General features: G+C 31.9%; 6 protein-coding genes across 7 annotated transcripts in view; 2 read left to right on the forward strand and 4 right to left on the reverse strand.

Annotated features, from left to right (window-relative positions):
• Positions 1–6016: 6016 nt before the first annotated feature.
• Positions 6017–10272, reverse strand: LOC109808542 (U4/U6.U5 small nuclear ribonucleoprotein). The gene is made up of 2 exons (XM_020371579.3): positions 9597–10272; positions 6017–6367 (listed from the first exon to the last, which is right to left on the reverse strand). The coding sequence occupies exon 1, from the start codon at positions 10182–10184 to the stop codon at positions 9612–9614; it is 573 nt and encodes a 190-aa protein (XP_020227168.1). The 5' UTR covers positions 10185–10272; the 3' UTR covers positions 6017–6367; positions 9597–9611.
• A 6693-nt stretch (positions 10273–16965) lies between these two features.
• On the forward strand, positions 16966–21499 carry LOC109808375 (putative receptor-like serine/threonine-protein kinase At5g57670). Its single transcript, XM_020371362.3, has 7 exons — positions 16966–17443; positions 17544–17798; positions 17897–18054; positions 18182–18261; positions 18355–18490; positions 18645–18794; positions 21091–21499. Exons 1-7 carry the CDS (start codon positions 17260–17262, stop codon positions 21250–21252), a joined length of 1125 nt encoding a protein of 374 aa, XP_020226951.1. The 5' UTR covers positions 16966–17259; the 3' UTR covers positions 21253–21499.
• A 7146-nt stretch (positions 21500–28645) lies between these two features.
• On the reverse strand, positions 28646–37622 carry LOC109808242 (Transducin/WD40 repeat-like superfamily protein). Of its 2 annotated transcripts, XM_020371145.3 has the most exons (15): positions 37228–37618; positions 36937–37119; positions 35807–36215; positions 35551–35669; positions 35368–35445; positions 34765–34905; positions 34234–34278; positions 33934–34097; positions 33596–33674; positions 33431–33516; positions 32808–32937; positions 31705–31837; positions 31336–31481; positions 29808–29976; positions 28646–29403 (listed from the first exon to the last, which is right to left on the reverse strand). In XM_020371145.3, exons 1-15 carry the CDS (start codon positions 37522–37524, stop codon positions 29198–29200), a joined length of 2385 nt encoding a protein of 794 aa, XP_020226734.2. In that variant the 5' UTR covers positions 37525–37618; the 3' UTR covers positions 28646–29197. The 2 variants fall into 2 exon arrangements, with proteins under 2 accessions (XP_020226734.2, XP_020226735.1); XM_020371146.3 differs by lacking the exon at positions 29808–29976 and having other exon boundaries at positions 29201–29403; positions 37228–37622.
• Positions 37623–42009: 4387 nt separating this feature from the next.
• On the reverse strand, positions 42010–46274 carry LOC109807551 (hydroxyproline-rich glycoprotein family protein). Its single transcript, XM_020370095.3, has 4 exons — positions 45960–46274; positions 44322–44419; positions 42461–42531; positions 42010–42366 (listed from the first exon to the last, which is right to left on the reverse strand). The coding sequence occupies exons 1-3, from the start codon at positions 46198–46200 to the stop codon at positions 42478–42480; spliced, it is 393 nt and encodes a 130-aa protein (XP_020225684.1). The 5' UTR covers positions 46201–46274; the 3' UTR covers positions 42010–42366; positions 42461–42477.
• Positions 46275–47890: 1616 nt separating this feature from the next.
• On the reverse strand, positions 47891–54841 carry LOC109809593 (adagio protein 1). The gene is made up of 2 exons (XM_020372937.3): positions 54417–54841; positions 47891–50052 (listed from the first exon to the last, which is right to left on the reverse strand). The coding sequence occupies exons 1-2, from the start codon at positions 54644–54646 to the stop codon at positions 48444–48446; spliced, it is 1839 nt and encodes a 612-aa protein (XP_020228526.1). The 5' UTR covers positions 54647–54841; the 3' UTR covers positions 47891–48443.
• A 12287-nt stretch (positions 54842–67128) lies between these two features.
• The window catches only part of HPT1 (homogentisate phytyltransferase 1), an 11258-nt gene continuing 6297 nt past the window's right edge, over positions 67129–72089 (forward strand). The window contains exons 1-8 of the mRNA XM_020369385.3: positions 67129–67322; positions 67419–67466; positions 68884–69161; positions 70028–70111; positions 70208–70282; positions 70668–70751; positions 70849–70938; positions 71632–71733. Of these exons, the coding sequence (XP_020224974.1) occupies positions 67271–67322; positions 67419–67466; positions 68884–69161; positions 70028–70111; positions 70208–70282; positions 70668–70751; positions 70849–70938; positions 71632–71733 (813 nt within the window). The 5' untranslated portion in view covers positions 67129–67270. The remainder of the gene's footprint in view (positions 67323–67418; positions 67467–68883; positions 69162–70027; positions 70112–70207; positions 70283–70667; positions 70752–70848; positions 70939–71631; positions 71734–72089) is intronic.

The following is a 72089-nucleotide window of genomic DNA, read 5'->3' on the forward strand; positions in this document are numbered from 1 at the left end:
TATTAAATTAAAAAAAATGTACTTTTATTTATATACTTTAAACCCAAGTTTATTTTTAAGAGTGTTTTTCATTTATCAAAAACATAAAACTAAAACTACGTCCTATTTCATTATGGTACGCATAAATGAAAATGATTTGGCCCTGGATAGGGATCACACATGGTGGATTTCTCTTCAGGAGAATGTTCAGTGGACACCTTAATGGGTGTTTAGGCTAAGAGAAAAGGAAGTAGTAGAGTGGTGATAGAAAATAGAATGGGATGAAAAGAGAAAAATAAAAATAAAATAGAGTCATGTATGTAGTGTGCGAAGGGATGTCAATGGAGTCCCACGGGGCGGGTAATAGTAAACTCATTCCCGCTCCGCTAGATGAAAATTGGTTCTATACTCATCTCATATCCGCGCGGGTATCCATGAATTTCTTGAATACCCACAGATATCCATGAATATTTATAATTTTTTTAAGAAATTAAAAAAATTATTATAAATAATTTTAAGTTTATATTTAATGTCATTGAAATATTAAAAAATATTTAATGTTAATTTTAAACTTATATTTAACGTTAATTTTGTTAAAATAATAATAAAAATGCAAGATAATCAATAATTTAAAATATATCAATCTCATAAGTAAGTGAAAGTCTCATGTTACATAGCTACAATTATTCAATCTCATAATTCCAAACGAAAGTAAACAACTAAAAATACATAAATCTTATTGGCCCAATCAAAGATAGAAAATTAATCAAATTACATCCAACATAATTCTATAACATGTTTAACACATGTTGGTAACTTCATCAACTTCACTTTTGTAAGAAAATAAGATGAAAGAGTGTAGTTTTAGGGTTATGTGGTACAAGGATAATTAGGATATTTAAGATATTATTAAACGGGTATCCGCAGGTATGGATATCATCATACCCGCCCCTGCCCCGTTTATAAACGGGTAAAAAATTATCCGTCTCCATTATCCGTGGATACCTAATTAGCCTATCCATTTATTATCTATAACGAGTTTTATCTGCAAATACCTGCAAATGCGAGTATTTTTGTCATTTCTAAGTGACCTAGCACTCGTTTCTTTCTTTTTTTTGGAAAAGAGGACACATCAATGGGAGAGAGAAATGAAAAAATTGACAGATAATATGATACGATGAAAAGAAAAAGAAATAAAATGCGTCAAATATCAATTAGATGTAAATATTATTATACATATGCCAATGTTTCAATATCGTGCTTTTTTGGGTCAAGAAGGATTGCCAGTTTTCAATTTTTATTTTTGGCTAAACCAGCCCATAGATTTAAGCATGCGCCCCCTGATTAAAAATTGATGATAAACTAATGAGTTAGTGGGGTTAGGATTAGGAGAGACATTGATTTAACCTCTAATGTAGGCAAGTTGACTGTGATACGACTAAATCACCATTAAACAATCAATTTTCTTTAATATTAATAAAGTGTTCTTCATGCCAACTGCCAACGCCGAATGACTTAAGGGACACATGAGATGTCATGTTCCGTTGTCCCTTTCCATTTTTTTTTCTTTTCGCAAGTTTAAATATATAACTAATCAATTTATTTATAATATAAAAGTTTAAATTCTCTTTATTACGATAATACATTATTTTAAAATAAATTTTAAGTATTATCATGTCAATACTAACATTATTTTATAATTTTTCTCTTTTTAATATATATTTTCATCTATGTAAATTTAGTCATAAATTCACTTTTGAAAATTTAGCTACAAATCTACTTCCAAAAATTTAGCCTCTCATATACCCGCCAAATAGATTGAAGATCTTACAATTATTGTTGAGTGTGTGGATCTAATATATTGATTGTGGTATGCACATCATCTTCTCTTCCATTACCTTCACCTCCTCCAAGATAACATTAACATTAACATCTCTCTTAGGCAACGTCTTAGACCTTGTGATCGTAGTCAAAATTGCACTTAAGCTCGTTTGTCCCAATATTGCCTTTTCTTTTGTGTCGACATCCTTTTATCATTATGATCTCTTTACTATGTTCGGTAGCCTATTCTATTTTGTCTTCCTTACTTAGCACGACAGTCGCTTTTTCCTCGCTTCTACTATTCCTCACCGTCTCCTCACTCTTTCCATCCTCATTCTCCAAATCCATTAAAATGATTAATACTTGTTAGTAGTTAATGTATTTTTTGGCGTTAGCTATTTTTTAAGAAATCTATATTTTTTTTCCCTTTTGATTTTCTTGGTATTTATTTGGTTACAAATTAAAATAGTAGTTGAATAATAATGATAATATGCACAAATTGCATTTTTGATGGTGATATTCTTAACCAAAGAATTGATATATTATTGTGCATAAATAATTAAATTATATTTTTGTTATAAATGCATAGATTAGTGAATTATTTGTAATTAAGACATTTCTAAATTTGTGATTATGTTTGAGAATGTATTATGTTAAATATGATGATGATGATTTGATATATATTTTAAGATTTGCATGATTTATTGAAAATGATGTTAAAGATCATATAATGACGACATGTATTTAGAAAACATTCATATAAATTTCAATCTAATGTGTCACCCTTTATCTCATATATCTTATCTTTATGTAATTTGTGTATTAGTGTATTTAGAAAACATGTTTATATAAATTCTAATATAATATATTATTTTTATGATACAATGTGCTCATAGAAACTAAAATTAAAGGATCAAATAAAGTGTTACTATAATTATATTAAAACTTTTATAACTCCCATCTTTATAATTAGTGTTAATTATTAGTATTCACCCTATGAATTAAGCATTGGATCGAGAAAAATTAAGCGTTGTTTGATTTTAGAAAATGTTTTTGTTTTTTAGTTTCTATTTTCATTTTCAAAAAATGATTTTCATTTTCAAATTTAGAAAACAATTTAATTTCTCAATATCTAATTTTAGAAAATGAAAATATTCAAAACGTATTTGGTTTAACTATTTTCAAAGAAAAATAAAATATTTTTAATAAAGTTTACAATTTTTTAAAATATTTAATAACATATTTTCTTAATAATTGACTATCAAAAAAGATAATTAAAAATAATTGAAAAATACTAATATCACAGTAAAAACAATTATAAATCATCGTATCTCATATTCATATTGAAATATTTATGATTATAATTGAAATATATATAATATTAAAATTTGTGTATCTTTTATTTAGCTTTATATTCTTAGTTTTAGAGTCATACTTAACCAATATTTTAGATTTAATTTAATTTTAATTTTTTTTATCAAACAATTGGCATACTCAAGAAATTAAATTTACATCATATTGGAATAAATTAAAATTGAAAAAGAAATTATCTGTGGAGCATGGTTCCAACAAAAGAAAAGAGAGAGAGAGATTTGGTGTCTCATGTACTACATCTATTAATGGTAAAGAATAAGAAAGATAAGGAGAAAACAAAATTACAAACCAGAAAAAAAAAATCTATGCAGATAAAATGCATGATATAAATTAAAAAATTATAATAATAAAAAATAGACCAAGAATAAAGAGAAAACGCAAAACACAAGTAAAATTGTTTTTTCAACAAGGACTATGAAAACACAAAAATTATTTTGAAAAGAAAAGAAAAATTAAATATCAATAAATTATACTACATGCTACTGCATTTTGTTTCTCCATTCAAAAACTAAAAATAACTTTATTTTAGTTTTAGATTTTAGTTGATTTTTAAAAAAAAACTGTTTTCTAAAATTTAACCATACATATTTTCTTTATTTTTTTTTGAAGAGCTGAGCATTAGCTCAATTCATTAACAATAAGAGAGAAGATACAATTAGAGATGTATGCAAAATCTTTAAGATTAGCATATCATTTGGAGGCCTTTGCAAGATTGGCAGCCACCAAATTAGTTGATCTATGGGTGAAACTTACATTGAAGTTGGCACAAGAATTTATCTTATTGCTACAATGATTCATAATGTCACTAAATTCAGTTCTATCTTTCAGGTTGGGATGAAGGAAAAAACTTTCAATTCTGCTGCTACTAGATTCGAAGAGGATGGGCGCATATTGAAATTCCAAAGCCAAAATGATGGCTTGTATGAGAGCAATAGCATCTCTAATACTGGCAGGAGGAAGACCAGAGATCTTGAGGGTGCGTGCACCCACAAAGGAACCCAAGCTGTCTCTAATGCAGAAACCAATTCCGAATGTATTCTCATCAGTGTTAGGGAATGTGGCAAAATTGCACTTGTATGAACCATGGGGTGGGGGAGACCATTGGGTAGTCGAGGTGGGACCAGGAGTACCTCTAGCATCAAGAGGCCGCTGGTTAGCCAAAGTCCAATTGTGTCTGGAGTAAGGGCACGGTGGACAATTTCAGATATATTCCAAGGCATATCTTTCCATAGGAGATTATTCCTACTAGTCCAGATACTCCACATCATCATGCTAAAGTCAGTCGCATCAGAAATGGACCAAAGATTAAGGATTTTGTTCACAAGATCAGTAGTACCATTAGCTTTATCAATGTTGGAACTCATCTTGTCCTTTAGATTACTAGCCAACCAGCAATTTCTCGCATCATAACATCCAAACAACGCATGCCAAGAATTCTCGATACCAACATCACATCTTGGGCAACTGATGAAGCAGCTCACACCTTTCTTTTGAAGCTGGGCACGGGTAGGAAGAATATTTTTATAGACTCTCTATGTGTGATGTTTCACTTTCGCAGGAATAGAAAGACTCTAAATGATGTTCCAAGTTTTGTCAGGATCCATAGTGTTAGTTGGGAGGAGAGAGTTTGTTATGTACGCAGACTTGACCGTGAAGCATCCATCATTAGACCATTTTCTTTATTGTTTTGTAATTTTTATGAAAATGAAAACAAAAAAAAAATGTTCAAAGCAACCAAGGTCTTATAATTTCCTCCATCCCTATTGTATCGTTCGAAAACAAGATAATTTTTGTTGCAAAAAGCTCTATTTGTTACACCAACAGTATGAAACTAAAAATTTCTTTTCCAATTATCATTTAACTATCTTGATCCTTTCAAGTGGTCTATTATCATTTAACTCACAATATGTTTAAAGATATTTATTATTTTTCTTTAACTTAAATTAATCTTTCTATATAAATATTTTACACATAAATATTTTATAAATTTTAATATAATATTAAATTATCTATACAATTCGTTATAACTTACACATTTCACATTTCTTAATGCGTGGAAGTTTCCATGTCTTGTTATACTTTTATTATGATAACTTACCGCAATTTCCCGTCGTTCAATACGTAGCATGGTTACTCTTTCATCAAGATACCATGCCTAGAAGCCATTAGTATATAATTAACTTCTTCATAACATTTTTCTTTGGTGATATAAATGCCATTGCTAGATAGATAAATTTTAATTTTCAATGATTGATTATATGTCATAAAAACATAAGAAAATCGAAATTAGTCCCATTTTTATACTCCAGAAGCACTTTTAAAAATAGAAAAGAAATTAAAATAACTCCCGTAAGATAAAACTAACTTTTATATAAACTAATTTTTTTTAGAGAAATTAATTAAAGAGAACTCTTACATGCTATATTTTATATATATATATATATATATATATATATATATATTAATTTTAACTTACAAAATAATTCTATTTTACTTTTTCTTTTTTAAAAGTGTTTCTAAATAAACTTATCCGAACATTTCCTTTGTATTTTAATTTCAAAAATATAATTGTGAAGCACAAATACAAAATAATTGAGGCATTTTTTGATTAGGTATTGATAAGGTGAAATCATATATCCCAACATTAAACTTGGTTTTGGAGTAGCTGTCACAAAATTTTGTCCGAGAGTCACCACTATTTAGTGCCCGAATCTTGTAGTATCTGTATCGGTAGATATAGAGTTAGAGGTACACAAGTAACACGACGGAGGGAGACCCCGCTGCTTTGCCATAAGACGCATTCGAAGATTAAGGACCAGAATACGTAGGTAACATCTTACACTTGTTGCAATATTTTGCGCATTGATAAGAATTCAAACTAATAGTTTACGACAGAGTTCACAAACTCGCACGTCCATCGGTCATGATATTGAAATGCAGAGTTACTTGATTACATAAAGCATGTGCATCCCAAGGTGTAAGGCATGCAAGCCAAATCTCCATACTGTATGAAAACTTGGCAAATTCTATGAATGACAGATAGACAATTAGAGAGGTAAAAAATAAAACATGCCTAACACCAATTACACTGGACATTGAGCGGAAGGTATTGCGCTCTCATTTCGGATCCACCAAGGGTTTCTGGTTCCAATATTCCACATGACTGAACTGCCACCAAAAGCTATTTTCTCATCTGCAATGAAAAATGTTGATACTTGATTAAGCAAAGGAAAATGCATAATTGAGTGAAAGATAATTCATGAAATGTTGACCGACAGGTAAAAGGAGGAAGATTGCACTTGCGTTTTTTAATGAAAATCGAAAAAATGGCTAACTCATTCACAAGCCCCACCTGACTGATTATTTGAATTCCCATACCAAACTAACAATTTTGCAGAAATCAATTCATGCAAAATCACACTACAAAATCTGCTGTGAAAATTTCATTTGTTACAGCATAAAGACATGCAACCAACACTGGTGTAAACAAGAAAAATATGAATGCAGGGAAATTAACCTTACATAATACGTTTCAAAGTTTAGGAATACTAGTTATACAAATGAATAATGTAATAGAATTTGGTGGGGGGTTGACATTAAAATAACTATAAACACAGGATGTCAAGGAGTATTTTTTTCAAAACTAGCGGTGATAGTAAATAACCATTGTCGAAGCTAATACTAACATAACATCTTTCTGTAATGTAATAGAATTTGGGGGGCGTTAACATTAAAATAACTATAAACACAATGTTAATGTCAAGGGGTAATTTTTTTTTTCCCAAACTAGCAATAATAGTGAATAACCATTATCCTCATGGTTGTCAATCTCTAGTGATAACTCGTAAACTCGTATGAGTTTACGAGATTAGGACAGCCTACCTGGATAACTCGGAGGTAAACTCGTTTTTGAGTAATCTCAGAGTAATCTCGGTAATCTCGGAGTAATCTCGGTAATCTCGCGAGATCACGTTCGAGTTTAAGAGATCACATTTTTTTTTTCATTTACACAAAACATGCGTTTTGTGTTAGGATTTAGGAGCTCTCATTTAGTCTCTGAACGCATCTCCTTCTCCGTGTCGCCTCCTCCGTGCTCCTCCTCTCCTCCTCGCGCGCCTCCTCTCCTCCTCGCGCGCCTCCTCTCCCCGCGAGCCTCCTCTCCCCAAGAGCCTCTTCTCCCTGCGCGCCTATTCTCTCCCGCGCGCCTCCTCTCCCTCGTGCGCCTCCTTTCGTCCGCCCACCTCTGCTGTTCTTCTCCTCCGCTTTCTCTTCCACGCGAACCAACTCTTGATGTCTTAGTTTTTTATTTGTCTATTTTTAAGAACTTGTGTTTTGTCATTTGTGTGAACTTTTGTTAAGAACTTGTGTTAAGAACATTTATTATTAATGTAATTTACTATTTTACTCTTTAATATGGAGTTAAAATGTTCAATTATTATGTTATTTTTAATTAATTATTTATTTTTTATTGAGTAATCTCTTACGAGTTTACGATACGAGTTTACAATACGAGTTTGCGGAGCTTCCACGAGATTACGTAAACTCTCGAGATTGACAACCTTGATTATCCTTATTGCCAGTAATGTTATTTATAAGTTACATTGTCATAGTTTATCCCTTTGACAAGCTAATACTAACATAACATCTTTCTGTTCTACAAAAGTAACACGGAAGCAAAACAAATGCACTCCAGCAGTGAGCCCAATTATATAATATGTACTTTATCAGAAAATTTATAGTTACTATTGCCATTGTATTCAATCACAATTTACACCTTATGTTCACAGTCTAACTGCTTGTAGATGAAATCTCTCTACAATCTCCAGTCTCCAATCTTAAACAGGTTTTTGTTCTGGTTTGGAGAACTACCTCTAGAAAATCTTAGTGACTACCCAAGTTCAGAACATTCAAAGAGTAATATCTTGTTTGTCCTAATCCTAAATCTCCTATATATACCTATGTCTAATTGTGTGTCTGCATTTCAAAGGTAAGCCCAAAAATCTTGGCACTAGATAATTTTATTCTACAATGAGCCATAAATAACTACTAATTCACATTCCTTACCGTTTACCATCTCACAACTTCCCTCCAACATGCCTGTCAATTCTTTGATCAATAGTCTTTTAGTAACTTGCTTTACCAAATGGATCAATTGTCATCATCCCTTGAAGCAAATGAGCCTAGGCTAGTATGCTTAAGTTTGGGAATGTGTACTATATAAGAAAAGCTAGAGGTGTTTGGCTGAAAGAAGGGAGAAAAGCACATGAGGGTGTGGAGAAGTGCTAGTCAATAAGATACAAAGAAGAGAGAATTAAGGTGGGAAGGCATAATAGGGATAAATAAGTTAGGAGAAGAGTATGGACGAGTTCTGTTAGTGAATTGAGGTTTGGGATGAGTTCTGTTACACATCACATTTATCGTCTTGTCTGCCTAAGCAACCTATCTCCACACTGAATGACTTAGCAGCATAGAAGCTCTGAGTATAATACAAGTACTACAACAAGAATGTGATTTATACCATAATGCAAAAAGGGAATTCGAGCTTTGTCATGACCACTATCACGACTTGAAACATAGAGGAATAAAATAGAGAGGTGACTAATTTGTCACTTCTCACCTCTTATGTCAGAATCTCTTCTCTTTGTAATTTGTACAAATGTCTAGCATCTACTACCAGGAATGGACGCATGCATACTAAACCACCATCCAGCCTAACTTCCAACAGCAACCTAATTTCGTGTGAGTTTGATTTGACACAAATTTTAAAGAAATTAAAAGACAACCTCTGAATTAAACTCAACACTAAGGATTGGAGAGTAAATTAGTTAGTGTAACATGGTGAGTGTAGTTTACTCCAAGCATAGGCTTGATTGGAGAGTTGCAGGGATTAATGTTCAAGGGAGAAAAATTTACTAGTTGATTTGTGTTTGTTAGCCTAGGAAAAAAATGAGAGTACATTATCATAGATACAAAACTCTTCATTTTGGGTGCAATAGTTACCATAGTCAGGTGTAACATGACAGTAGAAAAATAGAGAGTATCAGATTTTTTCTCTTGGGACAGGTTACAGATAAAACACTACCGAAGCAATGTTAAAGATAAAACGATTTGACAAAACACTCTAGCATAACATGAAAGCCATATAACCACAACAAAATTCACCTAACCAAAGCCAAGCATTAATACTAAACTGTACAATGTAATACGCGAAAAGAAAGGCACACTCCCACACCATGAATAACAGCTATATCACCACAAATCCACACCCACGGACCACAGTCTCGAAGAGGAAAACAATTCAATTGTCAATCATATGCTTAACTAATCTAAATCCGAAGCCAATCGTAAGTGGCAAGCATCAAATTCAAACTAAACCCTAATCCACGAGTATTTGTTGGAAAAGAAAAGAAAATTGAACAAACCTGACTGAAAAAACCCTAGCGATTCCTCTCAGCAGGCAATGGACGGTTAAATCCGCCGCGGCGGTTCATGTACTGGCGCGGTTGGCGCTTGGTGACGGCTCTGACGCCGCTGACGTCAGCACCGGCGACCGGTTTCCCCTTGGTGGAGTCAAATCCAGTGGGAATCCCGAGCATCTTCATCATCTCCACCTCGTCCTCGTTCCCCTCATCTTCTCCTGCGCCTCCGTTCTCCTTCTGCTTCTGCTGCTGCTCCTTCACGATGCCGTCCACGAAGTCCGACACCGCCTTCTTCGTCTCCTTGTGCTCCTCATCCGCGGAGTCTCTCCGGTGGCGCTTCCGCGGCGGGTCGAGGGAGGGAGTCCGGTGGTGGCGGCGGCGGTGGGAGCGGTCGGCGGGCGAGGGAGAGCGCGCGTGGCGGGAGCGGCTACGGTCAGGCGAACGCGAACGGGATCTCTTGCTACGCGCTCGGTCACGGTCACGGTCGCGGTCACGGTCACGGTCACGGTCGTCCTTGTCTCGTCTTCGTTCTCTGTCTCTTTCTCTGTCGCGAGTTCTGTCACGTTCACGGTCACGGTCGCGATCGGCCATGGTTGAAGGTGCGGATTGAGGTTCAGGTCATGCTTGGGTGTGGCACCCTAAACCCTATGCTATTAAGAGAAAAAAAATCATATTTCAATAAGAATATTAGTCTCTATATCAAAAGTTTCTATTCATTTTTAAATGTTTTTATTGTTTATAGAACATTGTAGACAATACGTTATGTGAAAATATATTTTTAATTAAAATCTATCTAAAATCAATAATGTTAAAACATATATATATATATTGAATGAATTAGTTATTTATTTATTGAGAGTGAAATATTATAGTTACATAAATATGTAAAATTTTGATAATTGACTTTACAACTCAAAAGACTATAAATTTTTTTTAAAAAAATATTGATAATTTGTATATAAAAACTTCATTTAAGGTTTTAAAATAACTTCTTAGTGGTCTCAAAATCAATTTTAAAATATATAATTGTGTTAATTATTTATAGAGTTTTTTTTTACTTATAATAATCTTACACAACTCAAATAGACTACAAAAAATACTTGTAATCTATAAATAAATATTTGTTAATCTAGTTTATCTTTAATCCGACCTTTACTTTACATGTCTCCTTCCCCTCTCACTATATTTTACAATATGTCTATTTTTTTTTTTTTTTATCACTTTCTCTACCTATCTTTTCTTTCCTTACTCTTTCTCTCCTCCACCTTAATTCACACAAAAAAAAAAAAAAAAAAGGTGGACTATCATATTTTTTCTTATGTCAATATATATGTGTTGTCACTTATCATCATCACTTGCATATTCACATATTCTCATCTGGAAAATGTTTTGTGACTCCCCAAATCTCATCTATACCTAGATAGATAGAAATAAAAGATATATGTAACAGGTGATATGATATAATAAAAAAAATAAAAACCAAAATATCAAAGATGTGCATATATGAATATTATTTTCATTTTTATATCACTTTATGGACGAATTGCGTGCACACTCACTTTATTGAGTCCTGTATTCGATTCGTTTTAATTCAAACTTATTGGAAGTGCTTGCAACTTCCTTTTTCTTTCGACATCTTTTCCCCACTCTAATCTAATCTTTGTGGCAAAATAAAGTACATACTATTATACGTAAGCATACGACCAAAATGCCTTTGAATTAAGTTTTCAATCATTTTATAAAATATTATAGTTAACATTGATGGCTACAATATATAAGTAAATCAGCCCCACGAATAGATAACACCTACAAATAAATTAGTTTTGACTTTTTCATTTTGATTATCCCATTTTTTTATTATTTTGACAGTGTATAAAAGATACACATGCAAATTTATAATTAAGTAACGTGGAAGATAGAAAACACATGATGAAGACGGCTCCTATTCCTATATATTTCAAATCATTTTCTTAAAACTGTGATATAATGCATTTTTTTTAATGGGAAACTTGAGGTGTATTAAACTTCTTAAAATTATATGTGGGAGGTCGACTCAGTTTTTTTATTTTATTTTGTTTTAAAAACTAATACATAAAGAAGCAATAGTCATCAAAGTCTTTGTTGGAGTATTTATTTAGTTTTGGTATAACTAGGAGTTCCTCTTACCATTTGTGTGTATTTAAAAGTAAATTACATCTATACATATACTGCACATATCATACATTGAATTTAATTGGTTTTTACTCAGTTGAAGCATAATTGTCTTGGATGTAGAATAGGTGTTGGTGTTGGCTATTAAAAAGAATGAAGAAGTGGTAATTTTGTAAAGGCCATTTTCAAAGGTGAGTTAGGCTGAAACCAAACGGTGCCTAAGATTTGGTTTTGGGTTCACTAAACCCTCACGCCATTGATCGGCCTGCCAGGTTGACCAACAAAAACAAAAACAAAACTGGTAGGCAGGGTCAGATACAAACACCATAGACAAAACTTTCTTATTTTCTTTAAATCATTTCATTTTCATTTTCTTTAAATATACGTGTCATATACGTACATCCATCTGTTTCCTTTTGGACTATGAGTTTAAATCAGTCCCTCTCCATTCGTATAAATGTGTAACGCATAACTTAGAATCTTAGACATGTAGATACATTAACTATTAAAAGAGAATTTTGTCAAATATAACGATCTTATCAAAAATATTAGTCTTGTAAAAAAAATTATATTATATTAAGTAGGTGCTAAAGAATGGCCGAAATACTGAAAGAGTACTTGATCAAAGGATATCCAGCTAAGGGTACTGAATCCAAAGATATTTTGGTTGAGAAATACTCAATCGAAGAATATTTAGTGAAAGAATATTTGGCTTAACCTAACACATTCACATTAACATGATAACTTTATCTTGTTTATTTATTTATATTTATATTTCGAGAGTTTGGGCAAGAACATATATGAAGGAAGTTTTTCAATAGTCCATTGGTGAATTGTATAAGAAAGTGAAGATAGTATATACAGTATACAGCGGCACGCAGAAAATTGTGTATTGAATTGATTAACTGCATCTGACAAACATTTCTTGCACGCACGCGTAAATCAGTTTGCGATCTTTGTTGGTTAGATTGACCAACACAAGAAACCCGAATCTTGGGTACAACACTAAAGTGTAATTGTAAAGCTGGTTAACCATATTTATCCATCCAACACCCAACAATTAAAATATTTTATTAAAATTTCATTATCTTTATCTCACTCTTTGTCTTTTGCCAATGATATTTTTGACCACGTACCTAAGGCTATGAAATAAGTGGAAACAAACAAACGAAAGACAAAATTCGCCACATTTTTACACCTCAATGTATTGATTTCATCCTAGCTTGTTCTTATTGTCCTCCACAACTCCTCGTTGAAGGGAGAGAATAATGCCTTTATTTAAGTAAGGCGTGATTGATTAGTTATTTTCCGATTTTCGGGTGTCACAAAATTTTGTACCTTTTGGGATTAAAATAGACCAAACCTAGAGGGAGATATGTGAAGCTCGTGAAGAGGGAATAGAAAAAAGCATGGGTTGCAGTTTGTGTTTAAATTTTCATGTGCTCTTGGCTAAGAAACTTTAATGGCTAAAAGTGACCACACGCGCATGTTAACATATAAGTGGTTGGCGAGAAAGGGACTTTGTCGCTTCCAACTTCCAAGATCATGGTACAAGGGAAACCAAATATCAAATATCACCATTGGTAAAATTTGCAGTGGTGGTCCTGTATATTGCACACATATATTTGCACCTAAATATGCTAAACAAAATGTTGTGTGTTTCGGAAAGTAGACATGTTGAAGCTCGTGACTCTATTCATTTCGAATTGAATGACTGATAGTTTAAGATCGTAAAATTTTTCTGCGTAGTAGCTAGCTTGTTCAAATTAGAAGGCATTAAAATGTGGCAGAGGGACAAGAAGTTATGAAGGAGTGAAATTTAATATGAGAAAGAGTAACGGCATGAATTTGTGTGAATATATACTCTGGATATTAAAAGAAAAAAAAAATTGGAAAATTATAAGTTGAGTCTTCCTCTTCGCCTTTTTGCATTGCTTAAAAAAAATCATTTATGTGAAATTTTTCAGTTTTTTTTTCTTACTACCAGAATTCTCATTTTATTGAATCAGAGACTATTTATCTTACTTCTTGCAACATTATAATTGACATTAACACAAAGAGCTTCCATACACGACAAAAATCAAACGTAAAATTCTGTAGTATATAAATTGTTTTCACAACTTTTAAGTACAAAATGTTTAACTACTTCTTCGATTCATTTGAATTTCCTTTGAATCTACCTCTTATATAACTTTGTGTTTAACTAGCTTGAAATGTGTGCAAACAATAAATCAAATAAGAGTTGATTTGATTTTGCTAAAGTCGATGATATATCGGATATAAGATAATAAATATAAGTAAATTTAATATTATTTTAGTTGTGTAATCCATTATTTACCGAATAATATACAAATAATACAACTAAATAAAAAAATGTTTGATAATGATTATCCTTTACTGTTTTTTTTATATATTATATTTTAGTGTGTATGAAATGTACCCAAAATCATTCTGGAACTTAGGTGCCTTGAAATCGAGGGAGGGAAGTAGTATTATAAGTACGTCAATCATTTTTTGACACAATATTGACTAATAGCATGGGATCAATGCTTCATGACAATGTTACTATCGTGAAAACTTTTGGCTTTTGGGTATGTTAATGTTTTCTTCTTCAAGTATCTTCACTTGTCACTATAACCTCTGCATAACTGCGTCATGACAAATCTTTCAATATCGTGGTATTAAGAAAATTAACTAGAAGAGATAATTAATGAAAAAAAATTCGCGTCACCATGCACATCATGTGCCAAAACCACTAAACCTTCATCAATCATCCACAGGTTTTTTTTTTATATGCTACCATTCTCGTTATATATAATATTAAATTTAAATCACGAGAAGTTCAAATGATTAATTTTACAGATTGTATTTATAACACATCATCATTATCATCAAGAGTGTAGATAATAACCCAATTATTAATGGATGAATTCAACTGTGTTTGCTATCTTATTTTTAATTATGCTAGACCTTTTTCTTTTGATTAATGATAAACGGATGATATGTCCCTTTAGCTTGAAATGAACACATGCATTGCCTAGAACGTACTGAACCAGATCAATAACTGCGTGCGAATTAATTAAATTTGAAGTTGATCTTTATCCAGTGCTGTTATTAGCTAGTGATGACTGTGTAGAATCTTTAAGTTTGGTGGGGTGTGAGATTAGTTTGATTATTAATTCTGTAACACTGCTGTGCTTAAGGGTACGTAAAAACAAGGATTTGTGACTTAACTGCTTCACATATAAAGAGGTTAGGTTTTTATTCCTCCACTATTAGACTCAATTTTTATGTTTAGTTTATGTTTCTTCCAAGTCTTTTCCATTTTAATATTTTCCTTCTCTCACTTTATGAAGATGGTTTAATGTCTGCCAAAGGGTACGGGTTCTTCATGTAGCATGAATTTGGTTTTTTGGATTAATAACTTGTCACATGCTCTTAAGTCCCACCTAATTATGGACCGTGGCACATGGAACCGTTACATGATCAACATCAAATTTTTAACTTCCAAGAGAGCAAAAAACATCCAAATCCAAACAATAATGAACTAATTAATTCTCAATTTTACTACCAACAATTCAGCAAAACTAATAAGATATTTGGTATTTATAAAAATTGGAGAAAAAGAATAAGAAAGTGAAACTTTAGCCCGATCCTTTAAGGAGGAATGAGGATCTTAAAATCTTATGAATAAATAAATAAATAAAAAAAACATAATTATAAGAAAGACTCCAACAAATTATCAGCATAATTTATGACTAATATTAATCATTAATAAACCATGACAAAAAAAAATATCGCAAACTTCTACATGGCTACCGACATCAACTTTTAAGTATAGAAATAATTAAATTATCATTAGCTGAAGTTTACTTTGTTAAAAGACAACGATTTTAAGCATTTGGACTAATCTCAACATAGCTACCAATATCCAGAGACATTTCATAAAATGGAGCGGTAATGCAATAAATATCGCTTTGAACATAAACTTGGTCTGAAAATAATTAAAGCTACTTTTTGATTACAGCTCGTTTTCCATCATAAATGCAAAGTAGTTTACCTGAACCATTACCTTGGTTGGATATGGCTACATACATCTACTATAGCACCACAGTAGCACACTCAGAAACTGACACATGGGGTGATGGTTCCCTCCAAATTTTCCTCTTCACCTACACATACAATTTTATTTCAACTTCCACATTGGCTGTTTATCATCTGTCCCTTAACACTAATCCCAACCAATTCGAAGAGACTTTCCAAGGATTTGGGTTTAAAAATTTTAATCCAATGTATATATTTTGAAAATAAGTTTAAGTAATATTTTTTAGTTGTTCTAATTCAATTTAATATTGTATATTTTTAAAAGTATAATTGTTAAACAATTATGCATTAATAATGTAATTTTTAACTTAATAAATAATAATTGATATAATTTATTTTGAAATATATATCATACAATATATCTTAATTGTAAGTGTATATTTTTTAATTCTACAATTTAATTATATATGATGTTAAAATTAATATATCATGTTAATAAGTTAGATTAACTCAATTTGTCTTACATTTTAATTAACTCTCAGATAGATAGTGTAATTTGTTGATCACTTTAAAAAAAGTGTAACTTAAGTGAAAATATTAATGTGAATTTAAGGATCAAAATAGTTGTAAGTGGTTAAGTTTAGAAACTTACATAAAATAATTGAAAATTTCAAGAACTTATTTTAAAAAGTTCAAGAGACTAAACAGCTCTTATACCATGTCACTTACATTAGAATGTTCTAATGGTAAAACTTGTAAGAAAAAGTTTTTGTGTATAAGAATCTAATTAAGAACTACTACAAAAATATCTAATAAAACAATGTTATACACTTTTCAAGAATAAAATAGTAATTTATTAAAAAAAATAACAAGAAAATAAAAAAAATTATATATATAATAATAATATTTATAACTTAAATTCATAAAGAAACCGAGAATGGCTTCAAATATTAGCATATTTATTTCATTACATCACTAGCAGTAGTCATGGAGCAAGGAGCATGCATGTCATAGTTCTAGAGGGGATTAAGAATAAGAAAGATGTTGATTCACATGGGATATTCATAAACATAAGTTGCTGTTACATTTGTCACAAGCATGGGTTTGTAGTGGCAATTAATTATCTGAATTAGCAATATTCAAATCAAATTAAATAGAGAGGATAATAGGGTGACCCTATCCTACACGCACCAAAATTGCAACCTGTTTATTAATGCATTCATCGTTCGTTCTTTCTCTCCACAGGTAAAGTTTTCTTGCTATTTTTATCTTGAAAAAGCATGGAATAGGATAATCGAGACAAAGCATTTAAGCTCCTATAACGGTCCCTCCCTAGAACATGTCACTGCTTCACGCCACACCTTTGAACTAACGAAACCTATGTTCGTGAGCCCCAAACGCGGCGTTACTTCATTTCTCCTCTGTACCGCATGAAACAGAGTCCCCTGTTGCTGTTGGATTGTTCATTGCAATGAGGTATATTCGGAGCAACAGCTTGAAGAGGCTCTTTTCCTTGAGAAGACGCGGTTCAAGGGAACATGTTTTCAGTCCTAACGCCCAAGAAAACTCTCCACGTGAAGAATCTTCTCCAAGACCCTCTTGGAAATGCTTCTCCTATGAAGAGTTGTTTGATGCAACAAGTGGCTTCAGCTCAGGTAATTCAAGCTTGTTTTGAAAATTCAAGTAAGCTTTTTTTTTTCTTTTCTTTTCTTTCTGTTAATGTTACTATTTTTCTTTTGTTGCTTGTTGTGACAGAAAATTTGGTGGGAAAAGGAGGGTATGCTGAGGTTTACAAGGGAACAGTGAATGGTGGTGAGGAAATTGCAGTGAAGAGGCTCACAAGAACATCGAGGGATGAGAGAAAGGAGAAAGAGTTTTTGACAGAGATTGGAACAATTGGTCATGTGAACCATTCCAACGTGTTGCCTCTTCTGGGGTGTTGTATTGACAATGGCCTTTATCTTGTTTTTGAGCTATCTACAAGAGGTTCTGTTGCATCTCTTCTTCATGGTACTTTTAAAAAAAAATCTCTCCTTTTCTCAAAAAATTGAAATTTTGGCAGCAAAATTTGTCATGTTGTCTTAATAGTGTGTGAATTTTCCTTGTAGATGAAAAGTTACCTCCTTTAGATTGGAAAACAAGGCAAAAGATAGCTATTGGAACTGCACGTGGCCTTCACTACTTGCACAAGGGTTGCAAGAGGAGGATAATCCACCGGGATATTAAGGCTTCAAATATTCTGTTAACAAAAGATTTTGAACCACAGGTCCTTTCAATCTGCACTTTAGTTACTTCATAAATCTATTTTAGTTGAACCAATATTACAAATACACTATATTTTTTGATGGGTTTATTTTTTACCAAAGTATTATTATGTGGTATGATTGTGGCAGATATCTGACTTTGGACTAGCAAAGTGGCTTCCATCTCAATGGACTCATCATTCAATTGCTCCAATAGAAGGGACATTTGGGTACTCATCTTTTCATGGACCCTTCAATGATAGAGATATGAATGTTTAAAGAGTATATGAATATGAATGGTTTGAAAATGGATATGTTTGTAGACATTTGGCCCCAGAGTACTACTTGCATGGAGTTGTGGATGAGAAGACAGATGTATTTGCCTTTGGTGTGTTGTTGCTAGAAGTTATCTCTGGGAGAAAACCTGTGGATGGGTCTCACCAAAGCTTACATAGCTGGGTAAGTAGACCCTCCTTTTTTCTTTGTTCTCTCGTTGGCGTGTTCCATTGGAAAATGCCTTTTGGTTTCTTCTAGAATAGTGGTGACTTTTAACTTTGGTTAAGAAATTAATTAAACGTTTATGGTGCATTAACCATGCATGTTGAATAAATAGGCGAAGCCAATTTTGAATAAGGGTGAGATACAAGAGTTGGTGGATCCAAGGCTTGAAGGGGCTTATGATGTGACACAGTTAAAGAGAATTGCATTTGCTGCCTCTCTTTGCATTCGGGCATCTTCAACTTGGCGACCTACCATGAGTGAGGTACCTCTTCTCTTTGGATTCACGTGTCTGTTTGCCTTCTATTACAAGAAAAGAAAACAATGATTAGGAAGTTATTAATGAAGAATTATGGTAAGAATATGTTAGAAATTATAGGGAGGATGTATTCATAATATTTTGTTATGAAAAATTTATTTTTGATTCTTTAACTCGTATTGTTAAGATACTGGTTAGCATTTATTAAAGAAAAGTGTATATATTTTTATTTTTAAATAAAAACATTTTAAATAATTTATATTAGTTATTTGATTATTTTTTTTTGAAAGAACAGTAATATTTTAAGAAACCATTTTTGATGTTTCTCACAAGTTAAAAAAAATAATAACTTCGAAAACAAAACATATCTTACTATAATAAGCTCAATGGATTTATAAATTACTCCTTTCGTTAAATAATTTATTAATTTGTTTATTTGGTTTGTTTGGTAATTACTCTTTTGGCATCGTGAAAGCCCTCAAACCATGTTAGGGTTTCAACCGCCTGGGATCTTGGGCTCTACTTTTACTCTTGATGGGACCAATGCTAGCAAAAATAATTTACAAACTATTGATTTCTTATTCTCCTCACTTATTTTAGAATAACTAACTTCGTATTTGGAAAATTGTGAATACATTTATATTAAGGAAATGTTTTATTGATAAGTTAAAATGTCATTTATTTATTAATAATTTGTATGGTGGTGCTTTTACTATTTTAGTAATTATGAGTGAAAACAGGAAAGGGTCTTATTAATAGTGAGTGAAATCAAATGAGATGAAACGATATTAAGTGAAATGGCATGAAATAAAAATATTATTCTATTGTTTGAAAACTTCTATGATGGAGAGAATAAAGAGGCACAGGATGCAATGAGATGAATGCATTCTCATTGGATTCCCCTTAATTTGACCTTATTTTAAACGATTCAAACATTATAACTTACTATTAATTATTTTATTGTATTCATTTTGATTAATCCAAGTGAAATTTAAGAGCACTAATTAAGAAATAATTAATTTATTAAAATTATTATCGTCATTAACATTTACAAATAGGAATCATCCTCGTCTTTCCATCAATTTTCCTTTGCCAAGACCAGCTTGGATTTGGTCATTAGATTAATTAGGATAATTAAAAGAGTGGTATAATTAACCACCACGATATGACACAAGTAAAAACACATTTGATGTGTAGGGAATTATATTCTGTGTATTGATACGTGGAGTAGATTGCGACTCCTCCACTTGCCATTTTTTTATCCCATTACTCAAGCAAGTTTTATTTTATTTTATTTTATTTAGATTTGATTTTTAGAGATCCTTACTTGCAATGCTTTCAAGTGATAAGTACACCAAAAAAAATATAATACAAGTACACACAAAAATTGCAAAGCTTTCAAGTAACAAATACTTCTGAAAAAAGAGTATTATTATTGTTATTTTTAACAATTCAAACATTAAAATTTCAAGTGTGATAATTATATTGTTATTTAGGGTTTATTTGTTATTTTTATTAGTGGAACAATTTCTTTGTTGGACTGAGTTCAGCTTTGTCAATTAGTGATATTAACTATTATTGGCATGTGTCATGTGTGGCGTGTTCACTAATCTAATAATTGCCTTTTAGTCGGTTTCCAAGTTACCAATAAACTATGTACATATTAAGATCAGTTTCATGGCTTCAAACAATCAAACTTCCTAAATAAATATAATACAATGCCCTATTGTCAGCTCTCATTTCATATTATTACGATGGCTTTGCTCATCATTTTCACCAGTCAAAAATCCGATGCATGATATATTATTATTCATCATAATTTTCTCAATGCCAATAGCAGCCCTTTTAAATGCGTGGGTTCTATTCGGTTCCATTCCATGTCACCCTTTGGATGATGATTTGTACATTTATCCAACTACACAATTGAAACTCAATCAATTCATTGGGATTGTGGGCCTCTTCTTCTTCTTGTAAATCATGCAAAAAAGCAATAATGATTTGACAGGATGCACATAGTAGTCTACCATAGATAATAACATAACTATCATCAAAATCGTGTATCAATCGGTATAAAATTGCTTTAACTTAATTATTAGTTTTAAATTTAAATCTTAGATATATAGTTACATTAAATATTTAGAATAAGAGTTATAATCTGTAAGTTATAGTTATCTTCAGATTCAAACAAGATTATCTCTAATAAAAAAATATTTGTGATCTAAAAATAATAATAATAATAATAATAATAATGTATTGCCTTGTATAAAATCTTAATAGTAGTTATTTATTTATGAATTGACAGGTATTAGAGATAATGGAGGAGGGAGAAACAGATATAGAGAAGTGGAAAATGCCTGAGGAAGAAGAGGAGCAAGAGGAGGAGTTCTGGGGTTTTGAGGATCTAGAATATGAATATGACAGTTCCTTTTCAATGTCTTTACTTGATTCCATTGGAAGCACTTAGGATCAAGTAACATTACATGTCGCTTTTAATTGCTTTGTAGTTTGTATATATAATATATAATATATATACACGTTTTATATATAGGTGAAGTTTAAGAGCAGCTTCATGTGGCTGTGCTACTTCTATCTAATCAAATCTCTAGTAACATTTTTTTTCCCTTTCTTTGTTTTTGTGGATGATTGTAATTGAACTCCATTATGTCGGCAACTCCCAGAGGAAAATGACACAGCAAGGTAGTTTTCGTGAACTGATCAATTTCATTGATAATGTAGTTTTGTGAAACAAGGCAAAGATAGTTGGGTCCAAAAGGTCCACTCGCATCGCAGTTTTTCTACATGATGTGACTAACAATAATATGAGGTTTAAATCGTTTAGATAGAGACGTTGGAAATCAATTGTGCATAATAATGGCTCATATTTTTCATGCACATTTTACAATATTTCTGGTTTTAAAAGTACATTAAAAGAGGGGGGAAAAAAGGTACCACATGGCAAATCCATTACTTTGAAATCTATGTATAAAGTCCAAACTCCAAGCCTAATATAATAATGGTGGAAATAAGCATTAGGCCAAACGTCACCTTCTGCAACTCTTGTTGCATTATTGAAGAAGAGATACTCAGCCAAAGAATTAATAATTAAAAGAAACAAAATAATCTCTAGGTCTCAAAATTTCACATATTAGCTCTAACGTGTAAATTACACTGTATGCAATTTCTCGACATATTTACTTGTTTGTGGAAATTTTATCTTAATATATGATTAATATTAACTACATTATTTTTCGTATGTCTCTCTCCTACAATGTTTATCTTCTAACAGGGTAAATACAGCCGGTATATTTTGATTGTAAAGAATATCAATGAAATAAACTCTGAAGTTTTAAACTCAACCAGCTTAGTTAGATTATTATTATTATTATTATTGAGAATCAAAGTATTTTTAATATATGCATAATGGATGAGAAGAAGAGTGAATGAGTATGCAACAATAAGTTTGATTGATTTCATGGCTGTCACGCAAGTTGCCATATGCGGAATGCAGTTTGAAAATTGGAAGGGCCAATAGAACTATCTGTCATGTATTTGTAAAAGCATATTAATTATAGTAAATATGAATATTATCAATTGGGCGTTCACATGAACTGATTTGCATGCATCAAGTCAGAAACCAAATCCATGGACAGCAGCATATGATATAGGACAATTCTTGAACAGATCCTAGAGAAACGCACAGCCAAACAGATATGGGACTTGATGAAAAAAAAGTTTGAAGGGAATGCAAGAGTGAAGCGCTCAATTCTACAAGCATTAAGGAGAGATTTTGAAGTGCTAGAGATGAAAGTTGGTGAAACCATAACTGAGTACTTTACTCGAGTTATGGCCATAGCCAATAAGATGAGGAGCAATGGAGAGGACATGAAGGAAGTCACCATCGAGGAGAAGATCCTTAGAACTTTGACTGAGAAATTTAACTATGTTGTTGTCTCAATTGAAGAATCTAAGGATATTGATACACTTTCTGTTGATGAACTACAAAGCTCTTTAGTGGTTCATGAACAAAAGTTTATCAAGCCAAATAGAGAAGAGCAGGCACTAAAAGTGAGTTCAGAGAACTCATTTGGCACAAGGGGAAGAGGCAGAGGCAGAGGAAGAGGGAGAGGAAGAGGAAGAGGAAGGCAAAACATCAATCGAGTCACAGTTGAATGTTACAAATGCCACAAGCTAGGCCACTACCAGAATGAATGTCCACTATGGGACAAGGAGGCGAATTATGCAGAGTTTGATGAAGAAGAAGAGATATTGCTCATGTCCTATGTTGATCTACCTCAAAATCATTCAGAACAGGAGGAGGCTTGGTTTTTGGATTCAGGATGCTCAAATCATATGTGTGGAGATAGATCAAAGTTTAGTGAGATGGATGAAATTTTTAGGCATTCGGTGAAACTTGGAAACAACACAAAGATGAATGTGCTTGGCAAAGGCAATGTAAAATTAAGCATAAATGGTGTCACTCATGTGATACAAGATGTTTTTTATGTACCTGAACTAAAAAACAATCTCTTGAGTATAGGTCAGCTATAGGAGAAGGGACTAACCATCATGATTAAGTCAGGAACTTGCAACATCTATCATCCACACAAGGGACTAATTCTACAGACCAATATGACTTCTAACATGATGTTCATATTATTTGCTAGAACTCCAGAGAAGAAAGAAGCATGCTTCAACACTATCTCACATGATCTTCCTCATTTGTGGCATTGTAGGTTCATCTCAGTTACAAAGGTTTGAAACTGCTTCAAACCTTGAATATGGTACATGGATTACCCGAGCTACCTGCCTCTACAATTATGTGTTCTGATTGTGTCAATGGCAAGCAGCACCGTGAGCCAATGCCAAAAAAAAGTAAGTGGAGAGCAAGCCAAAAGTTGCAGCTGATTCATGCAGACATATGTGGTCCAATTACTCCAGCATCTAATAACCAAAAGAGGTACTTCTTGTGCTTCATAGATGATTATTCTAGAAAATCATGGGTTTATTTTCTTTTGGAAAAATCAGAAGCTTTATACCACTTCAAATGTTTCAAAACACTTGTTGAGAAAGAAAGTGGTCTGCCTGTTAAAGTTTTTCGTACAGATAGAGGAGGAGAATTCACTTCTTCAGAATTTAATGAATTCTGTGAGTTGAATGGGATAAAAAGGAAGTTGACCACAGCCTATACTCCACAACAAAATGGAGTGGCTGAGCGAAAGAATAGGACTATAATGAATCTTGTGAGATCAATGTTGTCAGAAAAAAATATTCCAAAGACTTTTTGGCCTGAAGCTGTAAAATGGACAGTATATGTTTTGAATAGATCTCCTACCTTGGCAGTTAAAGGAATGACACCTGAAGAAGCATGGAGTGGTGAGAAACCTTGAGTTGAGCATTTTAGAGTATTTGGATGTGTGGGGCATGCACATATTCCGGATGCTAAGAGAACAAAACTAGAGAACAAGAGTATTAAATGTGTTCTTCTTGGTGTCAGTACTGAATCTAAGGGGTACAAGTTGTATGATCCAGTCTTAAAGAAGGTAATAATAAGTCGAGATGTTATTTTTGAGGAAGATAAACAGTGGAATTGGAGCACAAACAACAAAGAAGCTATACAAGAGGACTTAGAATGGGAGGACAGTGAATTTGCAAACGATGATAGTGAACAGATTGATATCAACACAAATAAAGAAGGAGAAAGAGATGAAACTTATCAGGCTGCCGCTTCAAATAACAAAAATCAGAATGTCACAAGTGGAGAAGGTAGAGTGAGACATGCTCCAAGTTGGATGGATGATTATGTTTCAGGAGAAGGGTTATCGGATGGTGAAGATGTCATTAACATGGCTCAAATTGATAATTCTGATCCCATTTATTTTGAAGAGGCAGTAAAGAGTACTAAGTGGAGACAAGCCATGGAGGTTGAAATCAAAGCAATAGAGAAGAATCACACCTGGGAGCTGGTTGAGTTACCAAAAAATGCAAAAAAAATTGGAGTCAAATGGATCTATAAAACCAAATTGAATGAACATGGTGAGGTTGATAAATTTAAAGCACGACTGGTGGCTAAAGGATATTCACAAGAGCATGGAATTGACTACATGAGGTTTTTGCTCCAGTTGCTAGAATGGATACAGTCAGGATGATTATAGCTCTTGCTGCACAAAGAGGATGGAAGATCTTTCAACTGGATGTAAAGTCTGCCTTCCTTCATGGAACCTTGAGTGAGGATGTTTATGTTGAACAACCAAAGGGGTGTGAGAAGAAAGGAAGTGAGCATATGGTGTATAAAATACACAAGGCTTTATACGGCCTAAAACAAGCACCACGAGCTTGGTTTAGTTGCATTGAGTCTTATTTTGTTGCTGCAGGTTTTCAAAAAAGTCAGAATGAGCATACACTTTTCTTCAAACGGAGCAAACTTGGTAAAATTCTCATCATCAGTGTTTATGTAGATGATCTCATATACACGGGAGATGATGAACTTATGATGGAAGACTTTAAGAGGTCTATGCATGGAGAATTTGACATGACAGATTTGGGAATGATGAGGTTTTTCTTAGGAATTGAAGTACTGCAGTGTTCAGATGGAATTTACATATGCCAAAAGAAATATGCTCTAGAGATTCTTAGGCGTTTTGGAATGGAAGAAAGTAATCCAATATGCAATCCTATTGTGCCTGGTTACAAATTATGCAGAGATGAAGAAGGAATCAAGGTAAATGAAACTCATTTCAAACAAATGGTGGGCAGCTTGATGTACATTACAACCACTCGGCCAGATTTGATGTTTGTGGTAAGCTTAATTAGCAGGTATATGTCTCAGCCAACAGAAATGCATGCTAAAGTGGCTAAAAGGATTCTTAGGTACTTAAAAGGGACTGAGAATTATGGAATTCTGTATAAAAGGGGAGGAATTGAGGAATTGCAAGCCTACACTGATAGTGACTATGCTGGAGATTTGGAAGACAGGAAAAGCACCTCAGGATATGTGTTTATAATGAGTGGAGGCTCAGTTGCTTGGTCATCTCGAAAGCAACCAATTGTTACTATATCCACAACAGAAGCCGAGTTTATTGCAGCAGCAGGGTGTGCCTGTCAAGCAGTATGGATGAGAAGAGTTCTGAAGGAGTTGGGTTATAAGCAAGAAGGAAGCACAGTGATAAAATGTGACAATTACTCTACTATAAAACTGTCCAAAAATCCAGTTATGCATGGGAAGAGTAAGCACATAGATGTGAGGTTTCACTTCCTTAGGGATCTTACTAAAAATAATGAAATTGAGCTTGTCCATTGTGGAACACAAGATCAAGTAGCTGATGTGATGACCAAACCTTTAAAGATGGACTCATTTCAGAAACATCGAGTACAGCTTGGAATGTGTGAAGTTCCAGAATTAAACAAAGTGCATGACTGCAATTAGTTTAAGGGAGGATTTGTTGAGTTTGATATATTATCTTATCTTTAGAATTATGTTTCAGGATATTTAGGAGTTTATCTATTTTTGTTTAATTATCTCTTATCTTTCTGTTTTTCTGCTTCTGTTATATGCCTATTTAAAGGCTTGTTTATTCTTCAATAAAAATATTCATTCTCCAATTTATTTAGAACCTGTTCCTGATCTTTACATGTTGTTAGTCATGGTAATTAATTTACACAGGAGAAGGCTTCTTTGTTTCGATAGGGAGGTGAAAAGTTGGGTAGTCTAATTTTTTTCATAGATCAAAATGTGTTTGGAACAACTGTAAGTTAAATTATTTCAATAATCCATTATAATCAAAATAGTTTTTGTTTGGATAAGTTCAATAACAGATAATTTAAAGATTTTATATTTTCAAGTCATTAATAACCATATACCATGAGATGAAGAGTACATTCTAACACCTTTAATAAAAGTATTTTTCATAATAATTTATGTGATTAATATTTTTTAAAAAGTGCACATTTTCTTAAAATGATATGAGACAAAAATATGTATCTATTATATAAAAAAAATTCAGTGCTTGTTTTTTTCATTAACTTAAAGTCTTAAAGCATTTTATGAAGTGTATTTAAAGCATATTATTATATGCCCATACACGCACAATAAAAAAATTCCAAAATATAAAATAAAGTACGGAGAATAATATCCGTGTCCTAATTAAAGATGATTTATATGTTAATTCTTTGAGAAAATAAAATAATACATTCTGTTATGATTTTTAGTAAAAGCTTTATGTTAAAACACTCGTTGGCGGAACTTATAAAATACATTGCATGCAAACAAAATAACAGTAAATGGCAGTGACGATGAAATGGTAGGCTTTTCTGACGGCAAATACATTATTTCAAAGTTAATTTACTTAATCATAAGCTTGTATTTATGGTATGTGTTAGTTGAATGTTGTCCCAAATAGCCTGAAAAGTTGTTCGGCAAGCAGGAGAATGAATCTTAGACAAATTATCAAAATATCTTTTAGTTATCAAAACTATTAAATTGAAGGTTGTTTAACTTAAAAAAGACTAGGAGGAATTAATGTAGTAACGACAAAGATGATGCTACGAAGGAAAATTATTAATTTAATATTGCTTTACACGATACATTATTTTATCATCTTCGTGGTAGTTGACGTAATGACATTGGATGAAAGATGAATTTACGAGTTGAGGATTATAATTGTCAAAACAGAAGGCCCTACGCATTTTATTGCAGAACTTCTAACTTGATAGTTTTACGTATAAAAATGTCCAAGCAAGAATTTAAAATTCTAAACAGAAACACAGAAGAACAATTTTGTTATTTGAGAAAACAATTAATCAACTAACGCCAACAAATTAAGATAGTTTTTCCATGATGCCATTGTTGTTCCAAATAGCAATTCTAAATAATAATAAATAAGTAAAGTAGTTTGCAGTGGCCTAGACGATATGGTGTGCGTCACGTTTTGTCATCCCTTACACATATCTAGTTTTATAATAATATGGTTTTTAGAGTATCCTCGACCAACAAGTGAAAAATTAAGATGAAAAAGATACGGTTGAATAGGTGAAGAGTGAAGACATAGACTTCTCCCAACAATAACATATGAATTTGTGAATCGGAGTCCTTTCACGTAGAGCCATAAATAGCAGGCATTAATTTATCAACTACCAAAATGATGAAAGAGTTCATTAACAAATCAATGGTATAACTTGCACTTAATGGATGAACAACTGGGCACAAATGACCCAGCTGCTGAAGGAAAGGCATAAAGAGTAAAAGTTGAATGCACATCATATTCATATCCCTCGGGGCTTAGGCTGTGTTGAGGGTGAGAGAGTAGGTGATCAGGGCATGCAATCAGATTGTTGTTATCAATTTCTGACACGTTTTCCTGAATCACAGGGGCACTGTCCAATGAATTAAACCAATCACTTAATGTTTCTTTGATAAGTGTTTGCTGTATTAAATCTGCTTCAGTTACGTGGTCCTATCCCCCCTTTGTACTTTCCAATGTTCGATCTGTAACACATCCACCCATTTATGAACATTTGTGGTCCACCCACCCATGAATAACAACACCCCCAACAAGGTTTCTTTTTATGAAAACGTGTCTAAGACTATTAAGGGGGGACATTCAGTTAAAAATAATATTCAAAATATAAAATTTTTAGTGTTTTAATTTTTAAAGTAACTATTTTTTTTTTATTAAAGTATTTCAATATCATTTTAATCACTATTTAGGGTACTCGTTAAGCAAACTTTTTTATATACGCCCTCGTGGACCAAGGCTTCAAATGATTTCAAGGCGGAAAAAGTTTTTGTAAAACATAGGATATCCCTGACCAACTAAGATATAAAATAGACACAGGAATTGGATAAAAAAACGAATAAGCAGTAGAGGGCAAAAGCAAATTATCACTATATATTTATGATCACAATTCATAATATCAAGACATAGGAACTGTAGCTCCCTAGCATTCACCGCTATACTACCTAGACTCATTGACATTGATTACAAGTTTACAACATTGCTACACTGAAACCTACCATTTCATTACTGTCAAAATTTGGGCCCATCCAAGAATTGATAATTAAAGAATATAACTAGAGATAACTAACAAGGCAAAATCGGGTTTTAGAGGGGAAACGAACATCTCAGGTATATTAAGCCATCTAACCAACCACTTAAAGCTGAAATCTTTTGTTGTCCAATCTTTTCCTGCATCAGCAAATTTGACAAGCAGTTCCCATCACGTGAAAATGGCAAATTGCTAATGCCAGATCAACCTGCAGCAAGTAGAAGGTAGTGTAACACCAGTCTTGGAGGGAACATACAAATATCTTAACTTCAAGCCCGGTTCTTGTGCATCTTGAGATCTTCTGAGTGGCATCAAAGAAACAAATATCATTCCTTGACGGAGTTCCATGCATGAAATGTGTCATACCGTCATTCTACAGTTGGTGTCTTTTTCTCCAGCAGGGACTCCAAAAATTCCGAGCACAACTTAGTGAGGGGTGGCAACATATGTGATGATCCACTAAATATGGTCTCCCAAGGCCTCTCGGAAGCAGCAGATGAAATTGATGAAGTCAGATTCCTTTTTGGATCAAACTTGGGTAGCTCTCCATAAATTGACGTGTATCCAAATTGTCCTGAAATTCAAGGCCACAAAATACAATCTATTTTATGGAGGAAATTTTACCTTACAATGAAATAAAAAAGTAAAACAAATAACAAAACGGAGGGGGAATTTTTTTAACAATACAACCTATTTCAACTCATTCATTAATTCTTTCTTTGTGGGACGTTGCTAGAATTAGTGAGAGGAATTAATTTTGGCTACACAACTAAAAATGAATGATCAAGATCATTTCAAGTAAATCTAAGCTTAACAATTTATTCTAATTGTATGGCAATGATTTGCTCCTCTCACTTTCATCTTAACATACACATGTTAATGGAATTGAAACTGTGACTTCTTAATTTCTTCCATACACATGAAGCTGAACAGTATACACCTGAACAAAACCCAATAGAGGAAGTAAAGTCATCACACCTGTTTCTTCCAACACATGATCATCCTGCCTAATCGTACTAAGCTCAAAGGCTTCTTTGCTATGTGGATGAAAGATGACATATTCACGATCACCATTTATATATGCAAGCAGTGACTGTAATTGTTCAGATGGATATCCTTTTAGAAAAGCAAGCCCCCCTCCTTTGGCCTGAATGAAAAGAAAAAGACTTCAAGACCAAAACCAAGAAACAAAAATCTTCAAGCATACTAAAGATTTGGGTCAGGCACTGGAAGGGTTAAAAAATTAAATAAAAAATCAACTTTGGAATATATTTCTGGATGCAACCCCTAAACAGAATTACTGTGCATTTCTATTCTAAGGTTATCATACAAACCTGAATATTACCAAAAGCGTACAAAAATCAAAATTGGATATTTAGTTTCAACTTCTATCTCAAAGACAATGCACAGACTAGCATGCACTCATTTCTTTATTACGGGTAACCCAAAAAATAGTTACTGGAGAAGACTATTAGAGACAAACTTGTTAAGTATGTTATATTAACTGATAGAAGTAGAAACTAAATGTCCAACTTTTATTTAGTCTGTGCATTTAGGGATTACCAACAATATCTTAAGGATGTTCGAAACTTAATCTGCAGATGACAGAGACAATCAAGAGTCCCTGTTTCTCTCCCAAACAGAGAACACACGTCCCACTTTTCACACTCATCAAGGGAGGCCACTCCAGCACACCATCCAATGAAAATCATCATCATCGATAAAGACTTATCATTCTCTAATTACCTTTAGCTACTCTTGCTTTAAAAAAAAAAATAATTGACGTTTGCCTTCTTCCATTTTTGTTTCATTTGTTGACTTGTTTTAATGTAGATTCTGTTATTTCTTTCCCTTTTCACTCAATTTTCTATTTCTAAACATGTTTTAATCCATGTTTGTCCAATTCTATTTAAGATTCATCATTCATTTGGTTCAATTTTATTTCAGATTCATTTTCAATTGGGTCAGTCTGACACAATCTGATATACAATTCTCAATGCTTTGAGTCTCTATTGTGAGTTTTCTAGTTTATATCATGTCTACTTTATAAAAATTGAGAATCAATAAACCATTTTAGTTTTTATTTTTATAATACAGCTTCTTTTTGTCTGTGTGAGCATGCCTGTATTAACTACTATACTTTTGTTGTTTGTCCACAACACAATCCGCCATAACAACGGACCATGTACTTGCCATTGATACCACTGGTTTTGCCATTTCTTTTTTTTGCTGAATACAACTGGTTTTGTCTGCAAAAGGCAAACTGGTGAAAACTGCAATAATATTCATGGGAGTATTGCAGTTTCACTTAATACTGCACTGTAATACTCATATTTGGCAACACAACAAAAATACAATATACTTCATTAAATAGAGATATGCACAATGAACTCCTCAACAATACTAGCAACGTGCATTTAAAAACCATTTTCAATACTGACAGTTGAAATAACTCAATTGTTAGCCTATAATCAGAACTTTTCAGAGAGATGTAAAGTGATTATACCTTAGTTACAGACCAGGAAGCCATGGGAGTTGGATTTGTCACATTGAATAATAAGATTATTCCATCTCCTTTAAATGCATATTCATTTGATTCAGGAAGGAGAGCAAGGACAGCAAAATATGAAAAATCTATTGTAAAGGAGACAGCTGCATGAACATGAATCGAAATTCTGTCAGATCAACTCTATTCCCATCATGCAGTCATACGTTTAGAATGAGGGAAAAAAAAGGCATCTGGTAATATCCAAAGAACAAAAGTAAAAAATACCATCCACGAACATAGACATGTTCTACTGATATGCAAGAAATTTGAATGATTCGTAAGGCATGTAAAATCAGTCACATAGGAAAAGAAATAAAATCTTCAAACCTTCTATTTGGATTTTGTATGACCAAAATGCAGCAAGCCTCGACATACTCCAAACAGACAGCTGTGGTTTTGAACCATGACATACAGACACAAGGTAATATGATTTTCCAGCAAAGCCAAGGCTCGTTATAGGCTGTGGAAAAGACAACAAATTAGAGATAGGGGGGATTGAGGACAAGTACGAATTAATGAATCCTACAATATGAAACCCAAAAGCAACTAAATTTTGTTTTAGTTGAAAAGAAATTGTTGGCTTTGTTCCTCGTAAATTTTAAAAAATAACAAAAACAGCTCCTATCATACTTTTTCACGACATGGCAATGACATGCATCTAGATATGCCGCCTTAGAATGACTGCTGATAGCCAGATATAACAAGATTAGATACATGTCATGTCACCACTAGATTGTTATAGGGACAATTTAAAAGATAAAGAGATAAGGTCCAAAACTAACAAATTGAGGACTAAAATCAAATTTAACCATAATTACAAGGATTAAAAAATGTCATTTTTTTAATACTCTATATGTCATGTCACTAGTAGGTGTGTTCATTTATTCGGGAAATCTGTGAAGTTGAACTGACCAAACCCACACACATGTTCGGATTTTGGTGTATTTTGGGTCAAACCCAACTCAACCGATTTAAGCATGAGTTTCAAATGGGACAGCTGGTTTCTATTATTTCGGAGTTACAAACCCAAAGATCCAACATGTAAACATAATTTTATTAAAAAATATGAACTTTTTTTAATATTTTTTTGTATTTATTTCATTTTATAATATATAAAATTTTCAGAAATTTTAAACAAGGTTTTTTGGACCTAGTTGACTCGACCCAACCTAAACCAAACTATTTTGAACAAGTTGGGTAACGGGTTTTGTCAAACCCAACCCATGTACAACCCTAGCTGCTAAATATATTCCCAAAAATTGCAGGCTTTTCTGCCTCCAATAGTAGGCATTAAATCCCTAAGCAAAGTACACAAACCAAACACACAAGTGCTAGCAAATAATCAAATATACACTTCACTACATTAGTATGAAGAAGCATAATAATAATAATAATAATAATAAAAGGGATGACCAAGTTTAAGAGATCACCATCAGAGTTTCTCCTACAACAGCAACAAGCACATTATTATTAGGATCCCACAATGTAATAACATTGTCTGCTGCAACTGCCAGCACAGATCCATCAGCTGAAAAAGCAGCAGCTCTCATGGCTTTATTTCTGCAAAGGCACAATGCATCCACATCATGGCAATGAGTTAGTGATATCATCAACTTAATTTCAAACAGAAGCAATCAAAAATTAAATCATATTTTTCTCATCCTCCTAAAGAATATAATTTATATACTTCATTTTGCAAATAAGTAATCTTATTGAAGTTTTTCCAAGGGGACAAATTACAACAAAATGCAATACTTCAAGTGCAAAATTAACAAAATAATAAAGGAAATAAAACAACTGTACCCATTCAGGGGTTGAGCAAGGAATCTCTGGAAACGAAAGATAACTTTATGCCACTCACTAATTATTCTTGTTTTATTTAAAAAGAAATCTAGCAGAAAGACTTTGTTCTTATCTGATATCCACTATCTGGGGGTTTGCATATTGATGGCAAAGCTTAAATGGTAAAGTTTTGATCAGTTTATTCTTTAACATCTATAGCCTACACGAGCAAATATTAGTTAATTCTGGCAACTATAATAGGATTATATACTTGTATGACCCAACAGCGTGACACATCCAACCAGAATTCTGAAGCATCTGGCCTTTTTGCTTAATCTCTTCTTTGCAGACCCATATCTGAAATATGTAAAATTAAATTAAATATTTGTCACCAGAAACAAATCCTACACATACATAACATTTTATCACAGACTACCTTGAAATCTCCACCATAGGATAAGCTGACAGCCATACGACGAGTTGGATTGAAAGCAATAGCAGAAATATGAGCATCCCTATCATTAAATAGATGTCAGCTCCACTTTCTAATACATCTAAAGGCACTACACACTCAAAATTCAGCTTGAGAAGGTAGAAGTGCAAGTCTGGAATAGTAATAGAACAATTAAAAAAACCACTGAACAATTGAACATGTCATGACATGCTATCAACTATCAAGGTATTGGTATACTTAAATTATGTGGGTCCCACTTATATAACCATGATAAAGTTTGAGATTAATAATTTTCATGATATAATAATCCATGGACAAACCTGTGAGGTTCATAAATAAGAGTCGATACTGAAAATCTCTTGTTATCATCCAAATCCCAAAACTTCAGACAAACAAGACCTCCCACTCCATCTTCAGGAAGCTTGACTTCAACTGTACCCATCATAGAGCCATCAACAGACAGCTCCACCAAGCTCACCACCACCTGTAACCACAATATTCCATTTAAACAGAGTAATCATCAACCAAAGCTTTATAAACTATGACAAGAAGTTAGAATACTAACAAGCAAGATTGCCAATATATCTAATTAGAAGAAATTATAGGTAACTAGCACATACCGTGACCTCATCAACTGGTTGATGATTTCTTTCACAGACTTGAACCTGCAGAAAAACAAATTTCAACTTCAAACATTCCTCTCGTTTAATTTTGATACTGTTATCAACCTTAAAAGTAATTATAAATTAAGCTATAAATACCAGACCAAACACCAGTATGTAAACAATATTAAAAATAGTAAAATACCATGAAAAGTTAAAAACATGATGAAATATTTCTTAATATTGTTGAGATATTAGTCTAAATGGACCGAGATTTCATTATATCAAATAATGTGGGGGGAAGGAAACAAGGGAGAAGAAGTATAAATAAAATCACTCAATACAACAAAAATACAGTTATCCCCAATTCTGCACCCACATACATAAGGTAAGGCAAAACAGTGTCTATATTCTAGGTTAATGACTTAAAGTAATAAAACAAAAAATTTAGCGGTAACTAATCATTCCCCTTGCAGAAAGGCTAAAGCACTTTTTTTTTAGATGAAGCCATTTCAAGTTCAAAGAAAAACTTGAATAGAAAAATATTACCTCATAAAGTCCACGATTAGCAAACAAGCTGTAGAATTGGATGCCATAGTTCTCTGTTTGTACAGCCACTAAACCAGAAGTGTAGTCAAAGGCAGCTCGGCTGCAAAGACCTTCACATATATCTTGCGAAGATAAACAAGGCTGGAAAAACCAAAAAATGTAAAGGTCATGTCAAGTGCAAGCAAATGCAAGTGTTTATGCAAGCACCTGGGAAAATATTAATATATTGATATAAAATGAGTAAAAAATAAAATTGTTTTTTCATTGTTCTTACGGGTTTTTTTTTCCAGAAATTAAAGACACTTTAGCATAGAAGTTCTTATATTTTCTCACTCCAGTTTGATGTGGAAGTGAATTAAAAAATTCACCTCATCAAAATCAAATGTTGTCTTATAAATGGCCATGTTGTTCAAGCTTGCAAGCCTATATTATTACAGATAAAATTATAATGATGGTCGATTGTTTAATTTTCTAGTGAATATAACAATTTCTAAAACATGGTCACATAATTAAAACCAATGGTTTTTTAGTGCATTAGGTATAATATTAGGACATATTAAGCAGAGAAATAAGAATACAGAGAGAACAAAAATAGGAACTTGCCTTGATCCCAGAAATAGACCTTATTATTTCCATTGAAGGCATCTTCAATATATGAATTTGATTATCTGCACAAGATATCTGCAGACCCTTAATTAGTTAAACAATATAATGATCTAATAGTCAGGATGGACCCAGCGACTTCTAACAATATTATATGTTCAACTACAAATTAGTAATCCTTACTGAGGAAAGTGATGGATCGGGAGAATCTACAAAATACAGAAGTGGAGATCCAATTCTTGGTAAAAAATTCTTTTTTCCCGTGTCTAACTGCCAAAGCACAAGAACTCCTTCCTTCCCACCTGATATCAAATGAAGCCATATAAACAATAAATTATATTGTTCAACGTGAGTAAAAGTGTTTGTAAACACATACATGATACATACACATTCCCCAGTTCAATGACTTCAACTATTTACTTCAGGCAGTATAATTTACCTGAGTAGAGGTAGGCTCCATCTGAAGAGAAAGACAGAAGCCTCACTCCAGAAGGGTGCCAATGCCAAGTGGAGCATGATTCAGCATCATCATTTTCCCTTACCCCAGGCTTATCTTCCTCATCGTTTGTTGATCTTCCATTCACTAGCCCACCACTGTGCATGAACTTCTGAGCACCAAATCCTCTCCAAATTAAAATTCTTCCGGTTACATCACCAGCAGCCACAATTCTCTCCATTGGATGGAGTGCAAGAACTGTAATTGTCTTTGAATGATGCAGGGTAATCTTCTTAGACACGGCAGAGTCAGAGTCCACTTTAGGAACTTTCCATATATGAAGTTTCCGCTTGTCTTTTATACCCAGAAATTTTCCAGAGGGACTAATGGTTAAAGATTCTGGTCGTTCAGTCTGTAAAAAAAGTGAATATGAATGCAACGACAACAATATAATCATTAAATTGCATTCTTAAATAGATGACTGACACCATCTGAGGATAAACCAATGAACAGAAATCAAATCATTTCTGGTTAGAGGATACATGAGTACAAGTAGACATTGCTCTGGAAACCACCATCTTCAGGGGGTTTCTAATTACAAAGTTCCAGAATAAAAAATATAAAATATAAAACAAGCAGTCCAAATGACATAAAGTTTTACTATTGTCCTTTTCCCTTCCTCCCTTCCCCCCTGTCTTTGGTATTTGTACTTCACAAAAATGTCCACCATTACATTACTTTGCGTTCTTCTCAAAATGAAAGTGACAAAACTGAATATTCTGTATAAACAACAAAATAAGATGTGCATAATTAGCAAATACATGAGAATACACACAATTGATTAAAACCTATTAACAAGCGTGTGCTCATTAAGATTGAATTTTTCATAAAAATTCATTAAGAAGCTGGCATGATCAAAATGTAATTGCGTTACTCCAGCAATCAGTACTACACAGACGATATTGTGTAGTAATAACTAATTCATAAGACAACCACCACTTAAATTAGCAATGTATTGTAATAAAATCCCCATATTATACAATTATTCACAAGCTCCACTCATCCACAATGACAAGAAATTCTTCAAAACAAATAAAAGTCGTGGACGAGAGTTTTCCTCAATCAAAATTTACCTCTTTCAGGATTAAGCTGCTAACAGCGTGAAAATTTGTCAAATTACACTTCCTGATCTGTCCACAACGAGGTGATAGACAATTGGCCTCTGCATTCGGATTCTGAACAGACACGTAAGCAAAAACATCAGGCCTCGTCTTCGCGTCGTTTTCTTCCCGCGGAGACAGTAACGAAGGCACCACCTAAAACAGAAACAAAACGCACAAAAAAACTAAACACCACTAACCTTCTCTGATTTAAAGCAAGCAAGTAAAATTAGGTCAAAAAGAGTGAAGAAGCGAATGTGCTACCATTGAGAAGACGGGGAAGTGAAGGTCAATAATCTTAACACATTCGGGAACGGAGAAGTCCCAGTGGCGAATGGTGCCGTCGACGGAAGCGGTCCAGCAGAAGGAGAGGAGGGTGGAGGAGTCGGGGACCACGACGAGGGCGGTGACGGGGCCGGAGTGGCCTTCGAGGGAGGAAACGCGGGAGCCGGTGGCGGTGCTGAAGACGGAGACGGTGGAGCCGGTGCAGACGAGTAGGCGCTTGGCGTCGTTGGAGAAGACGGGAGCGGAAGAAACGTAGTTTTGGCCTCCGCTTATCATGGTGGCGTTTGGGCGTCAAGTAATGCAAGTGAAGCCAACGTTCACGTTATAAACCCCTCTCACCCCTTACTAGGGTTTTTGGGGCCTAATTTCGTTTTTAAGCACTATGGATACCTCTTAGTCTTATAAATTAATACGCACCGTCTCTCCTACTTATGTTTATTCTTCTCACATTTTTTTTTAATAAATTAAATTGTAATTAATATTTTACCACATCCGTTTTATATGTTAAATATTTATTATTTTATAATATATTATATATAAATAAATATTATATTTAAAATTAATATAAGTAGAATTTTAAATATATAAATCAATGGATCATTCATTATAAAATAATCGATCATATATTTCAAAATGAAGCTTTTTAAAAAAATCAATAACTTTACATCCAATGTATGCTATATTGAAAACTGAGGAAAAGCTTATATACTAAGAAATAAGTTTAAGAGTGTAAAATATAATACTTAAATATGATTAATAAGTGTCTTAATTGTTAGAGATAAAAGGCCATAAAATGTAATGATCCACCATATTCCTACATCTAACAGAATTAACTACTAGAAGAGAAAATACTTAGAATTTTAGTATTCACATAGTCTAGACATGAGTTTCATACTATATATAAGTGTTAAACAACTAGAAAATAAAGCATCTTTATAAGCACACACACATAATATAGGTATAGTAATCCATAAACTATGAAATAAAAATTATAAGTTGTCGATCAAATAATATCTATACAAAATAAAACCTTCAACTACACTACCCATCCAACATGGCTGACAAAATTGTCAACTCTACAAACTTATTCCTACTCTGCTTTCATGTAAATATGTTCATCACAATTCAACTACCAAAAAACATGCAAAGATAAGCTAAATATACAAAAAATCAACAAAGTATAAAAGAAATAACTAATTATGTTACAACTTAACTACACCACACAACATATTCTTAATTTTTCCACAAAGCAACATAATATGTCTAACATCATACATAACCTTACATGCGACATAATACAATCAAAGCAATTAGTTTAAAAGTAACACTTCATCATACTAAGTATATAAGAAAATACAGTTATACTACCAACACTAGTATGTAAATCATACAACAAACACTTCATAGTCTACCACATATCAATACAACAAACAACTCAACATGGCATTCAACACCTTATAAGAGTGAGCAACACAACAACATATGATACATCATATTTCACCACATCAATGTCATTCAACAATTAATTTATAAAAGCATTTGACCACACCAAAACAACACATCAAATGCTTACATCTCAATTAATGTTTCATCATGCATTAATCTACAAAGATCTCTTACACCAAGATAATAAGTCTAAGTGATTTGATCTTATTAAATAACTAATCATTTTAATGCCTTACACATCTATTAGAATGGTAGTTAAATTGATATATCAATCCCTGATTTTATGGTTATCACCACTTAGACTAATAAAGTCCAATACCACCACACGGTATGACATAACTTGAGTGTGGACTTACTGGCATTGAAATGCATTAACTAGGTTTCTTATGAATTATAGTTTAGTTAACTATCCTTGTAATACCATGAGCCTCTTTAGTAATTAGTCAAGAGTTATAGCCTTAACTTCTTACTTTACTCCTACATTGATTAAGTATCTAAAGGAGACTCATTAATTAACTCAAAGAGTTTAACACCTACTAAATGAGTTTTTCAACAATTAACCTCCTAGAGTGTTACACCAATGTCTTCACAATGAGATATCTAACTTTTCAAAACATTTTATCCTCTAATCCTTAGGCAATCAATATGCCTAAGTGCCTACAACACTCTTAGCATGAGCAAGACAAAGGTCCCATAGTTGAAGCCATGCTTGATGTCTAAAAGGTGTGTCGGGCACGATGATGAGTTCTACACATAATAAACTCACAAACTGGCTCACATCACTTGAAAACACAAAGAATCTTAAACATGCAATACCATGGGATGCATATATGCATCATATTTAACTCAAAACTCAACAAAATATCAACATCCAACCAAAGATCATCCACTTTCACCAAAATCATTCAACATGTTCAAAACCTCGACAACTCCAAAACACGCAACTTCATCTCAACCATTGAAACAACAATGAATTTCAAACAAATTCCAACCAATATATATATACACACATACATTAGATAAACATAAACATGAGTTCTAGTTTCTTTTACCTCAGATTCAGAAAGAATGACAAAGAAGGAAGAAGAAATGATTTTGAACTAACCCCAAAACTTTGCACCAACTTAGATTCTTAGTTCCTCAACTTAAATCTCAGCTTCTACTATGCTAACTAGCCAATAAGGAAAGAAAAGGAATCTCCTGGTGGAATCAGATCGACGATCAGACTTCAGTGGTCCTAGAGCACCTCTCTTTAACGTTTCTTTGAAATTTTATAGTTATGAACTTATGAAGTTCATTTATTAGAATTCACCTTATATACGTCAATCGTCCCCAGGTCAACTCTCACTTACTTAAGTTACAACAACAAAACAACACAAAATAAAACATTTATATATATATATATATATATATATATATATATATATATATCAAATATACATAATTAAGAAAACATGGTGTTGCATTAAAAAATAGTTTTAAAAAGGCAAAAAAACAAACGATGTTTAGAAAAAGACAGAGTAATGGAAGAAGAACAAATGCAGGAAGATTATTTTTAAAATTTATTTCAAAATGAGAATAAAGTAAAAGGGTATTTTTTTTGGGGAATATGTATTCATTAAAAAGGGGGAGGTGTATTCATCATTTATATTTTTTTGATAATCATGGTATTGTTACAAAATATTTGTTGCTTGTCAATTTGCCACAAGGTGTCAAATGGGCTAGACCAATATTTGTAAATAGATGGATGAGACTCGACTTGAATTTCTAATAGATTCCTTATTTTGTGATTTAGCTAGACTTGTTGGTCCATTGCATTGGGTCAAATCAATTTATTTTATTTAAATTTAACAAAATGGAAATATCAAGCCGAATAAGTCAAATAGATGTTGTGCCTAAAAATTATTGATCCATTTTGACCTAATTAATGCATCGAATTACACCAAATTAGCTCAATTATTTTTCGTGCAACTTTTCTTTAGTTTAATCTAGTTTAATTCATCAAATAATTGTTGACATGCTTATTTATACGTCTTGAGACAACTAAATTACATGCACTCCTCATTCAGTAATAGTTGTTTGTATATATATGTCAGGGTGAAAGTTACCATGAGTTAGATCTTTCAAGTTATCTTAATTCTTAATGTTGTTTAATATTAAAATTTTCCTAACCTTAAATGTTAACATCCCAAAAATGTGAATATTATATGTAACTAGGAGTATTTATTACTATATAAAACTCTTATGTTATTAATGAATATAACTCCTTAACATATAACACTTGCATTTTGCATTTCACTATTTAAACCATTAGAGACGGGTCACTAGTATATGTAACTAAGAGTATTTATTGCTATTAAGGATCATTATTTTCATTCATTTGAAATATTAAAACTTGTGAGTACTTCCTAACAGTTTTTTTTTTTCTCTTAAACCCTAAACACTTAAAATTTATTATGTAAAAGTGGATTTGTTTGTTTGATGTGACCCAATGTGTATTCAATCAATAAGGCATGAACCACCAGGCTACATCTAATTTATAGACCTAATATGACAATCATTTGAGCATACCAAAATTAAAAACATGAACTTGTGAATCATAGGACTAACATCATACTTTTTTTATTTTACATTTTACATAAGTATTAATCGTTTCATATGTTTTGGCTATTGTTTAAATTTTAAAATTTAATTATTGTGGTATATATATATATATATATATATATATATATATATATATATATATATATATATATATATATATATATATATATATATATATACCTAACTCCGCCCTTGCTATGAAGTAAGCTTTCCAAGAAAGCTAGAAACAAATATATGAACTGCATTGTATTATCGATTAGGATTTTGTTTTTTATCGTCATTATGTTTGCAGGTGAGAAAAGTAAAGTCCACTTTTTTTTTTTTTTTTTTTTTTTTATCACAATATGAAATTATCATCAGATAACTTGAATAACTAAATTCCCTAGGTACCAAACCTATTGAGGACAAATATTATGCAATACAGTTCCATTTTACTAGTACCATCCGCCAAATATCTATGCTCCTGAACTCAAACATGGTAAGCCGACCCCACTTCACATACCAAGAGTATCAGAAACTGACATTCCGAATATTAGTCCACGAGTTCAAGACTTAAAATGCAATTCCATTATAAACACTTTTTTTTTAATGTTTAAACAAACTGACTCATGTTCCACTTTTGTTTATAACTTCATGATTGTAAAAAGGTGTGATGAATACTATTAGTCAACTACATATAAACTACGATTTTTTAAATAATTAATCACTATCGCTTGAAATAAAATTGCATAGGACTTTTCGCCTTTTCGCAGAGTTTACTCCTCAGAATAAGGCAGACAAAATGCTTAGGAGACAACCCTGCCATCATGAGAAGCCCAAAAACATGACCGAAACTACAACAAAACATTTGCCCCCAGAAAACAACTTGGTAATTAGATTACAGGGGTAGAGACTGTCCAATAATCAAACTCAACTGCAGGAGTTGGAAAATAACCATCGAATCATATCAATGGATGTAGATCAAATAACTCTTTGACATATCAGACGCATTCATTCTACTCCACATGTAAATACAAAAGTATAAATATACTCAAAGCAAGAGTCTTCACACCTCACTTTTGAATAATCCTGCATAACAATAAGGATCACCAAGTTAAAAGGGTCATTCATACAACTCAAGGATAACAAAAATTGCACAAAAAAAAAGGTTAGTATTGATTACCACCAACTCTAGGCAAGTCAAACATTCTGTACTTTGCTTGATATTTCTTTCACTTTAATGTCTCCTTTTTCCTACAGTCAAAACCTCAAAATTTGTTTAAAGTGAAAACACGCTCAACACACACACACACAGAGGGTACAGGGATATACACCATGATACTTACTGATGTGTAAGTCAGATGAGAATTTAATTATGCTATTGAAACAGGGAGGATATATCATATCTATGATAGTTTATCTGAAAATCTTTTGTTGACTTACAAAGATGGGGGACGGGTCATGGATGTTGGATAATAACAGATTAAGTTGTAATAGAAAATTATGATTCCTCATAATGAAAAGGCATCATACTCCTTACCATAAAGGTCAAGATCCCTGATTGCTGTCATAATTATACAGCACTGTAAAGTTGCACATTGCTAGGAAGATCTATTGACTAGTACATAATATTTAGGGATGAATAAAAATAAAAGAAAAAAGTTGTTAACAGAATCTGTAATAAAATCGTGCCATAAAGGGCCTCAATATTGAGAAGTACAAATTGTACTTCATCATGTTCCCACACAATGTTGTCAAACTCGAGGATGGAAGGAGCGTAAAATAGTGTAACTCAGATCGAAAGGGTTATGTGTAAATGAAAATTATATTTATATACATGCATATGCATATGCATAAAAAATAACAGAGAAAAAGAAAAGTAACTCATAACTCAATTAATTATAAAGTTATTAAGTTCCAATACATAACTCAAAATAGGTTCATCTATAACTATATATAAAGGGAATATAAAGTTTTTGTGTACACATTTTTTAAACTTATTTTGCTATTATAACTATCCCAAATCACTAACCCTAAACCCACTATTATTTAACTTCTATTTAATAAAAATAGAGCAATAAGTGATAAACCCAATCTGCAGAAAACAACCTAATATCACCCAAACATGCACCAACAGTCCAACACAAGCAAAAACACAACCAAGAACGCAACCCACAACCCTCAGCCAAGAAAGAAATGTCGCACAACAAACAGATCATAGCAAAACAGAGAGGGTCGCACAATAGAAGATGGTGTTGGTGCTGACAATGACAAGGTGGAAAGGTTGAGTCTAATCGCACTTCATCACTCAAGGTTGATAGAGTCCCACAACAAGTATTGAGTAGTGCTTTGAAATTGCAAAAGGTGAATTGTAGCGGTTAGCATGATGGATCCGTGCTTTAAAAAACTGGGCCAGTCAAAACCTGACCTAGAAAGCCCAAGCGACTTTGTTTTGGCATTTTCAAAACTGGGTCACTGAAAAAATATCCAGAAAAAATCACTTATGAATCGTTAAAACTCAACGATCCACACAGTTCAAGATTAAGATCGTGATCCTCCAGAATTCCACTCCCTTTGCAATCCCAGGTCCGAGTTTGCTCGTCAACCTGTGTGAAACTCATAACATTCGAGTATGCTTGTTAACTCGTAATTTTGACAACATGGCTCCCACAAAAGGCCCTCTTTTCTTTTTCATTCTCACACTTTTCCATCAGTGTTTTCCTTTCACTCTGAAAGCCAAACTAGGAAATTCCAAACCCAAATGTTACCATGTGAGGATCCAACACCCTACATCTTCTACCTCAGCTTCAGCTCATCATATTTAAAGTATCAAATTGCAAATGGGAGCAACCCAATTCACAAATGAACTGAGAAAAGGTACACATGAACCAATGTGCGATTTCTTAGATGAAACCAGAAATTTAGTAACATTGGTTCAAATCAAACTACCAAAGGGAGTCACATCAAAACATGCAGAAGAATATCCAAGTATAAAGGCATATAAGCACAAATCTTGCAAATATTAGTATCAATCAATTTCTTACCATTCCCTTGCTCTCATAATAATCATCAAGAGCCCATTGATACTTTGACTGATTCAATCCAAACCAACGTGCCAAATGATCATCCAAACTTGAGTGGGCTGTAACAAGAAAGGTATCATTATTTACTTAGAAGAATAAACAAGCTCATGAAAAGCCTCAATCAAAGATGTATTGTATTATATGATCTGAAATCAAAATAGAAAAAGGGGGCAATACATGCATATTCAGTTATTCATAGATTTTTGTGCAATCCAAAACATCAATGCAGTTCCTCAACCAGATTGAAAAGCATCAAACATACAGGAACAATCACCTAGATTTTCCTTTAATAGAATAAGGAAAACATAGAATGCATTGTTCTCATAAAATGCTCAGCCACAGTTTCCACTTTCCATGCCCATTCTTCAATATGTTTATTTTCACTACTACTGCAAACCAGATAGAGGGAAAACAAAGGACCCGCTGGTTGTTATCTTCAATCACTAGTTCTTTTTCAAAAGAAAATAAGAATACATACAAAATTACTTAATGCACCAGTTTATAGAAAAAATTATCAAACTTCTAGGGAGCATTTGCTAAAAGTGTTAAAACAGGTAGAACATAACAAATGGTTCTATTTAATGTTCGATAAAATTCAAAGAAATAACAAAACAGGACATGAGTTAAAAAAGTGATAAGTTTTTGGCTCCCACTATTAAGAGTAGAATTAAATCAAACACGACAAAACAGAACAAAATGTCTGTGCAACAAACACTATGCAAATATCATGATGGATTCTAAGATGCACCCATCTTAGTTTAGTGCACAGATACACTAGATTTTACAGCCATAGATTTATTTTCAGAATATTGATTGATACATGGACACCCCATTATTACAAACATCCATTTGACAATGTACCAAAAGAAATCTATTTGACACCTCCAATTCTCCCTATCTCTCTCTTCTTATCAAATCATATCACTTATTACATCTATGAATTCTCCCTCTAGATGTCGATGGGCATTGGGATGTCCACAGAACATTATTCTTATTTCTATGCAAAGTTTATAGTTTTTTGACTTTTTCATACACAATGTATTGCTATAAAAAGCTGGAGCTTGAATGCACCCTCAACAGCAACAAAGTGCATACTAGACAGCAACTAATATCAAATATTCAGTACTCCAGAAAACACTCGTTCGACCATAACTAGCCATCGCATTATTTGAGACTTATCTTCGTGGTTGACGCCAGCACGTAAAGAGAAGAGAGAATATATATAATATATCTCAGCGTATTTTAAGATGCGTTTTGTCCAAAAGAGTAAACACCAACAAGAATCCTAACAGCCAAAAAGATTCCCACAAAACTAGGTCATACATTATCATAACTCCGGAGTCACACATATTTTTCAGATATCAAATCAAAGTGTTTCTAAAAATAGACAGTGTCATGATTCAAGTATAATAAGGAACATGGACCAAGTCACTCACACACACACTTTACAACAACTCAATTAAAAGTCCAAATAACCTAAAAGCGACATAGACTTAGACCAGCTCCAGCACCTGATTTAATTTACATTTTTAATTTTCCAACCGCGTGAAACATTGGAACCTAACCTAACCTAAGAGTGAAAAAGAGTAAAGTACGCACCGGTTTGGACCTTGGTAACGGCGTTCCTGAAGAGGCCAAAAACGGAAGAATCGTCGGAATCGGAGAGGGGTTTGGGGGAAGGAACGGTTTTCGGAATCTGAGGCGGCGGAGGGGCGATCTTGGTGGTGGGAACGGCGTCTGACTCGGAGGGTTTGGGCGTCGAGGGCGGCGTCATGAAAACGGTGTAGGGGCCGATTTTTCCGATCACCGGCGGCGGCGTAGATTCGGTGTTGATCGGCATTTTGGTCGGAGAGTGAGTGAAGCGTTGAAAGAGTGAGTGTGTCTGTGAGTGCGCTATGTTGGATTTTATGTCTTCCTATCTCATATGTACTTCACTTTTTTTCTTTTTTCTTTTTTCTTTTTTCTTTTTTCATTCTTTTCTTTCTTTCAACTCTACGTTTTTATTTTTATTTATTTTATTTTATTTTATTATTGTGTTGCATTAAAGCAATTCACTTTTTTTGTGATAAAGCCATTTACAAAGTAATGTAAAAACTGCAATGGCAATGGCAATGGCAACGGCAATTTCTCAATGCTTTTCAATTAGAAAGCTTTTATGAGATGCTGATGCCCTGTCCCTTTACAAATTACAAACCACCACTTTACTTAAGTTGATCGTTTTCAACAAAATTCAGCAGGATTTATTCAAGGAATTTTTCTTTGACTTCGTCTTTTTTCTGCATTAATTAAAAGGATGTTTAATTATCGAAATCTTTTTGACAATGCCAAATAACGTTTTTTAATGTTAAAATATATTTTTAGATTGTGCTCCTTTTTTATTTATTTTATGTTCTTAATCATACACATTATTATACAATTTATTGTACAAATATCACTTTTCATAAGATATTAAGACCCATGAAAAATGAATAGCAAACTACAAATAGTAATATTTTGTGTACGATTTTTTTTTAATGTATTATTTTATTGAGTTACTTTAGCGCAGTTCAAACTTCTCCAGAACCATATAACACACTTCTTCACCCTCTTTTAAAATGTTTCATTCTTCTTCCATTATCAAAGAGATATACATTTTTATGTCATACACTGTCATGATTTTCATTAACTACTATTAGTGTTATTTTCCCTTAGAAAAAAACAATATTAGTGTTATGTTGTTCAAAACTCCAAGTTTCATTGATTGTTTTGCGTATAGTGGTTTGAATGCTTAAGAGATTAGTTATCAAGTTCCATGAATTTTTTTATCACATTAATTTGAAATATATATGTAATTTTAGTTAACCAAATTCGTTCAATTTTAGAATTAAACATTTTTTGTCCTATTATTAATTTACTTCCATTTAAAACCTTCAAATTATAATTTTATGTCTCACTCTATATATATGTACTTGAGATGTAAAAATTTTAAAATTAGAAGTAAAAAAATTTAATAAAAATAATAAACATTAAAAACTTTATAGAATATGATATTAAGATTTGAAAATTTAGTTTTTTTTTAGATATTTTAATTTTAATTAAATTTGATGTTTTAATTGATAAATTTGGAATAAAAAAACTATTTAAATTATTTAATCACTTTAATTTGTAAAAAAAAAAAAGAGTAAAAAGGGGATTTGAATATTTTATGTGAAAGAAATGATAGCAAAACTTAGTTTGAAATATAGAAATTGAATTGACTAAAAAGCTTAAAATCTAAAATTGAACACAATGTAAACCAAGTATACCAAAAATACAATATTAGCACATATTTGAAAGCGTTTTTTATTATAAACATTTATATTTTCAAAGTTCTCTTTAAAAAATATGTTGACAATAGTCGGTGGTGCTACCAGATTCTGGGAAAAAAAACATGACATGTGCAGACTGCGCCACGCAACAGAACTTAATATAACGAGGAATTTCTGTTGGCCAATACTCAATAGAATAAAAATCTAACAGAGACCCAATCACCCAGCCCAGCTTGCCCAGCATAAAATGGAAACACATGCCTATGTATTAACCAACCAGCCACAGCACAATCTAAATAAATGTACAAACATTTTAGGCATAGAATAACAGTAATGATTTCCATCAAATATGATAGATCTAATTACGGGACTAAACATACTTTTTTTTTTCTTTTTCTCTTTGTCGCGGTTCAAATTACAGAATTTGAACAAAACAACACATGGGAAATCAAGTGAGAAACTACCCTAACATATTACCCCTAATAATTTGTTCAGGAAGAATAATTCATTATGCGTATTGAAGAGCAAAGTCTCGCACAACCTCGCAAAAAAACATCGTCTCATATCACTCAACAAGAAGTTCTTCTCGAGCCAGAACCAACCCAACCATACAAGCAAATGCATAGTCGTAACAACTTAATACACACATATTCTGATTTCTGACCAGAGCAATGCTTGTTGAGTTAGTGACCAATATAACCTTTCCCGCAAACTTATGTTTAAATTGATTTCTAAACTTGAAGCAGAGACATGTACTATTCCCTTCACTACTGCAAGCAGTGTTTATTCACTGAATTTAGACAAGAGAACTCGCAAGAGAAAGTTCATGGAGTTCGCTTAGCATCCATTCCTCCCCAGTTTGACCACCCAGTACGATAGCTCTTGTCCCTCCAACAACACATGTACTATGTCCCCAGGCAAATCTGGGAGGGCGCCCAGGTACATTTAGGATTCTCCATGTAGGCTTCTCATCGGTTGGATCAAGAATGTAAAGCTGAGAGGCAGAGTGAAGCCCAGCAACAGACCCACCGAATATTAGAATTCTCCCACCTGGAAGACTAACAGCAACATGATCAAGTCTAGGAGGAGGTGCTATGCCCCCAGGATTTCCAGCACCAGGCATGCCACTCCCCGTTACACATCTCCAACAAGGTTCTTCCTCACTTAAATCCATCGTGAATACATCACTCGAACGAAAACGCAAGGGCCCACTCTTGGCCAGACCCCCAAACATCAGAATTTTCCTACCACCATAAACAGATAATGTGTGGCCCAGACGAGATGGCGGGGTCCATGCCACTGGTATCTCTCTCCAGATAGGCTTCTCCATTGACAAATCAAGGAGGAAAGTGTCACTCAAGAGTACTCCAGAATCTGCACAACCCCCAGAAACTATCAACTTAGTACCATCAAGAGTACAGGAGCTGTGCCATGATCTGGGAAGTGGAGGTGCCAATCCAGAAATTTCTCGCCAAGTTGGAGGCTTAGCATCCAGGTCCAGAACAAACACATCATTGAGCAAGCCCTGCCTTCCACAGCCTCCAAATACAACCAAATGAGAACCGTTAACACAAGAAAGCGTGTGGCCCCAACGACCAGGAGGAGGAGAGCTTACCTGGACATGTTGCCACTCAGGATTACTAGAATTGAGATCCAATACAAAGGTGTCATTCATAGGTTGCATGTTAACCCCTTCACCACCAAAAAGCACAACTCTATTACCAACTGCACAAGCACTAAAATTACAGCGTGAGGGTTCAACAGCACCTCCAACAGTCAACTTACTCCATGCTGCTGCTTCAAGAGTGGTCAATTCTCTTGCCAGCCGACCCCATCCAAGTCTCCTCGCACCAGGCACAGTCTCTAAAACACGTGTAGTCTCACTACCCCATGCATTTTGGCACACCATTCTCCAAAGATCTTCATTTTTTGTCATCTCATATAATCTTCTACAGACAGAGCTAACCGATGCAATGTCTCTAGGAGTTAATCGAGCAAGTATCTTGAGAGACAATACCTCATCACTCAGTTGCAAAATCCCACAAACTCCACGAGATACATTCCTGTCCCCCACTGGAAGAGTACGCAATGAGGAAAGCAAAGAATGAAATCGATCCGATGATTTAGCAGGTTCCTTAATTGTGGAACCCGGAGCAGGACCAAGATCAATGTTTGCCTCTGTGAAGAACTGTATTCCGATGACATGTGTTATAGTCTCATCATCTCCATATATGGGAGTCAGCCGCAATCTGTTCATCAGAGGAGATCCATCTTTCCTAAAGTTCAGCAACTCACCTTGGAATTCAATCCCCTCTTCAAGGCATCTTCTAATTTCTGAAACTACTGTTGAGTCCACCAATGGATGCCTTCTCTTAGCAAATGGACCTCGACACTGCAAGAATCGACTGCCAAATATTTTGAAATGATTAAAAAAACATTGAATTATGAATATCAAGCAATACACTGACAGAGACTCAAGGAAGTAAGAGATGTGTCAAATAGCCAGAAAGTATTGTTTGTTTGCTCAAATAAAATGGCTCTTCTGCATTCTTTTCTTTCCTTTATTTCTCCAAGGTAGTAAAACATTACTCACTCTACATACCAAAGAACAAACTTCAAAACTAATACTTCTTTCCCTTGGTAAATTAGGGATACATGGTAAAGTATGCACAAGAGATAATTTCCCTATTAAAAAAAAGCTGAAGAGTGAAGACTCAAAGGAAAGAGGGCAAAGCAAAAATGATAAATATTAAGTTGATCCAAAATCTTGTTCTACCATGGAGCATTGGAATTTAATCATTTTTTCCCTTCTACTTGCTAGTAAATCATATACCAATTTTAGTGCTGGTGATCTTTTTAAAAGGGAATAAAAAAGTTTGCATTACATGGATGCCCGACTGCTATGTGAAAGTGATGCAAGAAGTTTTTGTTGGAAAGTTGTCTTAATTGTGATTAGCCTTAGCCCACAAATATCTCAAAAAGGACTATCTACAGAGGGGCTAACTAGAAAGCTAAGGGCACATTTGGTACAAGGGAAATTTCTTCATGATTGGGAATTATACTTCTTGCGAATCATGAATTTCAAAAATCATGATTTCTAGAATGATACACGTGTGTTTAGCTGATATAATATTATTGCAAATATTTATGTTTCTAGGAAATCAATTTTTTTTTTACATTTAGCTTTAATTATTTATCACACTAAATGAGCTAATAAAGGTAATCTTATATTTCTACCACAGTAAAAGAAAAAAACTAATTAGGAAAAGTTAAATTCTCACCTCCCCTGTGAATTTTTTTTTGTGAGAAGCATAGGTAAAAACCATTCCCAAAAAAACAAACTTTCTCAACTTCATATTCCTAGGAAGCTAAAAACATGCCTTGTATCAAACACCCCTCAAGTGAAGCATCATAGTATGAAGCCACCGAGATATTGATTCTCAAGAGGGTTTAGTCCTACATTGACCAAAAATAAGGCCCAAGTAGTGCTTATAAAACTTGGACAATTCTCACCTCACAAACTGATTTAATAGGCTAAATTGAGTTAGACCATAAACCTAAATTCTAAAATGGTATTAGAGTTATCTTAGATCCATTTAGGGATGGCAATGGGGCCCCATGGGAGTGGGTAATAGTAAACCCGCCCCCGCCCCGCTAGATGAAAATTGGCCTCATACCCACTCCATATCCACGCGAGTATCCATTAAGCGGGTATCCATAAATTTCTTGAATACCCGCGGATATCCATGGATATTTATAAATTTTTAATAAATTAAAAAAATTATATTACAAATAATTTTAAGTTTATATTTAATGTAATTGAAATATTAAAAATAAAAATTCAATGTTAATTTTGAACTTGTATTTAACGTTAATTTTGTTGAAATAATAATAAAAATGCAAGATAATCAATAACTTAAAATACATCAATCTCACAAGTAAGTTAAAGTCTCATCACAAAGCTACAATAATTCAATCTCATAATTCCAAACGAAAGTAAACAACTTAAAATACATAAATTTTATTGGTCCAATCAAAGATAAAAAATTAATCAAATTATATCCAACATAATTCTATAACATGCTTAACACATGTTGGTAACTTCATCAACCTCGCTTTTGTAAGAAAAAAAGATGAGAGAGTGTAGTTTTAGGATTATGTGGTACAAGGATAATTAGGATATTTAAGAAATATTATTAAACGAGTACCCGCGGGTATGGATATCATCATACCCACCCTCGCCCCGTTTATAAACAGGTAAAAAATTATCCGTCCCTATTATCCGCGGGTACCAAATTAGCCTATTTATTTATTATCCGTAGCGGATTTTACCCGCAGATACCCGCGGGTACGGGTATTTTTGCCATCCCTAGATCCATTGTTGGACCACTTGCATTGCTATACTCCAAGCTGATAGCCTTGGGTGTTGGGGTGGGCCAGAAAGCCGTCTTAATTGCGATAACCCCTAGCCTACAAGTGTACCGAAAAGGGCTAACCAGAAAAGTTGAGCAAAGCGTCATAGTGATAAGGTCTAAGTAGTGCTTATAAAGCCACCTTACAAGCTAATTTTGTAGATAACCCCTAGCCTACAAGTGTACCGAAAAGGGCTAACCAGAAAAGGTGAGCAAAGTGTCATAGTGATAAGGTCTAAGTAGTGCTTATAAAGCTTAAGCAATCCCCACCTTACAAGCCAATTTTGTAGATTTGAGTTAGATTTTTATCTCAAATTCTAAGAGTTTTCACTTGGGAATCAGGACTCCATGCCAATACAAGAAGTTGCTTACATGATAATATGCTTTTCTTCGCTCTATTGGAAAACCCAAAGGAAATCCCCACATAGCCATACTACATGAGAGGATTCAAAGATAATTTTTTTATATTGTGAATTCTGTACTAAAGAGATAACAGTTTCACACACTCATACTTTTACAGTTTTACGTATTTTATCACACCGCAACAAATCATAGATATGATTATTAATCAGTAGCAAGTCCTCATAACAATACTATTGTAAAGTTTCCTTAATTGAGGTCACCTCGTGCCTACCTTGATTGTAGACTCAAGGGTTGTGATTTAGTCCTAACATCACCTTAAAAACTGATTTTGTGTAGTTGAGTCAGGTCCTAAGCCCAAATTCTAGGAAACACAATGTAAACAAGTTATTGCCCCCACAAAAATTAATGCAGAGAATCACCCCAAGCAACGGGAGAAATGGAAATGCACTAGAATGTCAAACTAGCACTCCCTTTGGACCCATATATAAACAAATATAACTAATTACACATAAATTAAGAAAGTTAGTTGACATCACTTATTTTTACTAATTTCAATTAAAAAAATGAACTTTTTCCTAAATTGCCCTTTTTGGACCTTGATATCATAAATAAAAAAGGGTCATTGAAAATAAAATCTGAATCAAATGAAGGGTATTTTAGAGATACTGTCATTAAATAGCGGTGAAATTAGTTAGATTTGTTTATACTTTAGACCATCATTCAAAATTTTTTGCTTATATATGAATGTGGAGGGATTAATACTTTTTGGTATAATGACAACAAAACAAGGAATCACTAAGAAATCACAATGGTAAGCCTTCACCAACTGCAGTGGCTGACAAGAAAGTTGGGTACATTTGTGGCTAGAGAGCCTTTTATTTGGAGGATTGAGCTCTTCCCCACAAAATAATACATTCAGTGGTCAAATATCTAAATTAAACAGAAAACAGTAATGAGGCCAGTCCTTACACCTTGTGTATTAGCTTTTGCTATTCAGAAGCTTTCAATACACAAAGCAGTCTTCGGATTCCCAACCTTGACTTCTAATAATGAAAGCCAGAAAACAATGAGAATCCATCGACACACGATGATTGTTAGTTATAATTAGCTCTATATATAAAGCATCTGATCCATCAATACAATTTGATAATATCTTTTCTTCAATCAATTACAAAATGATTTTCTATAGCACTCCTCTACTCTATTTTGAACTCTATGATATGTAGCCTCATCAATTTGGGGTAACTTGTATCTCATCTTCTCAGTCTTGAGATAACATAGACTCAGTATATGGAGGAGTTCTCGATATATGGAGAGGAAAATAATAAGGTAAAATGAATTAAGCTTATCCCACAAATTAAAATTAGCTTATGTACAAGTTCATATAAACTTTAGAAAAAGTAAAATGAGAGAGCTTCCATATAAGCTTAGTGCATAAGTTGATTTTAACATATAAGTTGGGCTTTTCTACTATATAAGTGTTTATTGAAAAGTTTACCAAAAAGGGCCCAAGTCTTTATTCGAAAAAAACTGTCTGGAGCAACCATATTTGTATTTCCATAATCTCTTCTTAACCACAGCAGAGTTTCTTAATTCAGTACTAGTCAAAAAGCTCCAAACACACACAGTTTGATGTTCACTATCAGCCTAACCATCCTAATCCTTGGAGCACCAACACAGTACTGACTTGCTCAAAAGCATTTGTTAATCCCGCAGCTCCTGCACATGTTCAACACTATCTGACCTCACCACACACTTATAAGCAGTAAATTGTACTTGACTGACTCCTAAGTCCTAACCATAGAAGCAGAAGCACCGCGGAATGAACCGCGACAGAACCGAATACCTCTTAATTTCCCCAAAAATATAAACAAATCGAATTCGACTAAAATTACGACAGCAGAAAGCGGTAACTACGGATTGGATTGCAGTAGCGAATTTGAATTGAGTGAAAAGCGAAAAAGAGGTAAAACCTAAAGTTAGCGGAAACTGACCAATTGCGGCCGAGGACGTCCTCGGCGCGGTAGCCGGTGACGATCTCGAAGACGGTGTTGACGTAAATGATAGGGTGGTCGGGCTCGAGGGCGTCGGTGACGACGAAGCCGCAGGGGGCGGTTTGGAGGAGGTTTCCGACGGGGAAAGGGAAGGGGAGAGGGCCGTCGTCGGTGAGGACGAACCCTTCCTCTTCGTCCCCGCTCAGATCGGAATTGCTGTCCCACTCCATTCCGCAAGCAGTTTCTCTCCCTTCAACCCATGCACCATCACACCGCTCAATCCAACCGATACCAAAACGACTGCGTTTCCTCGCTCAGCTAACCATACAAGTGCTCTGCCATCGCCTTTCGTTTGTTGCAAAAAATCTGGCCAATTTTTCTGTTAGGTTTCTTGGATTTTGGTCGACACTTGCCTTTTATACTCTCACCCCCTTCCTCCTCTTTTTTTCGTCTCACCAAAATTAAATATAAATTCTTCCTTAATAATAAAATTAATTTAATGAGGTAGCAATATTATTATTATTATTACAAAATTTAACTTAGAGGATTAAATTTAATTTTTTTTTTAGACTAACTAGTTGTAAGTGAGATATGAAAATAGTGATTAAATAATATGGCCTTTTTAACTTTTAGAGTGTTGGTGTGGATATGGATATAGGGGTGCAGACTGTGAGTGTGCGCGTGCGCGCGGAGCGAGGGGTGGTTCGTGCCGTTTGGTTATTGGGCCATTTCCTCTTCTGTGTTTCGTACGCAAAACTTTTTTCTTTTTATTTTAATTAAACTCTGTTGTTGCTCACTTTTTTGTGTTCCCGCTGAGAATTGGCAATAGACCGAGTAACTTTTTTGCGAATTGGGCACTTGATGACTATGAAGAGTAATTTGGTTGTAACTGGTGCGGATTCACGTTACCAAATTTTACTCTTTTAGGCTTTTTGTTAACTTTAGTGCTTTTATAACTGGTTTGCCAAACATCAAATTAAGGAAAAAGTTACCATGTCCAAGACGTCCTCCCATCTACCCATGTGAAGAATTTCGCATACACACTTCAAAACAAATGTAATTTTTAGCCACTCCGAAAGTTACATGTTTGATATAGCATATGCATAGAATAGGGTTCTACAACAAAGCCAAACGTATTTTCCCATTCACTAATGACAAAACAATTTATACACTATAAAAATTATATATATTATTATTTGTAATTAGTCCGTAAAATAAAAATAACTTATATTATCCATATATAATCATTAAACTCATCCTTAATTACTTTGTGTAGTGGATATATGGATGAATCCGATTCGTTAAACGTTCAATTCATTAAATTTGTATTTTATGGGTCTGACAAGTCTAATTTATAAAATAAATTGATTTTTTTTAAAATTTGTATTTGACTCGTCCACACATGCAGATAATTAGACTGGTCCACAAATTTAAATAATAATATTTTAAAAAATAAAATATAAATAAATAAAATTGTATTTTATTTTATTTTTGGTGAAAAATTTATTTTATTTTTAAGTTAAAATCTATCACACTAAAATTTACCAATACTTATATAATAATCTTAAACTTTCAATAATAAAAACATCAAAGTATCTTAAAAATAATTTAAATGGTAAATACACATCAATTAAACATAGTTTTAATGTTATGGTAATTTAAAAATTTAAATACATAACTAAATATTAAATTTTTAATATATAAAAAATTAATTAGTGAAGTCTATATGTTAGTATGTAAGTCCGCAAATTAAGTTTTTTTTAAGTATGTAAACTTTACAAATCAAAAATTAAATATAATTATATAAGTTATAAAAAAAAAGTTCTATTATCACGAAGTGCGAACTTACAAATCGACCCGTGGATTTAAGTCTATCTACTCACCCCTATACACACCTTATATAAATAAATTGTGACAATTGATCATTCGTTACCAATTGTTAAGAAACATGTTATCTTCTAATATTGTGACAAGTGTTTGTCACATTTTAATGTTTGTTAAAAGGTCATACAATAAAATTTTTGGGAACCTTTTATTCTCATGAAAGTTATATTCTTATAGAGATTTTATTTTTATGGTAGAACAGTAAAGAGGTAAGAAAGTGATATTTTTACAAAAATATTGGAAGTTATTTTATATAGCACTTGTAACTTATTTTTTCATATAATTTTTTTGAAGTTTTTGAAATCATTCATAAAAATATTAAAATAAACTAAATACTTTTTTTAAAATATTTTTAGAAATAACATTTCTAATTATATTATTCTGAAAAAAAATATGATTACAATTTTCTTAAAACAAAGTGTACGTTAATGTGGTTTTTGAAAAGTAATACTCGTATCCTTGGGCACACCTTCATTTTAAACATCATGTCCAACTTTCGTTTTGGTTAATGATTTGTTTAAAACGTGCAATGAATTGTTGGTCTGTGTACGGTAAAGATGGACCACCGTTCAATAACTTATTTTTAGAAGAACACCAATTTTTTAAAAACTTATATAAATAAAAAAATATGCATAATTAAATTATATAAAAATAATACTATAAAATAAATAAATTAATTAATATATAATATTTTTATTTTTGAATAAAAATTTACTTGTAATTTTAAGAAAATAAATTGGTAATATTAAATATAAAGAAGAAAGTAGATATATAATATAATATATTATTAATTTAATTTATTTTTTTCTTATTGATATAAATAAAGATTATTTTTTAATTTCTCTCTTTCTCTTTATTTATATATATATATATATATATATATATATATATATAATTATTTGATTCTCTCACAATTTTTTTATCAAGATTTCTCATGTTTTATTAAAATCTTAAAATTAAATTAAAAATTACTATTTGTTAGTCAGTGTAAATTTTTTGTGGCATGCCACGGTTGTTTATTTTTATTTTTTATTGCAACAAATTGAGAGTCTAAAATAAAAATGATATCATTATTTCAACTAATTGTCAATTATCTATTAAAGACCTATAATTTGAATAATATATTATATATTTTAGGTTTTTTTTTTCTATATTTGTTTAATTATTTTGGTTTGAACATGTTGCATAAAAAACAACTTTCATCTTATCATCTAAAATGGAAAAGAAATAAATTAATTAAAATTGATATTGATTCTCAAAAGTGTGTACTTGATATTTTTTTTTTGTTAAACATCCTATATTCTTTTTTTCAAACTGATGCAAATAATGATAATTTAAACTTCAGAGCTAAAGATTTTGAGAATGAAGAATTATATAAAAATAATGAAGAATCTAATATTTTAATTAAATATACTAAAAATGAAGATGATTATTACAATAAAATTAAATATTTTAATGATAAAAATTAACATATTTATATTGAAAAACCTAATTAATAAATTTTATTAAATATTTATGATTTAATAACATGAAATAACTTTAAAAGTGAGTTATAAGATAAATTATTAAAAAAATAATACTAAATGAGATATATTTATTGTAAATGGTCCTAATAATATTTTTGATATTTTAATAATTTTATAATATGATGTAAAAATAAATTATAATAAAAAAATATTAAAATAATACTTAAAAAATTGAGGACACCGTCTTAAAAAAGAAAAAAAAAACCAGGGCTGATCTTGGTGCACTGTTTTATGTTAATTGGAAACTAATTAAAACAAGTAATGGGATGAAATGCCTTTTTATTTTTCAAAAACAAAGTGTTTAAAGTGTTATTTGTAAAGGTAAAATGTTTAATGGTGTTAATTTCAGTTGATTGAGACCATGGCGAACTTTAATTAAATTGGAAATAAATACTCTCTTATTTAGACAAACTTTATATAGGTTACGAGAGCCACTTATGTTTGCATGTAATTAAAATTTAGAAGGCTTTATTTTTGTTATAAATTCAATTGTTTGTCACTAGAACGAGTCATGTTTTTTCATTAAAAAATTAAATTATACTTTAATTTTAATTTTAATTTTCTATTTTTAAATAGAGACGTGTCAAGTTAACACTTTTTAATAAATATTAATCATTAAACTTAAATATTTACTCATATTTAAGTGATGTAACATTTTGTAATATAATATTTAGAAATTAAAAAAAATCATGTCAATAAAATTTATTAATAAAATAAATATTATTTACTCATTAAAATATATACAAACAAAAAATTAATGTATACATTATTTTAATTTTATTTTTATATATCACATAATTAAATATCATGTTGATAAGTTATTGAATAAAGTCAAAATTTCATAATTGATGAACATTAAATTGAGAGTAAGACTAAATTTTGTTATTTTTAAAATATGGGGACCAAATGTCTTTATTTTAAAATAAAATATTAAAATTTTGGATTAACAAAAATAGAAAAAATTAAAAGTACAATTTTGAAAAGAAAAAACACGAGTTATGTTTTTTAAGAAAATGTACATGTAGTTGATATTTCACCAAATATTGTGAAAATTTGGTCATATTTTCAATTGGAAAAGAGTTACTAGAATTATAAATTTGAATGTTTGTTTATATTTAATAGATGTGATATTTAATAATGATATTTAGAATAAAAAATCAAAAAAAAATAAGTAAATAAAATTTATTAATAAAATAATTATTAATTATTAATTAAAATAGATCCAAAGTAAGATTATATATATATATATATATATATATATATATATACATATATATTCTTTTTTATTTTTATCTTTATATGTCTATAACTAATTATACTTAAATGGTGATAATTAATAAAATCAAATTTTAAGAATCAACGCATATCAAATTGATGATAGGATTAAAAATTTATATTTTTAAAACATAATAACTAAATATTTTTATTTTAAAATAAGAAGATTAAAATTACAAATTAAGAAAAATAAAAAAAATGTAAAATAAAAAACACGAGTAATGATTTTTTTTTAATGTACATGTAGTTGATATATCACCAAGTATTGTGAAAAATTAATCATTTGCCCCATTCATTTAATGAGGGATGGATTGTGAGATGCAACACTAGAATTGTACTGTATTCTCTCACTCGTGAAATGTTTAGTCTAGGTGATTTTTTTTGTTGGGTGTGAAAAAATTTGTTACAATATGGTGTTTAAATATTATATTTATTTATATACATATTTATTTTAAATTTTAGTTATATATAATAAATATTTAATATATGTATTTCGTATATTAAAATATTAATTAAAATAAAATAATAATAAATTTGTGCATGAATATAGAGGAGGGATAAAAATTAGTTACTCGTTATAATCATTAATTTAAAAAGATGAAATATATGAAGATGAGTTGCTTTAAAAAAAACATGTTATGATTAAATAAGAAAATATGTTGCATCTGAGAGTCTTTATATCTGTGTTTAGAATTTATAATGAAAGTTACTATAACATTGCTATTTTTATTTTTATTTTTAAAAACATCTTAATTGATTATGATATCTATATAACTAATAAAGGAGATTTTTTTTTTGTTGTACACAATTTTTAGATAATTAATTTTATAACATTAAAACCCTCTAAATCATTTTCTCTCTCATTATTTTTATTTTATTTTATTTTAAATGAAGAGACACAAAGTGTGTCTTTTTTCTTAATTACTATAATGACATTTAGTAATTGAGTGTAATTTTGATAGTTTGAAATATAAATTAACTTAGAGATTTCGATTGATATAACTCAGTAGATTAATTAATTGTAATTTTAATATATTTAGAACTGGGTGTTACGATTTTGTCATAGTCAACGTTCAAAAATTCGTATGATGTTTAGGCTGATCGATAGTTTGAAAAGTTTTGGTTAATTTGTGTAGTAATTAAACTCACAATAACTAGAGGTCGGTGAACAAGATAACCTACCAGACTCCCAAGACAGAGTTATGATTTCACATGCAATAGTTTTTTCCTCTAATTCTAATTTTATGTGAACACCAAATTAAACATCAAAACTTATTTAATTTCTATCTTTTAACAGTTATTGGTCATCAACCAGTAATAATTGTTTTTCCTAAACTAAATTCATTTTCATTTAAAAATTCATTTAAGAGAAAAGTGTGTAATATCAAACGGATGATAAACAAGGTTCATAATGTTTTTTTAATAGACAACTTATACACTATTTTAAAATTGACAACTAAAAATTAACATGTGTTCGTAAGAGTTGATTTCTACTATATCAACTTGATCTTGCAAAATTTTCAAACTTAAATATCTACCTGTCTATGCCAACTAATTTTAGTACAATCATCAACAATAGATTGATTTTAAGTTTAAATATGTTTCTAGTCTCTTAAATTTAAGATAAATTTGTTTTTGTTCCTCAAATTTAAAATCGTTATTTTTAGTCCTATAATTTTTAAAAATCTTATTTTAGTCTCTCAAATCACCAATAACATATTCAAAAGTAATAAATTAAGATGATTATGCAATATTAATTAGATTTAATGTCATATTTTCACTAACAAAATCATTAATAAGTAGATTTTATGCAATAATATTTGATGATTTTTTTAGTAAAATCTAAATATAAGGACTAAAATAAGATTTTTCAAAATTATAAGGACTAATTAAAAACATCAATTTTAAATTTGAGAGACCAAAAATAAATTTATCCTAAATTTAAAGGACTAAAAACATATTTAAACCTTGATTTTAAGATACCAATTTATTTAAACTTAAAAAAGTAATTATAAATAAAGTGTTTTTTAAAAGATTAATTTTTTCCCCTAAAAAAAGATTAATTTTTAAAGATATAGATAAAATTTACTTCTTAAAAATATAGGAAACTGCTTATTTTATTAAAAATATTTTTTTAAAAAAATAATAAATAGACCCATTATACAGTGTGCAATTAATTAAATTATTATTTGAGAAAAAATAAATAATAGTTCAGTACTTGAGTTACAATGTTTTCCACCTTTTGAAATTATTATGTCACTAAATCCACCTCAACTTTAGTTACCCCATTTAGCCCAAAAAAGTTTAGTTACCCCACCTCTGTACTATTATTTATACTGAACTTTTTTCGGGGACTTCTTACTATCACCGTCCAATTTTCTGTCTCTCTTTTTCTTCCCTTTCAACTTTAGCATCAAAGGTCCATATAAAAATTTAGATCTATACTCCTTGTTTTCCTGTTACTGATATTATTTAGCTTATCCATGTGAAAATAATTGGAGCTTTCGGGTGTCAACATTCGGATACATAAAACACTATTTTTGATCAAACTAAATCAATATGTGTGCAAAGTGCAAACAAATCCAAATACCACCTATCTGTAACATCAAAGAACAACTCATAGTAAAAAAAAATTATCTAAACGGAACCTAAGAATAAAGTTCTTCACTTAGAGTTGTATTCCGCTGAAGAAATCCTGATTCTTGTTGTCAAGAACCGTATTCTTCTATCCTTTATGTACCTCTTGGCAGCTGGAGATTAGTATCAAAATTAACTAGAGTTAGTCCTGATCCTTACTCTCTGCCATTGTTCATAAACAAATTCCCTCTTTCTCTCTCTCTCTATTGTCACAAGTTATCATCCTTGCTAGAAACCACGAAAACGACTTCTAACTAAATCATGAAATTGTAATGGGTAAGAGGAATTAGATACATACTTTTCTAATACACTATGTTGATGAAGTTTATATGAGACCACGCTAAATTGGAAGCATAACCTGATAAATAAGAAGCGGGACCACATGAATTTCTAGAGTATTGGAAAGAGAATGTTGATAATTGTGTACAGTTAGTGTTTCATAACAAAGAAATGTGCTATTTTGCTTCAGAACTTGGCGACAGATAGGTGCATTCAACATATAGCACACCAAGGACCATTCTGTCATGTGCAAATACTATAATCTGGATTTTGTAGGGACTAAAATTAAACTAAAAAAATGAAGAAAAAAAATTCTAAATGAGTTTGATATTAAGTTTGAATTTAGTCCTTCAAAAGTGACAAGAGGTATAAAGTGAGGGCCTATAAGTTGGGTTTTCCCCCTTTAAAGTGAGAACATGATAGATAGACATAAATTTAATATTTTGATCTATTGTTTATTTTTATAAATAATATATAACTCATTTAATTTAAGAATAAAAACATGTCATTTATTTTTTTCTCTCTGAGTTCACTCTCAAACATACTCCAAGAGTGATAAATTTTTTATTTAATTAAATTATTATTAATTGGTGTAAGTTTATTTTATAAAAATGGGTTGAATGTTACCTCATGTGTGTTTTCTTATGAGTCAATTTTATTATGTGATCTATTTTGAGTTTGAGAATTACCATGTAAGTATGTCTAATTGTTGTGTAATGGTTTGTATTCATCCTATATACTATTAGTATTGAATAGGATAAAATTGGTTAGCTAGATTAATGCAGTTATGTTTTCACTTATATGTTTTCAAAACTCCTTAAGAGACCTGGAGTGGAAGGAAAACCAACTATGATGAGATGAAGACCTTTGGGTGCAATGCATATACCTGTCTTAAGCAAGATAAGTTAGGGCCAAGGGCTTTGAAATATGCATTCATAAGCTACCCTATAGGAGTCAAGGGTTACAAGCTTTGGTGCATAAAACCTAAATACAAGAAGTTCATTGTCAATAGAGATGTAATCTTCAATGAGCTTCAAATGGAAAATTTGATTGTGCCATTAAAACCTATTGAAAGATAGAACATTCAAGTAGAAGTGAAGACTGAAGAATTTGTCCCAAGTCAACATGGTTTTAATACCGATGAAGATGAAAAAAAATATGTAAACAAGATCCCAAGTTAGGAGCAAATAAGAGATCCTTCACAAAAAGATTGTTGTCTTGCTAAACATAGGGAGATGAGAATGATTAAAGCTCCGATAAGGTATGGCCATGTTGACCTAATCTCTTTTGTTTTCATAGCTGGAAAAGAGATAAAAAAATTAGGTGAACCTCAAACCTATGAAGAGGTCACTGCCAACAAAGATGAGAGTTGTCAAAACGGGGCATTCGATTCGGCTTGGCCCACCGCGGGTTGGTCAATAAGAGGGCCAACTCAACCTAGTTCACCTTTTAGTGAGCTAACAAAATATACTTTTTCTAATGTTTAGTCATACTTTTTTTTTTTAAATATCTGTTTTTAAAAAATATTTTTTTTAAATATCTATTCAGCCAAATCTATTTTTTAAACTTTTTTTTTCTAATGTCCAACCACACAATCTACTTTTTTCTAATTTATTTTTCTTTTCTCCCACAAAAATGAGTCCATAATCCAATAAATAATCATCCATGTGTGACATTTGGCTAAATGAATAAGTGGGCTATGGGTTTTTATTTTTTTTTTGTGAGTATGCTATGGGCTTTTATAATATATTTTTTTGCATGAGCGGACTCTAGGTTTTTATATTTTTTGTGTGAATGGGCTTGTGAGCCAACTTGGCTTACCACGAGTTCAACCTAGGTAAGTTGGGTTCTTAGTGAGACAGGTTGAATTTTCAACAATATTGAAATTAATAATTTTTTATTGCCCAACTCGGCTTGAACTTTTGGTGGACCAGGTTGGCTCATGGATTGTGACTCATTTTGACAACTTTAACAGAGATAAGGCTAGATGAATTACTACAATGGAGGAAGAAATGAATTCTCTAATTCAGAATCAGATATGATCCCTCGTTGAGTGTCCAAAGGGACAATATATTGTTGGATATAAGTGCTTATTCGAGAGGAAAAAAGGTACAAAAGAGGTAGAAAATGCTAGATTTAAAGCAAGGTTGGTTGCTAGGGGCTTCACACGAAGAAAAGAAGTTAATTTTTACTAAAATATTCTCTCTTCGTGGTCAAGTGCAACTTCATCAAGATTCTTCCTTCCAAGGTTGCACGATTTGACATGGAATTGAAATAGATGGATGTTAATGCTATCTTTCTACATGGGAATTGAAATAAAAGATATATACGAGGCAACTACTGGTTTCATTAGTCTTGAAAATGAACATAAGACGTGTTTGCTCAAAAGGTCCCTTTATGGACTCAAACATCCCTCTAGAATATGAAGACACATGTGTGTGTTAACTTTCGATGCACAACACTAATCATTAGGTCAAATCCAACATGAGAAAATGTGTTCTTCATGGTCATCTTGGTGTTTTCAATTCATGGAAATTTTCTCATGTAACTTACACTCTTTACTATATAGTATAATTAGTATATTGCAAGCAAAGTTGAGTCCTATTACTTCTAAAAAATTAAAGGGTGATGGAGAATTACTATTGAATGTTGAAACTGATTCCAAAAGTACAAATGGATATCAAGTCACTCACTATGTGCTAGGTTAATTGGAGGCATCAATTCATAAGGATGGATGCAATCAAATGGGTTCATATATTTCGAGAAGGATATTTAGTGATTAATGGATTGACCAAACATGGTCTCTCTTTCAAAATAGATGTGAAATATTTTTAGTTCTTAATTCTAACCATCTTTTGTTTGCTATTTAAATTTTGTAAGGCTATGCCATTAATCTAGTTCAAAAGTGATGTAGTTGTGTTTTAGGCCTTAGCCCTTTTGTTCCATTAAAAAAAAGAAGAAGGAGGAATCCAATAATTGTAATACAAAAGTTTATATACAAACAAATTTTATCATTGGTAAATAGTTAACTTCTTTAAACATGTGGATAAGAGTTTGATTAAAAAACTTTGATAGGTATCTGTCCAGAAGACATGTTTAATATATATTAAAATACATTTTAAAAAAAGATATTTTCACTTCACTTTTTTTCCTGGCTAGAGGCCTTTGGACTGAGTCGTTTGTTAGTTGAGAACTATTGTAGGATTTCTCATTTTCAGAAGGTTTATGATATATACACCTCCTTTTTTCTATAAGTACACCTCCTTTTTTAAAAAAATAATTAAAATTTAAAATATTATTAATTTTTTTAATTTTGTATTTTGTATTTTTTAATTTTACATCCACAATATTTAATATAATATTTTTTTTCACATATTTTCTTTCATTTTTTCAATTTTTACATGCACCCTCTTACCTTTCATTCACCTCATCTATTTTGGTAGCATGTGAAAATTAAAAGAAAAAAAATATGTGAAAAAAAAGAAGAAAGTAGTAAATTGAAAGTTAAAGATATAAGATTAGAATTAAAAAAAAGAGCTAATATTTTATAATTTTTTAAAAAAAATAAAGAAGGTGTACTTATTAAAAAAAGGAGGTATATATATCATGAGTCTTTTCAGAATTAAAAAAAATTTGTACTGGTCCATGAAGCGAACCAACCCAGTAAGCCCAAAATAAAGCCCACCATGTACACATGTAGTAAAATAGAAGAAAAAAAATCATTGTAGTTAGACAACAATAAGTAAATAAATAAAAATGGGTCATCTTAAAAAAATGTTTTCCTTTATTTTTAAATGATAAATTATTTATAAAGCAAGAAAAATCATTTAAAAGATATAAAACAGAATAAAAAAATAAATTAAAGACATAAAGGGTAAGAAAAATCAAATAGAATTGAGAAAGGAAATAAAAAAGGGGAGAAAAATCTTGACCCATCACGTTTTTCTCATTATATTTTATTTTATTCCATTATTTGTTCATTCATATTTTATGATGTCTTATATGTAAATTTTAATGTCTATCTTTACTCATGTCTTTATCTCAAAGTGAGTAAAGTATCTTTTACTGTTATTAAAACAGTAACACAACAACAATGAGATAATTAACAATGAGATAATTAGCAATGAAATTTGAATCACTTTAAAGGCCTTGTTTATCCGTCAAAATAAGATGAAAATTGATACGATAATCGTGAATGATAATCAGCGTAGAAAATGTAGTTCAATTGCGTGCAAGTTATTTGATGCAATTCAACTACTATTGAACAACACAATTAAGCTATTGCTATATTTGGAAAAAACGTAGTTCTCGTTCTTTTTCCAACTTGCAATGTTATGGCAAAACAAGAGTTAATTGGAAATTTGGATTACATGGCAACTGAACAGATAATTTTCCTAGTTTCTACCGAAATAGGTAAATTTTCCTTCATTTCACAAGTAGTCCGTCTAAGTTTGTCCTTTGCTCCAAATTCTATTAATTGCAAATCCCTTATTTTATTTTTGTTTTATATGCCACAATTAAATGTTCAAATCACTATCATATATGTCATTTTCATCGTTTTAATAAATAGGACAGCAATGACGCTCCAAAGCCTTCACTATCCAAGAGTTTTAGGATTCACGGAACAAGAGTTTTAGGACGTTACGCGTTTATAATTTTATATTATTCGGTGCGAACTGAAAAGCGAAAGGGTGTGACACGGATCTTGACCAAACACGTCAAACTAATTAAACACTATACTTAAAATTATTGAGAGTATTATTAAGAGTAAATCACTACATATACCTAAAATTGCTATAATCAGAAAAAAAAAATTAAAATTAGAGGAACTTGTTGTAAATAGAAGTAAGCAGGACCACTAGGGTTAGCCGTAATTAAGTACAGAAGGATCGAATATTCTGCATGCTGTTTGAGTCTTAGTTGGAGTGGTGGGTGCATGTAAGAGAATCTAATATTATAATATTCACTGGAGTGACTGTTTGAGTCTTAGTTGGAGTGGTGGGTGCATGTAAGAGAATCTAATATTATAATATTCACTGGAGTGACACGTGGCAGCGTAGTTTGGCTTCTTTTGGGAAGTGGTGTATATGAATAGACAGTGCGTTTTGGGAGAAAAAAAAAATCTGTTTTGTTACTTAGCTAAATTGCAGGCGAGGGCGAGGGCGCGAAGTGGAGGAAGAAATGAAGTGTTGGTGAAACTGAAATCCGGCAACTGAGTTCGCATCCGCATCGGAAGCAGAATCAGTATATAATATGGATTCGGTGCTCGTTGGATCTTTTCCTAACGCGTCTTCACTTGCAACTGGTATCGTATTTCGATTTCTTCTCTATGAATTCTCGATCTGTTTTCCGTCTCAGATATTGATACCTCACTAACACGACTGACAATTGGTGCCGGCAGGTGGAAATTTCTGGAGGACTAAATATTGCGCCCGCATTTACCATGCAAGTATGTCTTATCATGTATTGTAGCTGTTTGGATAAATTTCTTGTTTAAAGCTTAATAGGAGAAATTTTATTTTGGAGCTATTTGGATGAATTTCTTGGTAAACACTTAAGAGTTTAGCTTTTGGAGAAGTTAAATGAAAATATAGAAGAATATACTTATTAACTCATTTTCTATATCAAATTTTAACGATTTAATTTTTAAATTAAAAGTTCTTAATGTATATATTAGACTTGCAAATTTTTAAAAAATTTGAAAACTAGTTGATATTTCGTTTCATTAATTCAAATTGACAGATAACTGTAAAAACATTTTATACATCGATTTGAATTTATATAACAAAGTATCAAATAATTTTTATATATTTTTTTAAAGTTGTAGACTTGACTTATACACTAAGAATTTTTAATTTAATGGTTGAATTGTTAAAATTCAATCTAGAACATGAGTCATTGAATAAAGTAAGTCTAGTTAAACTTATTCTTGGAATAAGTGAACCCTTCTTCATATATATATATATATATATATATAATGTGAGTGTATAAATTGATTGTAATTTTTAGCTTCTCAAATGCACTAATTAGTATGTATGAGAGGATTAATGTTGGATCCTGATGGACAAATGATTGATTTACCTACTATAAAGTCAATTTATTTTATATTTATATTTTCTTTTTCTATAAGTGATTTACAAAGAAGTTTATTCAAATTGTGCCAAAATTTATACAGTTTCTTATTATCTTTCCTGTTGATCTTTAATTAGAAATGGAATTTCACTTTGTTAATCTTTGTAATATAGATTCGCATTAGTGGTTTCTCTAGGTTACAGAGGTGATTGGAGAAAGTCTGGAAGTATTGAATTGACATTGATATGGAAATGATGAGTTTTACCTTAAGTTTAAAATCTGATAAATTAAAGAATCATTTTTTAATCACAGCAGTGAACTACTAAACTAACAGAAAATGTTTTAAAATCTCGATGGTTGCTAAGAGCACGGGTGAATAAAAATCTTTCCCTCTAAGCAGACACAGGTAATGGGAAGAGCGTTTATGGATATATAACTCTGCAGTTCTGAAGATCCAAATCATTATGCCAGTGTTATCTATTGGGAACGATTAATGAACGTACTCCCGGATTTTAATTGTGTTGCAGCAACATTTTTGTGTTTCCTTTGAGAAGTGACCATTGGTGATAGTAGTCTCAATTAGTTGAGTCTCTTATGTCTATCTCTATATTGAGAACAGTATATGTCTTGGTAGAGTTGCAAATAACGTGTACCCTTTCCAGAATTCTGGACATTGATTATAAAATTCTCCCTGTATGTTTTTTTCTTTACCTCTGATTCATTGTAAAGCAATATATTTCTGTTTTATACCATGCATGGTCACTGATACTAACATCCAACATTTGGTGCTCAAGGTTCTTATGTGCCAAAGGCTACATGGCACAAAAGGAAAATCCAAAAAGAATATAATTTTTTGAGGCTTCAGCGGCCAAGTTTGAATCATCATTACAAAGGCATTGAGGGAGGGTATACATGTCAAAAGTGTAACATAAAATTTGTTGTAAAAGCGACCTCTGAACAATCTTTTGAGGCTGAACCTGAAGGTTTTGATCCAAAAGGCATTTTGGATTCGCTCAAAACTTCCTTGGATGCTTTCTACAGGTTTTCCAGGCCACACACAGTTATTGGCACAGTTAAGTTCAAGCTTTTCTAGAATTACTCTTATGGTGTGTTTGGATGAGGCACTTTAGAAATTTTAAGAAATTTGAAATTCTTTGAATTTGAATTACTTTCATTTTAATTCCTATCATTTTTTAAATGCTTTATTTGGATAAGTCAATTCAAATTTTTTGAATTTTAAATTCTTAGCTTGAATATGGTAATTTGATTTCCATCATGGTTAAAATTGATTATATATATCATATTGAGATTATAAGATTAAATTTTATTAAAATAAATATTAGCCATTTTTTAATTATTTAATAGTTTTAAAAATTAATATTAGATAATATTTAATAATTAAAAAATACTTCTGAATATTCAATAACTAAAAAAATTATTGATATTTTTGAATATTCAATAATTAAGAAAAGAAATTGGAAGAGAAAAAAAAAAGGGAAAGAGAGAGACAGCGGGGAAGGGGGAGAGAAAATAGAGTATGAGAGATAGAAGAGAGTGAGACAAAAGGAAACATGAGAGATATGAAAAAAGATAAAAGATATATAGGTGAGATAAAAAAGAAAAAATATGAAGAATTTCAAATTCTTACTTTTTTTGGAGAATTTGAAATTTTACTATTTTAAGAAATTTCACAAATGTTTGGATTTCAATTTGTTTTTGAAAATTTTTCATTTAAACAAGGTATTTTACCTCAAGGCATTTGAAATTCTTCTCAAAAAAATAAATTACTCTATTTAAATTCTTCATTTAAACACTCTTAGAACTAATCCTGAAATGCTTAATACAAATTATACAATTCATTTTCATGAATCACTTTTTTCGTATATTTGTAATATTCTGAAGGTTTTAAAAGGGGTCTCTTTATCTGTCTTTTGGCAGGCATTAAGCATAATTTCTGTGTCTCTCCTTGCGGTAGAAAAATTATCAGATATATCTCCACTATTTTTTACTGGTGTGTTGGAGGTGAGACCCAAAATACACTTCTTTTCTTTAAATAACCAGTTGCTCCCCCTCTAATGTCACCAATACTTTTTGACTTATTTATTTTATATGTTTCAGGCTGTGGTTGCTGCCTTGTTCATGAATATATATATCGTTGGTTTGAATCAATTGTCTGATGTTGAAATAGACAAGGTATGGAACTTAATAATAGAAATAAACAATCTGCATATCTAAGAAATTATTCTTTTTCCAGTGTCTTTCAGGATTCTGGATTGTTCTAGTAAAAAAGTATATATAAATGATAGTGACAGAATTGCTGTTTGGTTTATCTATAGTTGGATATTCAGAGACATGCAGACTAGGTGCATACTGCATACTAGAGTCTATGCTCTCATGCACGATTTGAACAGTTTATATATTTTGACCATTGAAATCTGGTTTATATATTAGTTTATTTAGCTTCCCCAATTGTTGTAGCATTGAATATGGCAAGAAAGACATCCAACCTTTTACAGCTTATAAATTTTTCAGGGGAACTACCATATATTATTGATCCTTGTTATGTGTTTTATTGCAGATAAACAAGCCCTATCTTCCATTGGCATCTGGGGAATATTCCTTTGGAACTGGTGTTGCTATTGTTACATCTTTCTCAATTCTGGTACCGTATAGCTTCATCCCTTTTCCCAATGATATTTTTTAAGACAATATTTACTGACAGGGTCGAAGGAGACTTATTGTTTTATTCTTTTCTACAGAGTTTTTGGCTTGGCTGGATCGTAGGTTCATGGCCATTATTTTGGGCTCTTTTTGTAAGTTTTGTGCTAGGGACTGCTTACTCAATCAATGTGAGTTATTTTGGTTTGTGTTTAAACTTCCTTTCTCTCCTCATATTATTAAAGGCATAGTCATGATGTCTTATTTAAAAAAATCTACTGAAGTTTACTTGTTCTTGGTTCTGTGTGGGACTTGCATTGTCAAATTTAATGACAATAAATGTCAAATAATATCCATTTTTTTTGTTTTATTTACCTTTTGGAAGAAAATGGAAATGATACTTGTACAAAAAAGAGAGAAAGAAAGAAAAGAGGGAGAAATTTAAAATATAATAAATGATGAGATGGAGAGAAATAGACACAAAAACATAACATTGTACAAATTGTTGTATGTGTATCATTACTCGGAAGAAAACTAGGTAAACTAAAGGTGGGGTTTAAGAGTTGAAATTGTGTAACACTGAGATTCATATTTTAGCAATATCAATTAATCGACTGATAAATTCTTAATAAAGAGGGCAATTTCTATGCTATCTGATACTGATTTTGCTCAAATAAAAATAAAAATTGTTTTTTTACTTGTGATTGAGTGCTCCTGATTTTCTGAAACTATTTCCACATATACTACTATATTACTCGAACCATGTTCTAGCCTGCGGGCAAACAATATCATACATTTATTGACAAAAAGAAAGCTATATTTCGGAAAATTATTTAATGGTGACCGCATCATTTTTACAAATTGTTTTTTTGAAATTTTTTTAGGTGCCTCTGTTGAGATGGAAAAGATTTGCAGTGCTCGCAGCAATGTGCATTCTAGCTGTTCGGGCAGTAATAGTGCAACTTGCATTTTTCCTTCACATGCAGGTTTTGTCCTAAAGCTACGTGTTCTTTTTAAAAGACTTTCTAGTTCTGGATGAGCATGAATTAGCTTTTGTGAAGTAAACAACAATAACAAATCTTTATCCCAAATTTTTATGTTTTGCTTTGTTGGTGTTGTGATTCAGGAATTGTGTGTATTGTTGTACACACACCAATCTTATTTATAGAGTGAATATAATAAATGATAGAGATACTAATCTCTTATATTATGGAAACTAATCTAATCATATCCCTAATTGATAGTGAGGATAATAACCATAATATATGTATCCACAATATCTGTAATATATTCACAATATCTGTAACACTCCCCCTCAAGCTGGAGCATATATATCATATGC

The sequence above is a fragment of the Cajanus cajan genome, chromosome 5 (genome assembly GCF_000230855.2).
Source record: "Cajanus cajan strain Asha chromosome 5, NIPB_CcT2T_4, whole genome shotgun sequence".
Taxonomy (NCBI): Eukaryota; Viridiplantae; Streptophyta; class Magnoliopsida; order Fabales; family Fabaceae; genus Cajanus; species Cajanus cajan.

Excerpts from the sequence above, each read along its gene's own strand:
- LOC109808542 (XM_020371579.3), bottom strand. The coding sequence starts at position 10,184 with ATGGCCGATCGCGACCGTGACCGTGAACGTGACAGAACTCGCGACAGA.
- LOC109808375 (XM_020371362.3), top strand. The coding sequence starts at position 17,260 with ATGAGGTATATTCGGAGCAACAGCTTGAAGAGGCTCTTTTCCTTGAGA. Across the intron at positions 17,799-17,896 it reads TGTTGCATCTCTTCTTCATG|ATGAAAAGTTACCTCCTTTA; the intron begins GTACTTTTAAAA and ends TTTTCCTTGTAG. Across the intron at positions 18,262-18,354 it reads CCAATAGAAGGGACATTTGG|ACATTTGGCCCCAGAGTACT; the intron begins GTACTCATCTTT and ends ATATGTTTGTAG.
- LOC109808242 (XM_020371145.3), bottom strand. The coding sequence starts at position 37,524 with ATGATAAGCGGAGGCCAAAACTACGTTTCTTCCGCTCCCGTCTTCTCC. Across the intron at positions 34,906-35,367 it reads GGTCTATTTCTGGGATCAAG|CCTTGTTTATCTTCGCAAGA; the intron begins GCAAGTTCCTAT and ends TGGTTTTTCCAG. Across the intron at positions 29,977-31,335 it reads CTTCCTGGTCTGTAACTAAG|GCCAAAGGAGGGGGGCTTGC; the intron begins GTATAATCACTT and ends CTTTTCATTCAG.
- LOC109807551 (XM_020370095.3), bottom strand. The coding sequence starts at position 46,200 with ATGCCGATCAACACCGAATCTACGCCGCCGCCGGTGATCGGAAAAATC. Across the intron at positions 44,420-45,959 it reads CGTTACCAAGGTCCAAACCG|CCCACTCAAGTTTGGATGAT; the intron begins GTGCGTACTTTA and ends TTCTTGTTACAG. Across the intron at positions 42,532-44,321 it reads ATTATGAGAGCAAGGGAATG|GAAAAAGGAGACATTAAAGT; the intron begins GTAAGAAATTGA and ends TTTTGACTGTAG.
- LOC109809593 (XM_020372937.3), bottom strand. The coding sequence starts at position 54,646 with ATGGAGTGGGACAGCAATTCCGATCTGAGCGGGGACGAAGAGGAAGGG. Across the intron at positions 50,053-54,416 it reads GACGTCCTCGGCCGCAATTG|TCGATTCTTGCAGTGTCGAG; the intron begins GTCAGTTTCCGC and ends AATATTTGGCAG.